The sequence below is a fragment of the Poecilia mexicana genome, unplaced genomic scaffold, assembly GCF_051168715.1.
Source record: "Poecilia mexicana isolate PSO_F unplaced genomic scaffold, ASM5116871v1 scaffold_3, whole genome shotgun sequence".
Lineage (NCBI taxonomy): Eukaryota > Metazoa > Chordata > Actinopteri > Cyprinodontiformes > Poeciliidae > Poecilia > Poecilia mexicana.
The window spans coordinates 13,825,116-13,882,411 of record NW_028263372.1 but is presented as its reverse complement, the minus strand read 5'-3'; the positions used below and the strand labels follow the sequence as shown (position 1 = coordinate 13,882,411).

The following is a 57,296-nucleotide window of genomic DNA, read 5'->3' as shown; positions in this document are numbered from 1 at the left end:
CTGGCTGCACACCTGCTTGTGTGAAAATGTTCCAGCTACAACCCTCGCAGCACGCTTCGGGTCACTGTCATGTGTGAGTGTGTGGGGATCCTGTTGTGAGAGCAAAGTATTGTGTTTCTTTTTCTTATTTATTAGCCGCTTATATAAGCAGCAGCAGGGGGAAGGAACATCCTGAGACAGGAGTAAAGGGCACCGAGCTCAGAAACGCAAGCAGGGTAGAGTGTCTAGATCCGAGGTGGTGCAAACGGCATATGGGTGAAAAACAGACAGAGATATTGATTGGAGTGATTGTTTGAATTAATGTAAGAAAAAATAGAAGAGACTTTAAAAGAAAAACTATTGAATCCTACCATCTTAGCATGAAAACTGATGCCGATCAAATAAACTTTTAAGAACTGTTACCTTTGCATATTTTTGCATCTATTTCACTAATGTCAGCCAGTTAGAGCATTTGACTAATTAATTACTTGTGTTAGTGTGTGTGTGTATGCTTCTCGAAGATGTGCGAACTAGACAAACACACATTTAGCTACGTTTTTTTTATTACAATAATCTGACTGATGGCTGAGCCTTGAATGATTATACCTCAGTTTGTTACTGCATAATGTAACAGAAAGCATATAACATAAATTAGGCAATACTTTTTTTCACACTTGCATTTCCATATCTTAGAAAGACATGCAGCTGTTAAGTGAGTAATGCTGCAAAGTCACCCTCCTTCACATCTGACGGTGCAGCTTACACAATTTGGTTTCCAGCAAACCAGACTGACACTCATTCTGACCACGAGTGTTGCAACTTCCAAGACGTCGAGTGAACAACTCACGAGGTTGCAATGCTACCAAATCAATACAAGTATAAAACCAATATCGCCCCAATAATGGGATGAAATATAAGTTAATTCCATGCTATACCATGCATACTCTCTCTCTGTGCTGCATGCCCCTCGGGGAGCTTTCTAAATGTTTAACTTAACAACATAGTGGCCTATTGTGATTCGTTATAGAACATTGAATATTTATCCACAGAGGGTTAGGCGATCAATAAGTATGGAAAATATTTTTTTTAAAAAGTAACGAAGCATGTCATGATGCAGGAGAAACATGGAAGTACTACACCAATTATCCCCAATTTATATAAATTGTACAAAAGGGGATGAGTGAAAAAAGTGACAAACGTACACAAGACTTGACAGTCTTGTGTACGAGACATTTTACTTTGTCTCGTAAAATGCATTCATTTTCCACAAATTTAATCTCATACCTACAGAGAAAGGCAATACTACGTAATGGTTTTGTCAAGGTTATAGTGACGCTGAGAGGTTCAGATAAAAGATCTCAAACAATTGTTGTTTTACACTGAAACAGTCCCACCGTAAACGAAGAGAGTAAAAATCATTATTCAGTCTGTTATTAGTTAGACTGAATAATGAATAATGATTTCTGCAGGTCACGTCATATCTACAGTAGTCTGTGTGTGTGTGTGTGTGTGTGCGTGCGTGCGTGCGTGCGTGCGTGCGTGCGTGCGTGCGTGCGTGTGTGTGTGTGTGTGTGTGTGTGTGTGTGTGTGCGTGTTTGTGTGTGTGTGTGTTTGTGTTTGCCTCATCACCAAAGTGCTCATTTACTACATTCAAGCATATGGCTGATATTCAGCAGTAGCTGGTTAACATGCATATTAATATCACGATAATAAAATACCACCAAAAAAAAAAACTGTTAATCAGCCATGTTTGGTTTACTGTGATAATACAGATCATAACATGCAGTGAAAGAAGTCATGTCACATAGAAAAATCAGCTTTCTAAGCGGCTAATAAAATTACAAAACAGTAATTTATATTTACACGATTCTCCTGTTGTAAATGGATTTTAAATAATAGATTGAGTTTATATCAGTGGGAGTCAGTGGTTCCTTACTAAACCTCTCTTGAAAGCCCCTCGTCCTTCAACATTTTAATGAGCCTGCGCTCCTCTCCACTCGACTCAAGAGGTTGCACCGTCTCCTCAGAAGAACGTCTGAATCTGCAGGGTGTTCATTTGACAAGGAGCCGTTGAAGCATGGCTGCACCCAACATGCAAGACGCCGACCATCTGGAACTGGAGACGGAGGCCGCTGACCTATATACCCAAAAACTGAAACTATAATGTTATTGTGCCGATTCACGCTCATGTTGCATAATGCTGAAGTGTTTGAAAATAATGATGAGTCACCTTAATAATCATTGTTTATTGACCACTAATTTATACTTGTAAAGATAGTGGATGTATTTATTGTGACCTCCACCAGGCTGTTGCTCAATCCAGTGGGGCCAAAACAGATGTTACAGCCACTGTTAGGAAGGTATTTGGCCCTCTTATCTGCAACCATAAATGTTGTTGTTAATATGTTGTTTGTTCTTATGATTCCTTTGATTTGTCTTTCTGCAGGTCTAGAGCCAGACTACAACATGCAAGACGTTTAATTGTGTTCTCTTTTCTCTCTTCTACTTCTGTCTCCTTTTCCCTTAAACTTTTTCCTCTCCTTTTCTCCCTTCTTCTTCGTCTCTGTGTCCATTACATTTGAGAAAAACCCAGGGCAATTTCTAACAAAGTTTCACCATAGTGGGGCGTCATGGCGTAAGCCATACTGCTCCACTTGTGAAAGTAAATATACTGAGCCTCACCTTAACACTCATACAACAATTCTGACTGCCACACTGCTGGACATGAAAACAAACAAACAAAAAATATCCATACCATTCAACGTACACATACTCCAGCATCCAGGTTGCTTCCAGACTGTTTTCAAAGTGGAGGTCACCAAACCCAAACCCAAAAGCATAATAATGTTTTCATAGTTTTATTATTTTGTTGGCTTAGATTATTTGAAGAAAAACAAACCAGCATGCAGAATTCAAGGAATCGCTTTCTGCAATATATCATTTTCAAATTATTTATAATAATTGTTCTTTAAAGCAATTCTACTAATGGAGAATGATAAACAGATTCTGCACATTCATTAAATATTTTGTACCGCAGACTGTGCAGCTTCATTCATAATGGCCATTGCTTTCACTGGTAACTCTTATACTATATTTTCTTTGACAGGTTTCTGAACTTGACCACAGCTACAAGGTAACTCGACTGTCTCCTGTCTAAGACTCTGGTGTGTTGAAGTGCAGACATGTATATTTGCAATGATGCATGTCCACACCTTGAACACTGTATGTTCCAAGCTACACTACGTTAGGTCAATTGGAGGCCAGGTTGCCCTTTTAGTGTGAGCGTGTTCATGTTGTCTGTCTTGTGTGTCTCTGTGTCAGCCTGGGATGAACCAGGGACCTCTCCAGGGTTCACCCTGGTTCTTGCCAAAAAACCACTGGAGTCAAACATCAGCAACTCTGCAAGGATTAAATAAAAGTCAGTATCAAAAAATGACTGGAAAAAATGACTGGAGGACTGTTTCCTCCCAGGCAATCTGGCTTACTGCTGACCCAGTCAGTGTCTTTACTGTGACCTAATTGGCAGAACGGTTGCCTATTTAGCTTCTTTTTATTTTTTTTATGCAACTTGAATCAGCCATTTTCACAGTCTGCCTGCAGGGCTGCACTTTCTATTGCAGCGAATGTGATGTCCCAGAGTTCCAGACCCCATTAGGACAGGAAAGATTTTGGTTGCTAGCAGAGGAAAAGAAAAGATTCAGACAGAAAAAAACAAAAATAATAATACAACTGGGAGGAGGAAACAAAAACAAACAAAAAAAGAAGTAAAATGCTGCAGCCCTCCCCTCATCTCCACCCCTCTCAGTCAGTGCTGACTGTAGCAGTGCCTTCCCCTCCCTTCCCTTCTCCTCGCTGAGTGAAACTGGGTTTACATAACACACTGCAGTCTGCGATAACGCAGCACACACCGCTGTTGATGGCACTTTCTCCTTAAAGGCAACACACACACACACACACACTCACACACATTTACATTCAGTGTAGTCAAATTTGAATTCTGCGTCTGTCACGAGGTGAGCAGGTTGAAGAGACGCGCTTCTTCAGTCTTCTACGCACAGACCTGTTGTGAGTGAACGATGGGAAAGTTCACGTTTCCAGGGATGCGCTGCCCACCGCAGCCTCATTATGAATTTTTTAAGGGACTTTCAAACACTTGATAATATGAACAGCTCTGTTACAACACTGCAGTCCTGAGTAGATGGCACACAGGGGGAGGATGCAGACATTTTATGTAAGCTAGTAACTTCTGCACCTCTGGGCTGCTGCAGCCAGATCTGTCTGGACAGGGTGGTGAGACTGGTCCCATTGGAGGACTGTCGTCCATCTCTGGGACACTCTGCATGTCTGTGTGTGTGAGGGAGCGAGAGAGAGAGAGACGCTGTGCGTCATTCTGGCAGCTGAACATGAATCAGTAACCACGGCTCTTGTTCTCTCCTTTCTCCTCTTACTGTGCGGCTCAAAAGGGATCAAGTCACAATGCCTCACCTCGCTGTGCTGCAACAGCTGGAGCACTGACGTCGATAACTGAGCTGCATACCTGCTGATGAACCTGCTGCAGCTTCAGGATCTGCTGGAGGGTAAACAGTAAAATGCTGCCATTAAAAAGATCCAGCCAGGGAAAACGCTTCTGAAGGGGGTTATTATCTCCCACAGCGCGTCCTTTTTCTAAACTGCCTGATTTGCCCTGCTTGAACTCCAGGCTTTTACTCAGTTACTTAACAACATTAGCAGTTGCATAATACATGCCTATGTCAATGTTCATCACAAGGTACAACCTGACTTGTACCATGTGACGAAAGCGCTTCACTTTTCACTGCAGATAGGTCTCGGTTGTCAGGGATCACTTTGTGAGTTTGTAACGAACTCGGTGAAATTCTTTGAGTCTCTTTGCAGACGAAGCTCATCCTTATCCCACCTGAGTGAAGTTGCTGCCCACCTTCTGCAAATTAAACGAAACTGGTGTCAAATATTTGTGCTGCAGCATCTCAGTCTATTATTTTGAACTAAGAGTCCAAATGTGGTTCGCATAACAAGTAAGGGAAATTGTGTCTTGTTGACCTTTTGTTTATTGTAGCAATTCTCCCTGGTAAATTTTGTCATATTGTTGGAAAGCCCACTTATTTCCTCTTAAATAAGGTCATATTTCTAAAACAAAACAAAAAAAATTGTGGTTTAACCAGCAGAATATACTCTGACGTTTCCTGAAATCCTAAATACCTTGATATCAAAGATGTCTTAAAAAGAAACAACACTGTGGTAGTTAGGGGATTTATGAGAAATAAATAAATAAATAAATTTGCAATGCTGTATGAAATAGTACTTTAGCTAAAGGAAGCAAATGTCCATCATGGAGGCTACATTTCAGAGTTATTTTTTTGTATTCCCGTTTCTCAGCACTCTTACTTTTTAAATCCGTTACAGAGGAAGGACCATAAACACTTTTACGTTAAAAACATCAACTTGATAAAGTTAAGACAGCAATGTTTTTTTTTTCCAGAAACCTAATGTCATCTACTCTGGGGAAGGGAAGATGGAGTCACATGATCAAAACTTGATAAAGGTCATAGGTCAGGCGACACGGGTTATCCTGCTGATACATTTTAAGGCTGCTGGTCACACTGACCACTTTTGCTTATCTGTTGTCTTCATGTTATGCATTCTTCGTATATTTTGCAACGATTGCTGCAGTTATCATCGCGGCAATCGTTGCTGCGATGATAACTGCAGCATGTGAGCTTTTTGCCTCACACGGTTCAGTGTTTCTGCGGCGGCCTTCTCTCTGCTCTCAGCCGGTCGAGGCAGCTGCGTCGCTCCTTCTCAATCTTCTCACATTTTTGGTGAACTGTTTCGAGAAACCTTTTGTTGAGAATCGGTGCTTTAAACAAATAAACCAAGTTGATTTTCTATGAGCTGCGTGTGCATCTCTGCTGGCATGGCATCATTCAAAATGAATGAACTGAAGCAGAATCAAGGCCCTGGATAATATTTATTGCTCAACTGGATTGTTTAAGGTAAATTGCATTCTTAATGGTTTTATTTGTAAGAAAACAAATACTAGGAAGGGTGATTTAGTAACAAACAGTGGGACAAAATGTATTTTCTCCTCCAGCGCTTGACTCTCGCTCATCTCCACATCTCAAATCCAAAAATGCCCTTCAAGCTTCGTCGTTTCTTGTGAAACTACATTGTCGAGTCCCTTTGCTCAAGGGTCCGTTTCGTTTGCTGAAAAACCGCAAGTACTTCCAGCACAAAACCTGCAGGGCATTTGACTAAAACTAAATTAGCAGTCGCAGCTTTGGGTTCATTCGATCGGCTCCTCGTCGATCCGCCGGCGGCCGTCTAATGAAGGTTTTGTTTGTTGTCTGGAAGCCGAACTAAACATTATGTTTTATAATCTCACAACAACCGTGTGATTCATGCATGATTCATAATGCAAAAATAAAAACAAGCGGAGGCTTCCCGGGGAAGCTTCGGTTACATAAGGCGACCGTTTATTTCTCACCTCTCTGCTGTACAGAAAATAAACAAACTAAAACACACACACACACACACACACACACACACAGACAGATCATAAGAAAATATACAAAACATGGCTATTTATACGCCAGGTGGACTGACCACTGATGATACAGCGGAAAAGGTAAAAAAAAAAAATGTAATTAAAATAACAAAAAAGAAAAAGAAAAGCTATTCGTCGTCCTCTTCATCCTCCTCTTCGTCACTGATGACATACTTCTTAGCCTTTTTAGTGGTCGTTTCTTCCTCGTCTTCTGCCTTCCTCTTGCCTGATCCTTCGCCCTCCTGAGAACAACAAAAGGATAAGAAGGGATTACAGAGCTGACGGCAGAAGACGTTCAGTCTGGCTTCCAGGCGATTTCTGTTTGTCACGCCAAGCTGTGTGCTTTTTCTGACATCGTCTTCTCTTGATTTGAGGAAAAACAGCGCTGTGGGATGTAAACAAACACGCACGCACTTCGGAACGGTCAGGACTTCCTGTCCGGTTCGGTTCACATCAGGACAAGTGGAAAAGGTTTCACCGTCCACAGTGTGCTGCCTCACACTGCCCCCTGCCTGTTCCACCGGGGCGCTGCGCCTTACCTCGTCACTGTCCAGCTTCTTGGCCTTCATCAGCCTTTGGGCTTTGTCATCGTCGGAGCCTTCGTCGCTGTCCGATGAGTAGATCCTCGCTCTTTCCTCTGGAATGCAGACGGGGGAATTGTGAAGAACGAATATCGGCGAGAAACAAACAATGAACAGAAAAAAAAAAATAAAAAAATACGAGTGCGGTTACCTCTCAGGCCTCCTCCTCCCTTGTATTTGCTCTTGATGGCCGCCAGGCTGATGGCCTCCTCGCCCTCCTCCTCGTCGTCGTAGCGGTCGGGCTCAAGGTAGCTGCTGCTCAGGCCCCTCTGGTGCTGCTTCTCCCTCATCCTCCTCTGCTGGGACTCTCTGCGGATCGACGCCCGCAGACGCTCCTCCTCTTTCTGCCGAGACGGACATCGGACGTAGTTAGAAGATTTCATCACCAACAAACAAAGGAACGAAAAGGAACGATCTGAACAGCAGGTTAAGGCCTCGACATCTGAAATGACAGATGTGACTCCAGTTGCAAAAGCTTCACTTAATTTTTTTAAAGACTTGTTTTTACTACTTTTAATTCTCAAATTACACAATAAATGTTCACGTTTTTTTTTTTTTCTAGATAAAATTATTTACAAGAAGTCCTGTGTTTATGTTTGGGCAATGTCAGACATTTCTGCCTTCATACGGAGGAATGCTTACCAAAATCAGAGGACGGCTTCAAAAATGACAAACTCCACCTCACCTTATCACATCTAAATTCCACAGTTTAGCTCAATTTTTCTGATTTTTCTGTCAGTTTCCAGATTGCTTTCATGTCCAAGTAAAATATTTCAAGAGTATTTGCAATGAGCTAGTGACAGGCCTTTATCATTCCCTATAGTATAATAAAACTCAATAGAAGGTATTTAAGAATCAAGAGAATGAAAGCAGAAAGGATCTGTAAAATAAAGCAAAACACGTTTTCTCAACATTTTCCCTCGTCATTAATGGTTTTAATACGGTTACGATTTTACTGGAGGGAAATGCTGACCTGTAGTTAAACTTTTCCAATTTCATTTATATCCTCCTTTCTCTAGAAATCCAACATTTAAGCTACTGCTGCTGGAGATAAGTTGAAGCATCTAGATGTTATTTAAAAAAACAAAAAAACAAAAAAAAAACCAGTCAGGACAAAACAAAACGATACGCTCAGAGATATCAGCTCAACACAATCCCTTTATAAATCTAAAAGCATCCCTTTAAGACGTCACTGGGTTTAGTGAAGCGGGGTTCTCGCCCTCCTGCCAGTCCGGTCGGCTTTGGCTTGGAAAAAAGAAATTCTTGTGAACCAAATCTTGTTCTCAGGCTTCCTTCGCTTGAATAAGCTGTTCCTCTGAACAAAAGCTGCTTTGCTGACTCCGTCTCATGGTAATAACGCTGTTTACCGAGAAACGACAGGCGATAAGCCCCATGTTACGGTAACTGTCAGGAGCACTCTCCGACACGCCGACTGAAGATTCACCCACCGAGGCTCCTCCTCATCAGCCGATGCCCACAGACAATAAAACTTTAGGCGATGCCATCGGTCGGGCTTGTTTGGGTTGACCGCAGATCCCCGTCCAGCCTCGGTGTTGATGCTGACACGGTTTAAATTTCGCTCTGACAGCTGCTTGGCCTCGTTACGTAAGTGCGGCAGGTTGTGCCTTTATGTAACCCGGTACGATGCTTATCAGCAGCCGGCCTTATGCAAACCCCTTCAGCCTCAGCTGAGACAAAAGGATTTCACAAAGAAAGGTCAACGCAAAAAAAAAAAAAAAGAAAGCATGGATGGACAGGATGCCAAGCGAGCATTACTTTGATCATTTCGTTGCGCTGTGACTCGGGATCCCTTCCAGCCATGGGGAGGATTCTGATCTTCTGAGTCTTTGAGCAGCGGTCGGCCAGAGACAGCGTCATCTTCCTGTGGGTGGCGCTGTCTGTGGAGTGGGGTCTGGAGACGCACAAGAAAAACACAATAAATGGTAAATTACTAAATGTGGGTATTGATGTTATTTTCTAAACTGGAATAACTTTAACAACACCAAAGAAACTAAATAAATAAATCAATAAAGCAAAATCTAAAGGAAACTTTCAGATGTTACATTTTGGATCTTTGTTCACCATCATAACAACCCAGTTCAAATTTGTATTATCAAAGATGTAGCGCACCTTTTGTACTTTCTAGGAAACCTTTAATCGCCAGGCTTCCAAGAACCTGGTACCATGTTCTGTAAAGTAATCTGTAATGTCCGGAGTGTGTCAGGTTACGATGCACCTCATCATATGGGCTGAATTCCCTAAATTAGCCCTGGGTGTTCCAGGAAAATTCCCGAAAAGTCCCTTAAAAGTCCCAGGAGGAATGGAAATTTTGAGGTTCCTTGAGCCTTTAGATCTGGAAAGGCATTTTCTAAGCGCAGAGCACGAACCCCAAAGTTTCAAGAAGTTACATGTCCCTAACGGAAAAGTATCCAAGAACGTTTTTGAGAGTAAAATGTAAAGCTAAGCAACAAAAGTATTCATCCCCTCTGGCAGATTTAGAGTCTTTATTTCAACCACAGGGTTGAAATAAAGACTATTGTTTTGTAATTACATTACAAAACAATGTAACAGACAGAGTTCAATTGGCATTACAGCAAACAAAGTCTTCTTCTTCTCCACTGATATTTTGACTATTTATTTTCAACAATGACGCCCAAGTGTGTGAGGTTGTCAGGCCTCCTTGCCATCACCCTAATCTCCATTTCTCTCCACATAGTCTAAATCAAATTGAAGTTGGAGGAGCCCAGCCAGAGTCAAACATGTTGGTAAAATTTAAAGGTTACTTTAAAGTTAAATAAGCCAGAGGTACGAATAATGTTGAGTTTATCTTTAAGCTCTTGAACTTAACTCCTAAGATTATCAGTCCTTCAGAAGATACTCTTAACATGTTTGTTCCTAAAACTTCCCTCAGCTCTCCTCCAAAACCATCTTTCTTTTCTGATAAAAAAAAAAAAAAAAGAGTTGTGGGTATCAGGCTTATACATTTCCGAGAGAACAGTCACAGAGCAATGATTGCCTGATAAATTTTTAGAAAACTAATCTCTAAGTTTCAGTGCATAACCTCTACGTTTTTGAAAAGTGCCACAAAAGCTCTGAGAGGGTGTCCCATCAGTAAATGTACGGTACGTACGTTATGGAAAGCAGCCTCTAAGATCCAGGAAGTAACCTTCGATGTCTGGTACCTTGAAAACTCTGATTCTTGGAAAGTTATGGGAACATATCACGTAGCTTGCCAGTTTACTTCAATCGAGTCAGCTCAAAGATAACCTAAACATTGTTTTCTTCATATTGAAGGAACAACGTTGTAAATTGAAACACCTTCTAAATGAGAGAGAACATTACTCCAAACAGTTTGTACTCTGGGAACAGCTTTGACTCTAATCTTCCCAATAATCCACCAAGACATATTGTAATGTTCGGTGCGGGAGCCGGCTGGGTCGAGGTCACACTAAAACCAGGCCTGGACGACGGCTGACCGGACTCGTGAGTTCTGAGAAGACAGAACATTCAGGTGGGCTTGAGGGGGGGAGTAAGAGGCTTAAATGGCTCTTATTGAGAGAAACCTGGCCAGCTTGTACAAGGTGATCCAGAGACTTACAGCATAGAGTACATTTCTGAATGATCCCTGGTTGTTGTTGTTTTGTTTTGTTTTTTTGGCAGACTGACGCTTGTTTACTGCTTGTTCTGCTGTCAGAGCGCAAGACGCAGTCGGGTTATTTCTAGCTACTCATTCTGTGCTGCTCAAACAAACAGAGAGTGAGAGATTTCAGTCCTGAGTGCAACGGTTGCGAGCTACCTGAAGGTGAGTTTGGTTTTGAACACAGCCTGTCCCTGCAGTCCCGTTCCCTGTCGGATGAACAGGTGGTTGTGGTCTCCCTGGAGAGGAGCTTTGTACACGTCAAACACCTCGTTGCCCAGGTGGAGGGACATGCTGCGGTGAGAACGGGACGCTTAAAAAAACAACATGTCAAACACCAATAACACCACACCAGTAAAGCTGCAGGATGTAACTTCTATTAAAAATGTGTTTTTTTACATACTTGACATATCACTATGTCACAGTTTAATATTAGATAGACAGTCTGTGGAAAAAATAAAACATGCTAATATACCTCCTCCAAGCGCTACTATTGCCGTCTAAAGAAATGCACCGCTCCCAGGAGGAGGAGGAATGCCTGAGCGCTGTCAATCAACCTTGTGTATTCGCTACTCAATGTTCTAGTGGAAGAGAAACAACTCCGTAAACCGTTTATCTGCCATCATCCTGACTAGCCTGAGCGTTCGTGGCAGACTCTGCAATCAGGAAGAAAGTGCAGCGTAGCAGAGAGCAAAGAATGAGCAGCGCACATGAGGTGATTGACGGCGCTGAGATTTGTTGTTTCTGATTTGTTGTTTATAGTTAGCAGTGGGAGAAGGCAGAGAAGCTCAATTTTTCCCACACACAACCAGTTTCATACCATACTGTTTTGACATGGCGACAGTTTCAGTAAATATGTAAAATAAAAATAAAAAATTTAAGCGACATACTGCAGCTTTAAGCTGGTTGTAACACATTAGCACACACACACGCGCGCACACGCACACACACACACACCTGCCGTCAGACCACTTGACAATACGCGCGTTGCTCTCTCGCGTTTCGTTGCCCTCCTCGTCTCGTTTCACTCTCCACCTGATCGTGTTTTCCACCTGCGGTGGGATAAAAGGAGCATAAATGAGAAAACATTTAGCTACTATAACAAAAGTGTCAGTTTTATTTTGATTCAGCAGAGACGTGCCTTAAGTTTGAGTCTGGTACGTCCTTCCTCATCCAGCATTTCTTCATCCTCAAACTCATCCTCATAGTACTGAGGATCAAAGGGTCTGCAAAAGGGAAAAACTCCAAATAAATCTCTTTTTTTTTAACATGTTTGACCATCTCCAGTGTTCATTTCTACATTTCGGGGATTCTGACCTGGGCTCCACTGACAGGAAGTTGGGAAGCTTGACAAAATAAAGGTCTGACCCCAGGTCTGTGCTCACTTTGGGGATCTCCACTTCTATGCGCGTTTCAGGCGCAGGCTCCTCCTCCGCCTGCTCCCCCTCCATGCCGTCCTCTCCATCCTTTGCAGAGGCAAACACACACACACACACACACACACACACACACACACACACACACACACACACACACACACACACACAGTAGGATTCAATGCAGAGTGAAGCTTCTACGACTAGATGAAGAAGAAAAAATAAATAACCAAATGAGAACGGATGGATACCAGAGGCTGCCCCGGGGTCGGCGGCTTCTCTGCGTCGCTGTCCGAAGAAATGTCGTCAGCTTCTCCAAACAGATCGTCCGCAGCCGCTTTCGTTGCTGCAGATCAGAGGGTACAATAAACCACATTGGAAAAAAAAAAAGAAAAAAATAGGAAGCAACAAAATGTCACTTCTCATGGGAAGGAGGAACATTTCCTACGTTTCTTTGTGTCGCCGTCGCTGTCTGAATCTGAGTCTGACGCGGCTTTGGGTTTGGTTTTCTGTCTGATGAAGTCATCTTCGCTGTCGCTGCCCTTTGCAGACTCTGCAACGAATGAGATCCAGAGCATGTGAAGGAAAAACAAAGCAACTTCCACGCGAGCACATGTTTTCCCTGAAGGAAGGCTTGTGAACGCGCACGAAAGGTCAAGCCAAGAACTTCGTCTCGTATTAACCACAAGATGAAACGATCACATTTAACAGTAAAGATTAGCGCCCCATCGCCTCGCGATCCTCTTCACGTGCGTCGGCCCTCTCATCTTCAGAACCACGGGACGGTACCTGGCTTCCTGGTCCTCGGCCCGTCGTCGTCAGAGTTCTCCCTGTCCTCGTCGGAGTAGTGGCGCTTCTCCTCCTCGTCCTCGGATTGGTCGCTCTTGGCGCCGCCTTCCCACTTCTCGTCGTCAGACTGGTTCTCCTGGCCAGAAGCGCCCCCGTCGGAGTGAGGGGTGCCCAGCCCCGACTGCGGAGTCCTGGGATCGCTGTGCATGCTGGTGCCGAGACACAACGAAGGGAGTCAGGGAAATGAGACTGACGGCTTAACAACAAACATTCCCAAAATGGAGAAATAACAGCGAGTTTTGTTTGTAATTCCCTTCAAGCTATACAGTTATGTAAAAAAAAGTTAGCACAAATAATGAGATACATTTTCACATATTTCAACTCTTTTGTTTTTTTCTCTGAGAAAATTTTTTAAATTATTATATTAATTAGACATAAAAAATGTGTTTCCTAAATGAGGAAAAGTTAGGGCACCCTGCCCTGTAAAGGCTAGCTCAAGTCTCTGACATCATCCTCACTTCCAGCTCTGAGATGCTTGAACAATAAAGCCTGTTTCAAGTCGCAGTAAAGTTTCAATCTGGGCTTTGACTAGGCCGAGGACTTTCCATTTCTTCCTTCTCAGTCAAACCTGGATGGATGCAATGTTTTGTGTTACTTTCATAATGCAGAGCCTCACATTATTATTCACAGACAAACTGTTCTCATTTTTTTCAGATGACTTGTCTGGTCCCAGCAGCCACCATCCGCATGGCAACAAAATGTCAGAATGCACTTGTCATAAAATTTACCGACCAGATTTTTTCTTTTTTTTTGCTGGCTGATACCAATTTATACTTTTTTTTTAAGTCAATTCCTATTTTCTTAACAATGTATAAAGACATGCTGCAGTTTTTTTTTTATCCAACAGAAAATAAAAGACTTTACAGCCCTGTTCCCATTTATGCTTCAAAGCATACGTCCCTGACAAAAGACAATTTTGTTCATTTTATTTGTTATTTCTCTAGTTTTGTTTATTCATTTCCCCACATTTAAAATGTCTTACAGTCCCAGTGTTAAATGTTCATTAGGACTTAAAAGCTTATTGATCTTTGAGAATGAGCTGAATCATTATTATGTCATTACCATTATTTTTACATTATTACTTGAAAATGATCTCAATACAACAATATTATCATTTATCGCAATAACTTCAGGGACAATTTATTGTCCAGCAAAACTCATTGCATCCCATACCTTCTGTCTGAACGAACGCTGCCCCTCTCAGAACGAGGGCTCCCGCCACCGGACATCCCGCTGCTCGCCGGGCTCCCTCCGTCTGACCGGTTCCCTGCATCTTCATCGTCCTCGTCCTCCTCCCGCTGGTCGTGCTCCGACCCACTGTGCTGCTCCGCGTCCGAGTGATCGTTCTCCCCCTGGTTGGAGTGGATGCTGGCGTCCGACTGGTTCCCAGAGCGTTCCGACTGGTTATCGCTGCCACTGCGCTGCTCGTCCTCGCTGTCATCGCCAAACAGCTCCTGTGAGGCAGGAAGGGGAGGCCGCGCTATGCTTCACTTTTGATGCAAAGTAACGCTACCTGCATTTATTTTTTTTTTAAAAGGCAGCTTTTTATCCAATAAAGCGATCTGCGGGTAAATTCCTATGCAACTGATAAGTGTGAAACAACAACGAAAAAAATTGATTTGTCACAGCATAAAACCGAGATGGAAACTTTGGAAAAGTGGAATTTTACAACTGCATAGAAGGGTGCCAACCTTGTTCATGCTCGGCTTCCCTGCCTCCTGCCCTTCATCATCGTCATCATCATCCCGCTCCCTCTCACTGTCGCTGCCGGAGGCGTTGCTGGCAGATTGAGGTCTCTCCTGCTCCGAGTCTGATCCAGAGCCGGAGTTGGACTCTGCCAAGCCGTAAAAGAAACCAAATTTTTATTATTGAAGCGTGGCACAAGAGATGCACTAATCAGGCTTTTCATGACAAATGTGGGCTTCAGGTTTTGTCCTGATTAGTAGGCGTGACAGAGAAAAAAAGATTGCTGAAGATTCTTTGTTAAAGTTCATAGTTATGAAAAGAAGTAATACCAAGATCATCTCAATAATCTTGGGATACCATATTAAAGAATGCACCTTTATTTACCTGGTCTTAAGATAAAATGCATCAAAATGCATGTTGTTGGTTGACAGCCAAAAGACTGAAGAGAGCTTTTGTTGTAATTGTTTCGTTTATTTATGAGTTAAATATAGAAAACTACAATCATACCTTGGCTTCTCATGTCTTTGATCCAACCAAAACAGATGGTATTCATGTTGAATGCTTGCGTAAACTTAGCTCTGATTAGTGTTTGGAGATTGAACGCTGTGTTTCACAAAACTAATAAGAAATTAGCGCTGTAAATTAATGTTTTGGTAAGTTAAAATATTTTGATCTCAGATGTTTAATGGAATAAACTACGGAGCCTGTCTGGGGACATCGAAGAAAAAAAAATAGGAATCATGGCCACGACTTGTTTAAGTGTTAAAGTTTTTTATTTATTATTTACTTTTCTCTCCGATGTCTTCAGACGGGCTCCGTAAAAAACAGACAAAAATAAATCATTTTGATTAACGTCTCATGCACGGAGAGCCGCGTTTAGCTTCCACTTTTACAGGTCAATCATCACGCTCACATTCTGAGAGTCACGTTGGAAAAAATATTTACATTTCCTAAAGAGACAACTGTACAACCAACACCGAACAGTTTGCAGCTGGGAGATTTCAGTACCTCTTTGATCGTTGTCGCTGTCTCCATCACTGCCGAATAATTCACCCCGCTCCGCCATTTCTTCCAAACTGTTGGAAGCGCAGATCTTCAGGAAGTGATCACCGAGCAGCAGGAAGTGTTTTACTTCTGGGTCACAACCATGCTGTTGTAGTAAGGTATGTCAGACGGTAGGTGGCGGTATTGGACACAAAATCAGGACTTTTGTCCGTGAAAGATTCAACTTGTTCAGATGATATTGACGGCGTTTCTCTAGTTATAGGTTCTCCTATTATCCAGTTCTTTTGAGAACAAATAAAAATAGTAGTAATAAATAAGTAAATAATAAACTAAGATTTCAAGATGGAGATATATATGTGGCTCAACTCCACAGTGTATAAATGTAATATATGAATTTAAGTCAGCTACACACAAACAGAACGTACACATCTGTATAATGGAATACAGGAAAATATGTTCATTCAACACTTCGCAGATGAGGACTAATATAATGCTATGATTTGAAGGTGAATATTTATATTTATATGTCAGGGGTGCACTGATTTATCAACCAGACGATTTATTGACCAGTTGATTTATCAGCCGATTGTCTTTCTTTTTTTTTTAGATGGGTGATGTGTCGATACTTACATGTGAAACTGATCTTATCCACCAATCTTATCTACCTCAGCAAAAGTCTAAAAATCAAACACTGTCCTCTTCTTCTCTCTCATATCAGAGGTTTGACTGATAGACTGGTCCACCTGGTCCTGTTTGCACATTTGCAGTTAACAAGTCTATCATTGTTACCAACTTAGCTACTTTCTTGCAATATTTGGCAAGATTTCAGACAAATTAACTGGTACAAAATAACAGGTTTTTTAAAGATCGGTAATTGGTGATTGGCTAGAAAACTGTAATGATGCATATATATAAAAATCCAAAACACAGATGCCAAGTCAGTATCCTATTGATATTAAGATAAATACCTTAGTTTCATATTCATGTAAAACATTTTAAATATTCACAAAGTAGTCAAAAGAAATCTAAATATTTATATATTTGAAAAAAAATATTGCAAATAAATGATTAAATGTCAGAAATATATACATATTTGTGTATATTTTATATACACCATATATAAATTAACGACTATATGCCTCTTTAAATTTTATTTTATTTTTATTTTACTTTATTTTACTTTATTTTATGTGAGGGCGGGACAAGTTACGCTATTGGTTTACGTGGGACATTCTGTCTTTCTATTGGTTCCTTTCGACGTCAATCACGGGTCCCTTCTGTTCCCTCTTCCTGTGTTACCGCCCTTGGTTGGACCGAGTGACAAACCTCAAACACACAGGAGTATCCGCCGCCACAGTCTCTTCAGAGTCTGGTGCTCTTTGGAGTTTTACCCAGCTACTTGTCTTTCAACTCAGGTGAGGAAAGCGGTTTCTCTGCGCCGACTGGAATAACTATGTGAATCTAGTTTTGAAGCCAGCTGTAGAGTATTACCGCTGTTGGGTTTAGCTCAGCGGCTAGCGACTTGAGTCATCTGCAAGCGCTAGCGTGTTAGCTTCTACATCTCATTCACGGTGTTCTGCATCCGACAAATGTAGCCTAGTTACCAACGAAAGTGTCCCATGAATGGCTTCGTTTAGTTTTAACTTTTACATAACTAAGGAGCGGAAGGTTTCGCCTGGTGTTGATAATTGCTACCAACACATTTATTGCCAGTTGTAAGTCATAAACATGTCAGGAGGCGTTAGCTAACGCCTTCCGATAGATACTTTATGATGATGACAGCTGAGGTGTCACCAAAGTAACATTCCTAGAAGTACGTATGTGATTAGTAGCGTTTTCTGGTGTGATTTTTATTGTCGGAGATAAGCAACCTTTGGTCATCTTGGGATTTATGAGAGAACTGGATTTTAAAATCTTAAAGTAAAGTGTGTCTGATTTTATTTCATTATTATTCGTGGCCAATTCTGTTACATAGTCAGACAATGCAAGTGCGAGACGGGGCATGTTGTGTCCACTCTGTGCTTGTCCGGGGGACTAAGACGGGCGTTTCATGGTTCCTAAGGTGCATTCTTCTGGTGGAATGACTCACACCAGGGTGGATATTTTGAGAAACGTGGTTTTATCAGTTTCACTGATTGTTGCAGATGCTATTGTACCTTTTTGTAAGTAAGTTTTTTAACTCACTTCCCCGTTCAAGAGATAAAACGAGCCTGTGTGTTGCTCACAAAAGGCAGTGTAAACTGCAGACTAAGTGGTGAATGAAGGGTGTGGCCCAAATCTTGGAGAAGTGAAGTTTTTCTTTACAGCCTAGTGGCCTTTACGTATGCTGTGAGACAGGTATTCTAATATTAGGTAGAAAAGGGGTTTTGTCCCTTGCCAGCTTTAGATTTCTTCTTTTTATCACCACGTTATCAGCCGCATATGAACAAATGGCCTTTGTTTTTTTCCTCATACCTTTTCAGTGGGGAGTGTAGGCTGGCATTCGGCCAGAAAAGTGAACTGGAGCAGGAGTTTTTGAGCAAATATATACATTTATCAAGCTGCACTGTTTGAACCCTGGCATTTGCATCAACTTCATGTGAAGAAGTACAGGATGAGTCCTTGTGTATATAATATCATATGGTGGATTTGGACTGCTGGGAAATATACAAATCATGCGTGTTTGTTGGAAAAACACTCCACTTCCTGTCTGGAAATTGTTAAGTTTATTCAAACTCTGAAGAGACATGTATGTTTGTGTTAGTCTCTTGCATAAAAGTGATTTTTTTTTATATTTGCCTTCTTGTTACTATCTCAGTCCATCTGTTTTCTATCATTTCTCTCCCACTGCTGTTCACCTCTGGAGACCGAACATAGAAACCGGCAAGGAGAGTAACAACAGGGTGGAGAGAGAGAGAGAAAGAGAGGGGAGAGTAAAACTAGAGGAGGAAGTTCAGTGCTGAGTCCCATGGGCATTATAGCTGGGTTATTCTAACTATAGTCCATTTCTGCATGGTTGGGGCGTTGTTCCATTATAATTTAATTCTACTCACCACTTCCTGTCTCACCATTGAGCTTACAAATTATTCTTCCTCCAGCTTCACTCACTGAGGAATGCAGTGTGGAGATAATCTGGATATTTGTTGAGAGAATTTTACAGATAACAGCGGTGAATTTGTTGTTTTCACTAACAGGGGTCACGTGCTTTGACCTCGAGATTACTGTGATTAATGCGGTCTGAACGTGGAAAACACGTAGCCTTTGAAAACGACATGAAGTTGTCAGGTTTCCGGTCGGCTGAGTCCACAAGTCGGCGAAGGAAAGGTGAAGGTGAGCGTCGGGCTCACGAGTTTGCTGTATTGCTGGCGTCCTGCCATCTGTTGTTGTCCTGGAGGATTAGCGGAGAGGGAGAAAGGAATCAATCAGGTTGGACTAATGTATTCTCTCAGTGTCTCCACCTCAGCTTGAGCCCACCCTCTGCCATCATTATCCCTGGATGCATGCTCCATTACTGCTCTGTCTGCACACTTGAAACCGCCGGGCCTCACCTACAGCACAATGCCTGTGGAGCGGCATCAATGATGCATGATGAACATAAGGGAAAGTTGGGTAGCGTTATTCAGACTTAGTCTCGGTGCAGGAGCCTTAAACGTTGGTGGTCTTTTTCCGGGTTCTCGTGTCACGGTGTGCCAGCTCGTTTCTTTACCGAAACAATCTGGAGGGTTTTGTGATTTCACGAGAAAACAAATCATACCACTGATGTCTGAGAACAGCACAAATGACTGCTGATGTATTTACTGGATGATTTAGATTTATTTGCATCTTATTTGGATTCATGGGACTTTTTTAGACAAAAGGATTGAAGCAGATAGTTTGATTATGATGCAACACTAGGAAGGCGCAGTTAGCGAGTTTCTGAAGGTATACTAGCACAGAGTCGCAGTATTTCACATAAGCAAAAAATATACAGCACGATAAATTGCTTTTGTTAAAATATAAAAAAAATACTGAATAAACACTTGCGAGATTTTATGGTAGATTTGATCAGCTGTCCATATTTCAATTTATAATGTAATTACTCTGTATTATCAGGCCTGTCACAATAACAGATTTTGCTGGACGATAAATTGTTTCATCAGTTATTGCGATAAATGATAATATTGTTATTACTATCATGTATTTACTGGATGATTTATCCATGTAAATATCCATTATGTTATTATGAGACTATTTTCAAGTTATATCTTCATAGTAATGCAGGCTCACCCTCTCAAAGTCCAATAAATTTAGTTTTGTAGAGAACACTAAGCACTGCAACAGGAAGACCTTAAACAATAAATAAACACGCACAACCAAAACCAGAAATAAAATGGATTGTGATGTCTCTGTGAGTAAAATTGCCCTTCAAAACATGTTAATCATCAGAATGGAAATTATCTTTCTCCTTTTAATTCATTATGTGATTAACTGATTAACTGCGACAGGCTTGGTTGTTATTATGTAATAGTATAGTATCGTATTATATTATTGTGTTATGTTCTGGTTGTTTCTTTGTGTCAACCATGTGTGAGTTGTATTTAATAATTTAAAGTTTGTTTGGATTGGTTTCCTGTCCAAACCACGAGGCCAAAGAATGAAAACCCACATTCAGATTGAAGTCGATTGAACTGAATCTGTTTTTCATTGGCGGTCCCAGCAGGACATTTGGGAGAGATTAAAGCAGCAGATTATTAGATTTATTTGCTTTTGATTATAGTTATTAGTAACATTTTGGTTCAGCTTGGCCTGCTGTAAGTCAGTCAGTTTTTTAAATTCCCTGTGAAAATTTTCACCATTTCATGAATAATTAGATGCAGGAGTAGAAGTGATTGAGGAACTGACCAGTCTGGGAGACTAATAAAACTTTTTATGTAGCTCTCTGGACAAAATAAATAAATAAAAATCAGTCGGGGAACCTGCGGGGAGCTGCCACCACATGTTGAAAGAATCTTTGCAGCTGTGAAGCACAGAGTTGAATTTTTTTAATTTGTTTTTAGTTTGTTGATTTGAGATGAATCAAACTCCCCTGTAGTCTGGGAGCATTCAGGATTCCCAGCTAAACTCACCTGCCATAAAAACATAAATATCACCTTGAAATACAACAGGTGTTAAACACAAGCTTTTCAGAACGCTGCATGTGTGAGCCTGCGTATAAACACAAACGTCCTTGCGTGATAGGCAGGAGGACCTTCGGGGAAGTCCTGCTGGTGATCTGGAAATGATGAGGTCATTATAAGATTTAAAATGTGGTGTGGGAGAGCGAGCTGCAGGCTGAATCCTCTGACCTAGGTAAACCTATCCAGACTCCAGCTCCTTCTCTTGTCTAGATTATTTAACCTCAACTATTGTTATGTTTAATCATTTAGTCCCAAAACAAATGGATCTGTCTGGATTTGCAAAAACCACTAAAAGCTTCTGTTTGTTTTCTGAAGTTGATCATGTTTTCCATATGATTTCCAGAGTTTTTTTTTTCCTTTCTGACCCTTATGGGAATAATCGGATGATTTGTCAGAGCCTGAGAAAGTTCGTCTTTTGTTCCAGCTGCGTGTTGCATCGCTGGAAGGACAAGGCTGCTTTCCAGCACAGCTGTGTCCCACTATTGTTTCACAAGCACGGGTTCACGTTGTTTATCTCGGCTGGGAATGTGCAGCTCCTCGCATTTTTTAAAAAAATTTTTTATTCTACGCTACCTGACGTGAAAACAAAAATAATTTGTTCGTTTTTCTCCCGCAGACTGCCCCCTTCCTCCGTGACCTGGAGCAGAAACACTGAGCAGGACCAGAGTGGCTGCCGCGGTTTGTTTGCCGTTCGCTGTCGCCTAGCAAGCTATAGCCACCATGGCGCTGTCGTTCAAGAAGGACCTCGAAAAGTACAAGGATATCGACGAAGACGAGATCCTGAACAAGCTGTCGGAGGAGGAGCTGAAGCAGCTGGAAACGGTTCTGGAGGAGGTGGATCCTGAGGTCAGGGCCCGGCGAGGGCTGGAGGAGCTCCATGGCTCTTCATCGGGGACGGGAGGGGTTTCTGTGGTGGAGATTTGACTAAAATGTCAGATAAAAAAAACCTTCTAATTGAACTGGTTTGACTGCGACACGGTTAAGACGTTTTAATTAGAAGGAAATCCCTCTTCAAATTATTGCTGTTTTCCTGTTGTTTCTCCTGGAATGCTTTGAATTCCAGTCTTTTCTTTGTACACCTCTCACTCTGAAGCCGCTATAACCGGAAAATGAGCTAAATCTGCAGCAGCCTCCCTCAGTCATGTTGCATGTGTTATCTTATAAACTGTAGAAAATCATAAATTGCCTCCACAATGGGTGGAGGCTTTATTTAAAGTCCTGTTATGTGATGTGGGACAAATAACCTCACAAGACCAACAGGAAGCACTTAGCAACAGTAGAGACATGCAGCACAGCTCCTTCTGTGCTGCATGTCAAGAGAAAGACTAAACTCCTCGGCCTTGCAAAGGAAGCGTTGGACTTCGATGGAGACAAACTGGCTTGATGAACGTTTCCCTTTTTTAGCCATTCAGGTTTTTCTTCTGCATTGCTTTAGCTAAACCATCTGGATCCTTCCTGATAAACTGGTTTATACATCCGTTTTTATTGTAGTTTTAGGGAGCAGGTATTTCATTTGCTGCTTTTTAATCCATGTTTTAACATTTGCTCATTGCTCTGTGTTTGGTAGCATTTTCTATTTGTTTCCAACGAAAGCAGTTATTTAGCAAATGGGTATATTTTATTTATTTCTTATACTATTGTAGTGGAGAGTTCTTTAAAGTTTTTTGTAACATTTTCTGAGAGAGGGAAAATGTTGCAATGAATCAATCAGTCCCCTTGTTTGTTTTTCTGGGGGAGAACTGATTGCATTTTTCTGTCCAATCACTGAACTTTAAAAAGCCTCATCTGACAATTCAGATTTTTGCTAATAACAATTTTATTTTTTGACTGAAAAGTCGCTAAATATAGCAACAGTATCTCTAAGTTGGCAACAGTAAGGTGACTTGTACTACATGACGTGTGTATTAGCCTATATTGTCGTTTTTATGATACTCACTTAGCTGCGTTAATAAAGTGTTTCTCCGGACACAATGAAATGTTAAAACATGTTGAATCGCATGTGGCTTCAAAATGCTCCTTGTCCTTCCTCTGCAGAATGCGCTCCTTCCAGCCGGTATGCGGCAGAAAGATCAGACCGATAAGTCGGCCACTGGGCCGTTCGACAGGGATCGGCTGCTCAAATACCTGGAGAAGGAGGCCATGGAGTACAAGGACAGAGACGACATCGTTCCCTTCACTGGGGAGAAAAAAGGTGAGTGTCAGGGTTCCTTCTAGGATTAGGATGTTGTTTCTAAGGTTGTTTTGTTTGGCTAATCTGGTGGAGAATGAAACGGAGACAGCAGAGAAGGAGGATTCTCAGAGAAAGAGAGTGATTTGTTCACCTTGTGGACAAAAACCCCCCGACACAGATCCACTCGCTTGAGGGGATTTCTGACCTTGATTCATTTCTGCAAGTTTTCTTATGTATGAGCTCTTCAAAAGTTTAAAGATAAAAATTTCCTCACTGGTTGTGTACCAAACTAAAATCTGCTGCAGAATCCAAACCCTGGCTTTGGCCCATTTATTAAGGTAAACTGGTTAAACCGTATCAGCAAACATTGTAGCCGGGTCATTGATGTAGCGTATTTATGATAGAGCTGTTTAGCTTAGGGTGCTTTTGTTTTTCTTTTTTACTTGGTAATATTAGTTTTAAAAGCTTATTTCTCTCGGGGTTTCTGGGAATTTTGATCCTCCATGTTTTGTTTACAGGGTTTCTGCATACAAAACCTCAGTGGCATTGTTATCCTAACACCAGGACATGTTACCCAGTCATTAACATCTTCCAAAATCCGCCCTGCAAACCCGCAGCTTTAATTTGTCATGTGGTATATAGTGATTGAATTTGAAAGCTTTTAATTCGCTAAAAAGTGACACAAGAGATCGTACTAAAAAGTTGGAATGAAGCAAATCTTCTTCTATTCTTCCTTCAACCTGTCTACACTTACATATTTTGGTTAAATTCTAAAATACTTGTTTGATTTGTTTTGCTATAGAACAAAAATAAAGCTAAGTTAAGTTGGTATTTTGACCTATGCGGATATGACATTAAGTCTGTGATATTGCTGTGTTTTCTCTGGAACTGAATCAGAAGTGTTTACCCAACAGAAACCCAGCAGCCATGATGATTTGCAGGTTTTTGTGGCTTATTTTGAATAAAACCACATGAGTAAGAACTGGCTAGTTGCTATCACGGGCTAATAACTGTATTCCTTTGGAGAAAAGGATTCAGGGTGTATCAGAGGAATACAAACAGCAGTAATTCCTGTTTGTGTCTGGGATTACTAATGCTTCTCTGTGGCGGAGGAAGGTTTGTGCTTCGTAATGGGAGGTAGAAACCAGTTTACTGCTTCATCGTGACCATGTGTTTTTATTACCAGCACTCAGTAGACGTGTGTCTTAAACCCCACTCTGACGATTCTGCCTTGTTATGGTTTGATCCAAATTTGGCAGAAAAAAATGATTAAAAGCATTTTAGCAGTTCTGTTTTGCTCTCCAATCGTTTTTATTTTGTTTAATATGATTTAGCGTGCTTTGTGTGATGTTAGAGATTGACAGCTGAAAAATCTCCACGATGTCGTGTCAGAAATGAACTACGGTAAAAGTGAAAGATCTGGTTTTTCTCGTCTTGATAAAGATTTAACTGGCCTACAGTTAAACTCTTTGGAGTGTAACGTCGGCTGTTCATTTGGCTTCAACATTTCAAGATATTGAATCACAGTCATCACTATCGGTGTGTGCAGAAATACAAACCCAAAAGGCTACCTAGACTATATTTGATTCATTTCTTTAATAGCTGACATGTTAAAGTTCATAAAGAGCTGCTGGATATTTACCCCAAGTCCTGCAGCGTGTGTAGCTGTTATCGCAACCTCCTCCTTGTTGGCACATCTATTGAAGTTCTCATCCTGGTATCATGTTTGTGTGAGAAACCCGCAATGCTAAGAAGCTTTTCTGAAATTATAGCTGACACTTAACATAATGTATAATCTCGCACTGATACAAATATCGTTTTCACACTGCGGCTCGTCCCGTCGCTTTCCCAGGCTTGTTACAGTAGAGTGTGAAGAGCACGAACGGGAAAGTTATCACTGAGTAAAATGCTGATTGTTGTAGCATTTACAGACTAACTAAGATGGATTTTACAAAGGCTTTATTTTCCAGTGATCTGAAAATCTCAGCTTTTTTTGACCAGTCTGGATGATCGCTATTCTTTCTCAGAAGCAGCTATGCAAATCTACGCTTAAGCCTTATTTGAATTGAGATGAGACTTGAAACATTTGTTGTTTTCACAATATCTATTCAACTATTCTTATTTTGTTTCCATTAATGTCATAAGCTGTCAGATTTGCGACCTTTCCCAACAATTACTAGAAAAGGATTCTCCAAACAAGCAGAAATCTGTTTTATCAGAGTGAATACACTCAGGAAGGAAGCTTCTCTTACAAAACAAATCCCTGTAGAACCAGATGGACTGCTGTAAAAACACAACCTAGTCTTTTATCGACATGTCTGCTCTATTCTTACACGGTTCTGGTAATCATAACCACAGTTTGGATGCAATGTTTGTAACAAACATGGCAGAAGAAGCAGATGAAAATCTGAAATCTCATAAGAAAGCAGAGGAAACATGGAACTGACGTCCTTCCTGGATTTACCCACAGCGAGTTGGAAATTAAACTCTCTCTCTCTGCCTGCTCATGTGTTCAATAACTTCCTATGACAACATGGAAAACTTGGATCACTGTTGGCCGGTGGTTCTGTGGATTCTGTCCTCCCTTGTTATACTCGCCCCCTACTGATATTTAATGTGGTTCTGAGTGTGTGAGGCTCAGAACCAATGATGTTAATAATGTCAGTGGAAGACGGCTTTGCTCAAATACCGTAGAAACCACTGCAGATCTTTAATGGCTTAATTTCAGTGCTTATTGTCTTTCCTTTCAGTTGCTCTAGAGTTGCTTCAGGGTTTGTCGGCCTTATTAACTCATGTTGTGGCCACCGAAGCAGAGAATCTGTGGTAACTTCAAAATCTCTTAAGTTGGCTTTTTTTAAATTTTTTTTTAAGTTGGATGTCTTTGAAAGCACAGAAGATCCAATAAACATTTTGGAAATGAGTTATTATTACGGCATGTATTTGGCTTTGTTCTGCTAAAAGGAGTAAAAAGAAACAGCATGTTGGACAGAATAAAATTCAGTTTTACTCTCTGTGCTGGTAACATGGATTACTATCCTGTCCACTGACAAAATAAGAGTATAATAGACTTCCAACCTCCCATTTTACAATTATGATTACATTTTCTTTGTCATCACCTTTTGGGGATCTGAGTTAAATAAGTTGAGCCAGTGATGGAGGACACCGGGGTCAGATCTGGAGATGAATGCACAAAGAACGACGTTCTGAAAATGGAGGACATGACGGACACACTGAGGCTCCTGTTCATGGGACTGTCCTACAACAACAATGTCTTCAGAGTGAGACTATTTCTGATCAGCAGTAATACACACTTCTACTGGATAGGGGTTGGCATTTATTGTATTGTCGCAGTTACTGATGGTAAATTAAAAAAAGTTAGTTTTTTTTTTTGACTATTTTCTGCATCATTTGTCCCACGACAGCATCAATAAATACCAGTAAGCTTGAAAATATGATTAAATGCAGTTTCTGTGTCCACTTTTTTGGGAATATTTTCCAAGAACACCATTTGTGTTTGTGACGCTCCGAATGCTGTGCCACATAGTTACCTAACAAATAAGTAAAAACCTCACATTGTAGCTTGTGTGTGATTTGTTTTACATGTCAGATAGACAGATTCTTCATGGTTGGTCTGAAGCAGCTGAACAGAAAGAGTTGCATTGTTTGTGGTGGAATCTGTTTTTTTTTAGTTGCCAAATTGTTCTGACACCACATGTCCTGTTCAGGCATTGCTGTTGTTCTGTTTTTACTCTAAGGTCCAGTGTGACTATCCCATTCACTCAATGTTTGCATAAAATCGCACAGAAGACAAATTCTTTACTCGACAGTCTCTGTCATTTGTCCCCTCCTCTGGGTTAAATATCTCCACTGAGGGCTTGGCTCTGAATGCTGCTTAATGACTGTATTTAGTGTTTACTGGGTTTACAGGAAGTGCCAGAGCCCCCACTGGGCAGCACTTTGAACAATTTGAGTGACTTGAATGAGTTGGAAGAAAGAGAACGAGGGAGGGCCGGTCGTTGGTGGGTTTGTGTGTGGAAGGGGACGGGCGTACGGAGGCAGCAGAGAGCTCCCACTGCATGGCTGATCTGCCAGCTGTAAGTGCTCGTTGCCTCAGCAGTGCACTTTATGTTAGACTCAAGTTTTTGTTGCATGACTTTCTTCACACTGTTGGCGTCTTTCCTCAGATTGGTTGCCAAGGAAATCCTGTCAGAAAGTCATGGCTGCTCCTAGCTCGGTTTGAGACGTTTCCTACGTCGCGATTAATATTCTTTCTAGGAACGCATCACTTAGAGCTCATTAAAATAATGCTAAAAATTCCCAGAAAGAAAATGAAATGCAGTAATTTCACTCATGTTTAGTTCCAATGAGCTATTGGGTTGAAACTTCAACGTGCTAGCAAGATTCAGCATACATTTATTTTTGAATTTCCCACTGATACTTTGACATGTAGCAAGGGAAGCCGAAATTAACCCAGCGACCTTAATCAGAAGCTCCTAATGAATAACAATCTCATGCAAGTTTCCCATCTGACTTGTGTGTCCTTCCTCCACAGGTAAAGTATTTGTTCCCAAGCAGAAACCAAAAGAAATGTTCCAGGAAGAAGCCACGACCCTCGATCCAGAATTAGAAGAAGCTCTCTGCAGCGCCACAGACACCGAATTGTGTGATTTAGCAGGTAAGAATGACGACGTTTAATAAACGTTTCATGGTGGCACTTTCAGGTGGGAGAATCTGTTTCCTGGACGACTTGATATTCTGCATTCATTAACTCAGACCTGCATGGAAGAGTCGAACGGGGAAAACCGCTGTTGATGGAAAGCCGTCAGAAAGCGTTTTCGAGAGCCGGCGTCCTGCAACAGATCCGTTCCCACTTTCCAGAGAGCAAAACAAAAAATTGTACAACTTTCCTTCCACTTTTGAATTATTACAGATGATGTATTATGTGTGGAAAGGGATATAAATACTCTTGCAGCGGAACAGCAGCTCTTAAACACACATCAGTGTGACTCATCGAAAAGAAAATCCAGTTGCAGCTGCATCCAGCCAACATCTGTCCGATCCGAGTCTTTCCTGGGATGGAAAAATACAAGCCGTTTTCCCCCCTCGGCCTTTCCCTTGGCATCGTCTTTTACGCCGTGTGCTGATGGATGAAAGAAAAAAAGGGCTGACTGAGCAGCATAACACCTCCCATATGCAATGCTCTCCAGATTAGATCATCTTACCTTCGCACTGAACTGCAGAATTTCTGCTTACACGGTTATTTCTCACCAGTTATCGAACAGATTTTCCTCCTTTGGTTTACAGCTATTCTGGGTGTGCACACACTGGTCACCAGTAATCAGACATACGATGGAACTGGAAGTAAAGAGGGCTACAACAGTGAGTACAGTGAAGTTTTTTTTTTTTCACTCTTTGTAATTACCCCCAACAAGGTCAATATTGTGACCTCAGCTTCTCCGTCTCTTCCAGACGTGGTGAAAGGAGAGAAGATGAACCCGGTGTTCGATGAGCCTCCCAACCCCACCAACGTAGAAGAAACGCTGCAGAGGATAAAAAACAACGACGGCTCCTTGAAAGAGGTCAACCTTAACAACATTAAGGTACGCACAAGTCCAAACGCAGAGTTGACCCGCGTAGGGTACAGCCTCCTCCAACACCAACGATCTTCTTTCCCCAGAACATTCCCATTCCCACGCTGAAAGACTTTGCCAAAGCAATGGAGAAGAACACACACGTCACAAAGTTCAGCCTGGCAGCGACACGGAGTAGCGACCCAGTTGCTGTGGTGAGATGGAGCGGTTTGTGGGCTTTTAATGGTTCTGTTGACACGTAACTGCGTCGTAACACCTTTCTTTCTTTCCTTCTTTCTTTTTTCTTTTGCTTTCCCTTTCTGTCTTCTAGGCATTCAGCGACATGCTGCGGGAAAACAAGACGCTGCGGAGTTTGAACTTGGAGTCCAATTTCATCACTGGAGCAGGAGTGCAGTCTTTGGTGGAGGCGTTGCGAGATAATGACACACTCACCGAGATCAAGATAGACAACCAGGTGAGTAACGTAAAGCGAGGAATTAAACTCGCTCTGCTAGTCACATAAAGCTCAGCCTGTAGGGAGCAAAAGTACAACTTTGAGATATTTCCACTGTATGTTCGAAGCCAAAAATAGATTTGTAGGTAATAGTAGCTGGATTTTAGCTGGTGATGTTAAGGAGATAGTTTCCCATTTTTTTTCTGCATGGTAGCAATATGATGGAGTTAAAGGTTTAATCTTTTATTTTATGTGACCCAATCTTTTATTGGGTCACAAATGGCCCTCGGGCTGCAGTTTGGACCCCCTGTTTTAGATCACTGTGGTTTCATAAACGGGCAAAAATGTATGTTGATGATCAAATAACTAGCTGTCATTTGTCCTGACAGCCATGTGTGTTTTAATAGTACGGCTTCTAGCTGAAAGGAGGAAGCTGGACTGTTTCCGTGCGGTGGGAGCTTCTTCCTGCCGTCGTTCCCCGTTAACCTCCTTGTGATTGTGTGTTCCTCAGCGGCAGCAGCTGGGCACCACCGCGGAGATGGAGATAGCTAAGATGTTGGAACAGAACAACAGCATAGTCAAGTTCGGCTACCACTTCACCCAGCAGGGGCCTCGGTCCCGGGCTGCTGCGGCCATCACCAAGAACAACGACCTCGGTATGATTCACATACGCACGCAAAGACGGATGAAATTAACCTCCTGTTTTAAAATTAAAACAACTGAGTTATCAGCTGGTATCGGTTGCTACGGAAATATCCTGACAAGTTAAATTTAGACCTCTGTGAACTTCTGTTCAGCTTGCAGTCAGCAGTGACCAACTCTCCTCTTTCCTTTAGCTCCTCCCCCTGTCAGAGCTGCCGTTGCACAGGTCTGATGCATGGGGTGTGTCAAGGGGTTGATCGTAACAGAGGCTTCCTTCACAGTGTCTGAGTGATGCATTCACTGCATTAACAGTTTGAAAACCCTGAGAGTGACGACATCTCACTTCTTGTTTCCTGTACATGCTGACACACGCTGTTGAAATGGTTTAAACTTTGACCACAAAGTTGACGATGTCTCACTTCCTGTCTTTAAGTCGGACTAACAGCCGTGTGAAGCGTAGAGACGATACCGCATGCTTGCTTTTTGCCAATCTTTGATATGTTAATGCTTTTTTAAAATATTGTTGTTTTTTTTATGCTGTTTTCAGTCCGCAGGAGGCGAGTGGAGAGGGACCAGTAGAGACGGAGCACGGCCTTCCTCCTCCGAGCCAACCCTCCTGTTCATCTCATCGCGTGGAATAATTTCAGCCATTGCCCTGGTCTCATCTCACTGCGTGAAAGTTTTAGTCCTGTGCCAAACTAATGGGGCAAGGCATGCTCAGCCTGAACAATACATCAGAGAAGAAGGGAAATAACTGGAATCGCCCTCTCCCTGTTCATGTTTCTTATGTTTGTTCTCGATGTTGTAAATCTCATTAGTTTTTAAAACGTGTCATTTCAGCTGCTCTTATTTTGAGCCTTTATATTTACCTGTCCAGACTTTTTACATGATTTTTGTTTTTTCTTTCTTTCTTTTATACGGCGCTATAATACATGTGAAGTAGTCATGCACAATACCAAGTAACAAACAACAGCTTTGAGGAAAATCTGAAAATAATAATAAAAAAAAAAAAACATTTGGAGACTTGTGTTGCCCGTTCTGTTTGCGGCTGAGATCAGAGCTTCTTTTGAAACGATGTGTTAAAGCAGCAGAACCTGTCAGAAGTTTGTGCTTACTTTTGATGACTCTGGGCTCTAATGGAGCGCGGCAGCATGAGGCGCTGTGGTTTGCAGGTGTTGTTTATTGAAACCCTCTTGAAAAGCTGGCAGGACTGGACCTGGTGTGCTGTAATGGTTGGTCTGAACCCAGTCAGTGACGTGTGTTAAAATCACGTAGATAACCTTGGTTTATCTCCTTGTGTAAAAAAAACAACTAATTACTTATTTACTGTTCTAATCTAGCTGAAGTTCTTGCTTTGGTACAGCTGCAATTTTAACATTAATTATTTCGATCAAAAAAGTATAAACTAGGTCAAAATGTTTAGTACAATGCTTATTTTGAAAAAAAAAAAAAAAAAACGTAGAAAAATACAAGTCAGAGAAGATTTTGATGCGCAATCATGCCAAAGACTAACACACGTAGTGCAGATGATGCAACAGTAGACCACTTGCTTTTAACTCCACAGCGTAGACCCCAGGAAACAAAAGTCTACTTATAAAAAAGAAAAGAAATTTGGACATTTTTACATGAAGCAATGCTATTTCCCCTTATTTTGTTTTGACCTTTCCATAACAATTTGCTAGCTCACTGAGACACGAAAAATGTTTCCTTCCAGCTCCGTCTTGCAGATTGAAGTTGTCATTTGAAGCCTTCGTCGTCCCCCGACACAAACTCACAGGTTCAGCGGTAGAGCCGAGTTGGGAATCCAGGGGCATCGATCAGAACGTTCCTCTGACCTGCTAACCAGGACTTACTTGAACGTTGTATATACTGTTTATAGGAACAATATGCTGGCATGACGTCCTCACTTGTGAACATCAAGTTTCTGTTGACCAAAAAGCTTCACATTCCTTAGGAAAAATATTTTACTCTTTTATTTTTATTTTTTTTTTTAAATATCTCTGCACTTTTTCCATGTCCACATCTGCTAATATTTCCTCCAGACAGATTACTTTTGTATTCCTTTGTTTTCTGGTGAACAGTCACCTAAAGTGGATAACTTTTCTTTTTTTTTTTTTTTCTTGGGCTTATTGGTATCTGGTGGCTTGTAAGATGTGTATTAACTGTAAAATCCCATCTCAGATTGAAAGTATGCACACAGATACACACACGTGTGTCATAACCCACAAGTCACTGCTGAGATTTTTTTTTGTACCTGAACTCCACACTCTGTTAACACAAAGAATGTGTATTATTATTATTATTATTATTAAAAAAAAGGACAGGTTAAAAAGCACTGCTGAATATAAAATATCCTCAATAAATGTTTATATATACATATGGTGTCTTTGGGATTTGTTTGTATTAATTTATAACTAGTTCTAAAATAGTAACTAAGCTGCATGGTATTGTAAAGACTCTTGTTATGTTTCTTCCACAGTTCGCAGTGTGCTGTATCAAAATATAATGGAAAGTTAAGCGGAAGGAAAAAAGAAAAGCCACACGGATAACCCCAACATTCCAACATTGAGAAGTTTGTGAAGAAAAGACCAAAAGTGATTATAACAATGCAGCCTATGAAAAAAAAATCTTATATTTGAAATTAATAACAGAAATAAAATGACTCAAATGTTTTCTTCTACTGAAAGATAACAAACCGACATCAGAAACTGTGCTTGAAAATATTGAATTATTTAAAAGCAGAAACCAAGACCTCCAAGTTGTTTGTATATGCGTCTGGAAACCTTGATGTGATATTTGCATGAATGTAAAACAGCTGAGCCTGATTCATGTGTTGTTTATTTAGCAGGTCAAACATGATGAATGTGTAAAAGTTGCATTGTTGCTGACTTCGTTATAAGATCAAAGGGAGCAGACTTTAGAGCAAAAACATGAAATCTTCAGAGAAACCGGAGAACCTCCTTGGCAACACACCAACTAACAAACAAGCTAATTTTGCCGTCTTCAGAATCAGAGTGTTTACAAAAGTCACTCTGCAGCCTTGTGATTGCGGATCTCAAGTCTCCATTTCCAGATTCCCAGCTTCAGGAGTTTACGATCACCGATGGGCCTTTTGGGCTTGGCGTGGGTCTGTGTGTGGTGCACATGTGCAGCTTTTAATCAGATCCAGTTTTCTGCTTGTTTGCGCATGCCTGAAAGATGATGTAATGAACATGACTCCATCCCTCTGTAGGTTTCCCGTGCCAGAGCTTCGCCGTCAGAGAAAACTCTGCACCTCTGACACGAAACTTTGACCCGGCGAGGGTGGGAGGTGAATGACTCAAGTGTTTCAACACTGAGAGCAGAAAGAACAAGAGCCTAATGTTGCGTTTGTTTAGTCACAAAGGAATCATTTCACAAAGGAAAGATACAAACCTAGAACTGAGAGTACAACACACACATTTGTGCTTATGTAAGCACAGGACAACTGCTCCTTTAAACTGCCTACACATGTGGAAGAATAGAATACTGAACATAAACCTCGCAGCCTTTATTAGGGGTTTTCATGTTCAAACAGGACTCTCAGGAAGCTGTATTTATTCTCAACTTAAAAAAAGAAGAAGAAAGAAGCCTGAGAAGAGCTTGTCTCTTATTATATGTAGCAAAATGTGCAGTTTAGGAACAGCTCAAGCACAGCACAAAACTTAGTTTATCACAAAACTAAGAGTTGTAGAGCAAAAACAAATGTCTGGAAAAACGAAAAATAAATAAGACCTTCACATCATTTATCGATTTATCGATTGATTACAGAGGCAGAAATTCTCAGACAGAATCTGCGTTGGCAGCCACCAAAACAAAGACTGAAGAACGCTGAACATCTTAAGGTGACATCAGCTTTTACATTTTTGCAAATACTAAACCTTAATTCAGTTGGGAAGTTGTGGAGTGACATCAAGAGGCAAAACAAGATATGCAGGTACAATAACCATGGCATTTGTCTGAGTTACTTTCTTATTGCAACTGAGACAAAAGAACTGGAAAGTTGCTGGATTAAAATAGACCCAAACTAAAGAGTCAAGTAGCCAGGAAATGAAGTGCACATCAGAGCAGACTTTCATTATTAAATTTGTCCTCTATAACAGTGCTACAAGCTGTATTTGTGTTTGTCTCTTGATTCATTTGAAGTATAATGTTTTCCAGTGTGAGTTTCTGTTGTCCTTCAGCCAACACAAAGGAAACAGGAGCCTCTGGCTACATCTGCTTACTAATCTTAGAGGCTCCCTACCGGACTTTACACTCTATAGGAGCAGCAGCTGTACTATTTGCTCTGCGTAACTCATCAGTCATTCATAATTAATGTGGCTGCTGACATGATCCTGGATAAGTAGCCGCTTTATAAGTTTGTGTGCAGCTAAATCGATATTATGTCAGAACATTTCTCCCCAGCAAAGCGGACGGCGTATTTTTCCCAAGAGCGAAAATAACGTTAGAAAAAGAGAAACGCTAATGTAAAACCTAAATGCTCTACTTTAAGATGAGTAACTAACGTGCGCCATCTGCTGGAGGGAATATTCAGGCTCCAAAATCCAGTTGCCTGATTTTCAGCAAAAACCTGCCAGCACAAATTTCTGACAAATTTTAAAATCTTTATATTAAAAATTTGTTACGCCTTTTTAAAAAATTGAATTTTAAATGAATTTTACTTGTTTTCAAAACTCTTAAGTCCGTTCATGAACCCATAGATAGTAAATTGGAGACATGTCTGTGTAATGTAGCCTTTATTTTATTTTGGGTGGGGACCTTCTTATATTTATTTTCAAGGTATTAACTTACAATTCTTTTTTTTCAATTTGGTTTTGAGGCACATTAGCAGCCTCAAATTCAACAATTTTAGCTTTGAATTATTTAGTTATGACTATTTTTTACTTTTTCTTCTTTAAAATTGTTCCACTTATCAGTCTATAGTTAATGTATTCTTTGCTGTTCTTATTTAGTTGGCTTGTTTTATGTTTGTGTTGTAGAAAACATGCATCTGTGTCATTTTTTAATCTGCGGCGCTTTCTTGTGAAGTAAAGATGGTGTTTCTTTTCTCCTCTTATTTAATAAGAATGTTTTCATTGCATTTAAAGTTATATCATGTCCATCACCATTAAGCATCATTCTGTTGTATTTTTAATCTACTAACCAGTTTGTGTTGTAGTTTGTATGAAAAGTACCACAGAAATAAAGTTTGCTCAAACGATTGAGCTGCAACACCAAATATTTCCAGCAGGGGTCAGAATAAAACAAACTTTCCACTGCTCTAGTTCACGTTGGATCAAACCTTGAAGACGTCCAGAATTGCATCTGTGTATATTATGGCTTTGCAAAGACGTCTAAGTTCACCTATGAATAGTAAATAAATATGTTATGAATCACCTATTTTAAACAGGCTCTGTTGTTGTACAGAAATGCTCTCAGATTTTTTAAACTATTAATTTGGTGGACAAATTATGAAAGGAAATAAGGTCTCGAAAGGCTGAACTCCATTTGGCCTGGAGCCTTCCTAACTATAAACCACGGGTAGGAGTGAATTGGCACGGTCCTCTGTATCCTCTCTCCTATAAAGCTGGAGGTGGACTTGGATCAGGAGGCCGATTGTTATCATGGTTACAACATGAGAGACAAACTGTTCCTTCTCGTCTGTCTAAGAAAGAGAGCTGTTTCCCTTGTTATTTTTACAGCATAAGGACGGGATGGAGTTGTGTAAGTGGCTTTCTGTTGCGTGCTTTCGTCCTTTCCACATAATGCTTAAACAGACCATCCCCAGAAGAAATTAGCCACAACTAAAGAAGGGGAAACAAATATTACATGAATGCAGAATTGATTTAAAAAAAAAAAAAAGTGTCATGTCATATTGAAAGCTTCATGATTAATTAATGCGTCACGCTCCCCACTTCCTGGTCCGTCTCTGTTCCCTTGCATATGTTTAATGACCTGATTTCCATTTTAAAATGTCATGCAGCGAGACAAGCACAGCTCCATGTATGGCCTGGAGAGGCGCTGATTGAATCAATAAAGCATTCAAAGATCATGAATCCACTTAGTGCTTCTCCACTTTTGCTCCACGCTGGATCAAGTTTCACCTCTGCACATCCTGTTCGTCTCAGAGAGTCACCTGCAGCCTTTATGTTTCTCTCACAAAACATGTTGTCTCTTATTGATGCCACATTTAGAGCCCTTTTTTCTTTTTTTTTTTTTTTTTTTTACCCATCGGTGGTTAATACGGCAAAGCCTTTTGCGTGTTTTAATAAATGAACAAAGTTCCCCAACAAACCAAACAACGTCAGAGAGCTTTCCACCACTCGGCCCACTGAATAACCAGTAACAATACAGACTGCACAGACGGCAGTGGCAGGTGGCCATGACAATTTCCACTCACTGTCCGTCCAGTGATGAATACATGATTAGGAGGTCTCTGTTTTTCACAGGATCCCAGATTGGAATCACATAATGGAGTTTTGTCCTATTTGTAGTTTGCCAAATTGCATTACCTGTCAAATTGTCAAAGCATCCAGATGACATGTAGTCCTGAAATCTAGGTCAGAAGACGCTGCCTGACAAAAACAAAACTTGCTGACTAACAACCAATTAAAAAAAAAAAGAACTATGTTTTATTTCACACTAATGTTGGAAATAATCGTGGAAATAGATGGTGAATCTTTTCATTAGCTGTGATTATCAATGCAGATAAAACTATAACTGCATGATTTTAGTGTCAAACAGTGCAGCAAAGTTTTATCAAATTCACCTTCTAATGCCAGAAAACTTGGAGAAAAATTATATATATATATATATATATATATATATATATATATATATATATATATATATATATATATATATATATATATGCTTTCATTGAATTCAAAATGTTACGTGCATTAGGTAAGTATCTGGCATAACTGTCTCTTGAACTATATGACAAACAGACCCCTTTTCACACACCCACAAGCGCTCATTCACACACACGTTTAAAGATTCAAAATCCTGAAGGCTGAAGGTCATACTGGTTTCTGCTTGGATACCAGAGGCATCCTCTATTTAATAAAGTCGGTCACACAATTTGGATATCGTCCGCAGATATTCTTTTTGCAAAGGACAACATGCCCTGGCAAATATAAGCAACCAGCTTCTTCATATGGTATGCCTGGACTGCAGAGGCAAGACACGTTGGGGAAAAAAAGGGAAACAAACAAATAAAAAGGAACCACTTTCTGATCAGACATAAGACCCAAGCAGTGCTTCCTTACCACCATGCAAAAATCAGACTAATGTACTCCACCAATTTGGAATATGATAAAAAATTTACTTCAAAACCCTCATCCTACAACCGAATTAATTAAGTGTAATGCTTAATATTTTCTTGTCATTGCTGTAATGTCACAAGGAAAGTTCAAGATACTGGAGACATGTTTTCTATAAAATCAATCAAACTCGTTTGTTTCTCACTCTAGGGTCAGTTTTTGTCTTTGTGTTTGTGCTATTTTGTCTGTTATTGGATCAAGTTACAATTTACTATTGTGGAAACACACATATTTCTGAGTAGCTTGTCAACATACATCAGTGAATATCTGTAAATTTATTTGGTTTGTTTAGTCGATGTCAGCATGATTAGAGTGAATACTGGAAATTTTAAACCAGTACATAAACAGTCACTTCCTTATTTAGGAGACTCTATGATGATTTTCCATCTTGGAAAAATCCAGTTGATCATTTATGGCCTTTGTTAGCCATGTTAGGAGGAGAAAAATACATAGTTTCTATCACATGCCTGTTAACTCATTTAGTTTCACAGTGTCTGGCCAAATTACAAGAGTCACATTTCCCAGACAGGAGGGGAGTCATCACAAAGACCTGTGAAACCTTTCCACACAGCGTGAAAATAGAACTATTCGTAACTATTCAGTTCCTTTTAATGAAGTATTAGCTATTTTATTTGTGTTTTTATGGTCTGAAAGTAAACTGGCTTTAGCTATATCACATGGTGACCGAATATGTTGTGATGTTTTCAGATATTAAAAAAAGAGTTAAAAACATAAATAATATATATATTATATATATATATATATATATATATATATATATATATATATATATATATATATATATATATATATATATATATATATATATATAATATATATATTATTTATGTTTTTAACTATATATATATATATATATATATATATATATATATATATATATATATATATATATATATATATATATAGTTCCCTCCCTTAAAAGATAAGTTGACTTATCTTTAAGGGAAGATAAGGGAAGATAAGTCTTTATTTATTATTTCTGATATATAATAAATAAATATATAAATATATTAGAAATCATGTCATTGTTAGAAATACTATGGGTACTGGCTTTAGCTATATCACATGGTGACCGAATATGTTGTGATGTTTTAAGATATTAAAAAAAGAGTTAAAAACATAAATAAATAAATAAATAAACAAATAAACATATATATATATATATATATATATATATATATATATATATACATATATATATATATATATATGGTTCCCTACCTTAAAAGATAAGTTGACCTATCTTTAAGGAAGATAAGTCTTTATTTATTATTTCTGATATATAATAAATAAATATATAAATATATTAGAAATCATGTCATTGTTAGAAATACTATGGGTACATGTAATTTTTCTGATCACGATCTGACAACTATTTTGAAAGTCTAACCGGAAGTTCGACGTTCCCTCTGGACGTACAACGATCAACGTAGCGGATCTACACGAGAGGGGAGCGGTGAGGCTGTCTCCCCCTAAACATGCGTCTTTTCCGCAGGGTGGACGTGCCCAAAGCGACCCGGGATGGAGCTCTTCCTGCCGCCTAAACCTTCGCTGTAGTTCGGCTGCAGAGAGACACCCAGGGCGTGACGACAAACAGAGGTATCTGCCCTCTTTATTTATTCAGGAGAGAAGATGGCGGAGTTCTCTCCCGTCCTGCCGATGCGGGATGGAGGAGGAGGTCGACTTGCCCAGCCCATCTTCCCGCGGTCCAGGTCGGGTTCCGAGTCCGAAAGCGAACTGTCCCAGAGCCTGGCCCGGACCAAGATCCGTTCGTACGGAAGTACAGCCAGCGTCACTGCATCCCTGGGGGAGAAATACATAGAGCATCGGGTTACAGACAGTGATACTCTGCAGGGGATTGCTCTCAAATACGGTGTGACGGTAAGGCTGCTGCCCTGCTGCGTTCATGTTGATCACAGTAACTAAACATGATGGTAATTATAACCGCCTGACACATAAACAGCAACCAGCCACAGCATCACTTTCAAATAAGTACGCCTGAGCTCTTGTATCTAGTGTGTGTCTATTCACCAAATTCACCAATTTAAAGTCATCAGTGCACAACAGTATGAGCTCAGAAAAGTCCTACGTGAAGCCCCTCTGCACTCAGGTTGGCAGCTGTGGTTAGGTGCATTTTTTAGCACGGTTTCCCACAGGAAGTTCTACCGCGGTTGTAGTTTCCACTCAGTTGGTGTGAACGCGACCTTAGTTTTTACACTTAGTTTCTGTGTTTGTGCCAGCTCTGAGCTGACCTGCAGAGAGAGATGTTCACATTCAGAACGAACAAGGCATATCATTTTTCTTCTTTCCCTTTAAATCTCCATTTGAAGGGACAATTTAATTTTTAGTTGGAACTCCTATTCTTATTTGTGCAAATTTAGTTTTATTCAACAATTCAATCCAGTTGTGTATACAATAAAGCAAATGTCTCTAACTCAGAAAAAAAGTTAGTCAAAGACTGAAGAAAATTTTGGGTGTTCTGTTTTGATGCATTCAGGGGAAAACTGACATTGTAGTTCCTAACCCAATAATCAAGGAAATATTACCTGATTCAGTTCACCAAATGCTGTTTTAAGCATCACTATTAAAAACCTGAACCCAAACATTGTTTTTTTTATTTAATTTAATTTTATTTAATTTTATTTTAATTTTATTTTTTATTTCACTCATATTGCAGATGGAGCAAATCAAACGAGCCAACAAGCTGTTCAGCAACGACTGCATCTTCTTGAGGAACAGCCTCAACATCCCCGTGGTGTCAGAGAAGCGCTCCATTTTTAACGGACTGTCTCTGGAGTCTCCTGACGGTGACGGGGAGACGGCAAACCAGGATGCACACGTACCCCACGTTATGACGCAGGACATCGAGGGACCCTCGCCCTCCTCGTCGCCGCCTCCCGAGAACTCCAGCGCCCCCCAGCCTCAGCCTCAGCCTGAGGAGCTGTCAGCCAAAGACTTCTTGCACAGACTGGATTTGCAAATCAAACAGTCAAAGCAGGCTGCACAGAGACTGAAGGAAGAGGAAGTAAGGTGAGTCGCCCTCCTCCCCTCACGGTGCAGCAGCTGCTTTGATGTGAGTCGTCCCAGTTTCAGGCCTCACTGTAGGAGCTCCGGGTTCTGTTTTACAGCGAATCACGTCCTCTCTAACCGTCCAAATCTGACCTGTTCACATCAGATTGTTTGTCCAAGGCGTTACTGTTGACTGAGTATTGCTTCGTGAAACACTAATTGCGACAAACCAGTTCTTCTTGGTGTGATAAAGGCTGGCAAATGTTCAAGTACTGCAGGCAAAGCCAGTGTTGGTGGAAACCCTCCTATTTTGGCTCCATCCCTGTAGGAGCCTTGTTCTGGTCCGATGAGCCGACATGGAGCCGTTATTTGGGGAACTTGTTGGCTCAGTAGAATTTGTGTTGTTTCTACAACAGAACATAAAACTTTTATCAGCTGCCCAAGAAAAGCTAAGATCCACAAATACTTCACACGCCCTCTACAAAATGCTTATAACATTAATACGCACAGTGGGAAATGTCTTGGCATTGCTGCAGAAGTTTTTCTTATCTCAGCCAATCAGCACCAAGGAACACGAATGGCGCTTCTGGTTTGGCTACTTTGGAAATGGCGGCAATGCATATCAGCGCCTAGGTTTGTCAGCTTCCTGTCCTGAATTTTTGCTTCAGATATTTTAGATATACTACAAAAAAATGAGCTAATAATATGTAGATTTTCTGCAAATAATTTGGAGTCATGTTCCAGAAAAAAAAAAAAAAAACTGCCGATATTGAAATCCACTATATATGAGAACAGTTTTTTTTTTCTGTCAAAGAATGAAAAAAATTCTTAAAAGTAAATATTAGACGATTAGATTAAAAGTTGTTTTTTTATTATATAAATATTAGAATACACAGTTTTTCTGTTTGGCACAGTATCTGGACTTCCTGTTAATGCAGCACAGAAACATGAAGTAAAAATAAGTAAGTGGTTAACAAACTACAGCTTTAGCGTTTCAAAAGCTTCCCATCGGGTCCAAAAGAAAGTTGATTTTGCAGAATAGTCTGTCATGAAGGAAGAAGCAGCTATCACTGCTATTCCTCCCCAAGTTAATCTGAGGTTTATGGTTTTATTTTATTGAAACAGGAAAGTTAAACAGGAATGCAGTGTGGGCGCGTGTTTGCCCTTGGATTGGTGTGGAAACAACGACGCACGCCTCTGTTTGCCCAAACACACAGAGGCTAGAAGCTCGTTTACTCGTTTGACAGCAAAACCCGGAGCAGCAACCCGAACGCCGGGGTGAGAAACGGCGCTGCTGTTTTAGAGGAAGCGCTGCGTTCCAACGATAATAGCCCGACAGAACCGCTTTGAGTGAGGCTGAAGTGGAAATAAAGTATGCAGTGTGACTCAGTCCACTATGAAGCTGACATGAACGAGAGCAGCTTTGTAGCTGAGCGGCCCCCTCTCTGTCTCAACACGCCAAGGCTAAATCTCCTGCTAAGTACCTGACAGTTGCATAACAAGGCATCTGGCTGCTGCAGCACAGAGCCTTATTTGCTGGCCTTCCTTTTTCTGATGACATTTTACTTTTCTTACGCGCTGACTGGGACTTCTGGCAATCGCACACTAAGCTCAGATAAGAGTCTGAACTGCAGTTTCTAGCAGGGATTATCTTAACGGACACGCAACTCTGGGCCGTGGCCATTGGTGTTTCTGAGGAAAGATTGTGATGAAGACACAGACAGCAAATCAGCTCCCCTGTAAAAGTATTCATGCTCTTTGAACTTTTCAGTTCAAACGCAGACTTTAATATGTTTCATATGTTACAGCAACACAATGTAGTTCGTGTGTCAGAATTTGAAGGAAAATCTTTCTGTCAGCTCTGGGAATCAAGAGCAAAACTGGCCATGTGATCAAACATGGCTGGTGGCAAACTGCTAAAGGGTTTTCTCAAAGTTGCCATATGTAAATTTTATAAATAATTTTTTTGTATTTGTTAAAACTGTCTCTGTGTTGTGACTGTTTAGTATGAGGCAGATAATCTGTGGAAGAAAATGAGCTCCTCTGCATCCTTCTGCACGGGTCTCGGTCAGAAACAGCCAATCAGAGCCAGGAGGAGGGTCTTCGCACTGTCAGTCACCCTTGTGTATGTGCTGCTCACACCCTCTCCTTTGATTATCTGTCTCATGTTATACTGTCGCAGCATAGTGACAGTTTGAACGAATATGTAGAAAAAAGAAAACATTGTTCATAAAAGTTATATATTTCAGCTTTGAGGCTTTCTTTCAGTTGTCGTTTTCAACTTGCCACACGACATACATGCATATTTTGAAATGGCTCTTTCATAAATGGTAATTTGCCTATCATTCAAACACTCGCACTGACTTAAAACTAAAGAAAGAAAGACATGAGTTCACGTTGTTGGGTTGTGCTTAAACCTCTGATCACATCTGTCTGTATGTTTTCAGGAGCAACGAGGAAGACGACACGACCCCCAAAACGTCATACCACGAGCTTTAAAGGACGCGACCATAAACACAACCTCATCTGTTTCAGTTTACCTTGCTGAACAAGTGTCATGTTTGCCTTCTTATTTATTAAACTGTAATTATTTGTTTTATTAATTCTCTTTCTTTCTTCTTTTTACTGTTTTGTCTGCTTTCTGAGCGTATTCACGCGAAGCTGCTGTACACAGCACACCAGCTGCATTCGTCCTCACAGGGAGACGCGCTGAGATTAGGCACCGTAAAAGCCCCCAATGTTTTTAAAAAAAATAAATAAATAAAAATGTTCTCAGAAGAAACCAATCATTGGAAAGCTAAAGCTTTTCTCATCAGTGTTTTCTCCCCGCGTGAGCAAAATCCTGCTAAAGTGAGGTGATGGATGGACTCAAGCCTTTTGAACACATTTGCCTCATCAAAGTCTTTGTTTTGTGTCGGAAAAAGAGTGCAGAGAGAGTTCTATTTTTGAAGTGTGAATGCATTATTTATGTGTGTGGACAACATGTCTGTAACAGCTGTTTTATTGTGCTTTTAAACTTCTTTGGTTGTATTTGCGGAAATAAATAAATATGTATTTAAGCCATACCACGACATGTCGAATGTGTTTTTTTTTTGTTTGTTTTGTTTTATCTCGAGGTGCAGATGGATTTTATGTTTGGTTTAGGCCTCCAAAAAAAACTTGGATTTACACAAGGCAGGTCGAGAAACACACGATTTGCATACAGTCAGTTTAAAGATTATATTGGTTGTTTGTGTTGAAGCTTGTCGCAATAACCGTGATACATTATGATACAAAAATGCGATGTTTATAATAATGAGCTATTCTGTAAACTTTAAAGGATTCTATTAAAGGCTCAATAAAAAAAAAATAAACATTTTATATATTTTTCTTTCATCAGGTGCTTCGTAGTCAAGCACAATGCAGACCACATATAAAGAAAAGGCAATGTTTTATTTGCTTTTACAACTTTAGGAAAAAAACCCACAAATATTTACATTTAAAAATACTTCTATCATCTGCCTCTACATTGATGGAGACGTAAAACACATAGTAGGGACATGCAGAGAGAATTACTGACTGCGACACCGCCCCCTAGCGGGCTCCAGGTGGATTACAGCAGAACAGGAAAAAGAAAAGGTAGCAACAAGGCGCACAGACATCATAACGTCACAAACATAATTATGGTAAAATAAAAAAGCAAGAATACATAAAATCTCACATATGCGCTGGAAAATAAGATAAGTATGGCTGACTAAGACAGGTTTACACATTAGTATAATTTGATATCTGTGGATTTATTGTTGCAATGCGGTTCTAACATTCACAGGCTTCACTGTGTGATGCGACAAAGTATTCAGGTTCCTCATGAAAGGATTTCAGCTAGCTGTCTTCCGTTTTCGGGTGCAAATTTCAATTTAGTTGAGGCTGAATTTAAATTTTGGTTCATTTTTGGAACATCTGGGAAACTGGGTTTTGATTATACTGCCGGTAATTTATCATATGATTTAAAATCATTTGAGAGAGTCTGTGTTCTTGTAGATCTTAGTGACGGACTTGGGACGGATTATCTTGTCACAGGCTGCTGTAGATCCTCTTTATGGTGTCTCCTTCGTCTTTGGCGATGATTCCTTTCTCGATATACGAGTCGACTTGCTGGTCCATGAAATCCTTCAGCTTGGACAGGTCATAATCTGGAGGAACGAGAAGCAGCACATGAGGGCGGTTTATAATCTGACGTTCACAGCAGGCTCATTAAGGATGGCAGGGGGAACCCTTGAGACGCCACACCCAAACAAGCTCCAAGGAGGATTAGGGTCAAAGGATGTTTGTCTGATGCCAGATTTGCAGCCGTCTAATGAGAAGGTCATGCTGCAAGACGATAGATAATTTTATTCGCATTCATGCTAAAATATGATTATTTAGGAAAAAGAACATTTAATTTCCTTACATCTATTCAGGTATGGGAGAAAATCCCAATAATATGAATCATTATAAACACAGCATCCAACATCAGCTCTAAACTGACTTGGTGTCTCAAAGTGTCTAAATGTCGTCGTGTTTCCATTATTGCAACTATAACTACAATGTAAGCTTTGTAGTCGCAGTTTAATGGCGTGTTTGAACAGACGTTACCCAGGTGACATAATGTAGCTCTTGTGAATATTGTGGAAACAGAGCATGGAAAAGGTTCCTGCAAGCAAAATGTGGCCAAAGGTTGAACTTTCTGATAAATGACACTGCAGGCGGCTTTGGTGTGAAACGAAGACGAATGTAAATAAAAGCACCTTATGCCCACTGTTAAGTATGGTAGAAAATCTGTGATGTTGTGGACTTCAAAATGCCCTAGGAATTCTTGCTGGAGGGCACAAACTGTGAAATACCTGAAAATATTAAAGTGAAACCTTACAAACTGGGTTTCATTTGTTGTTTCAACAAGATATCGACCAAAGCGGGCGGCCAAATCAGCGCAGAAATGATTCTTCAGTCTGTGGACCTGAAGTATATAGAAAATCTATTAGACTGGATGATGTGGAGGAATTATGCAAAGTAAATGTTCAAAGTTCCCTTTTCTGCTCCAACAGTGCAAAAGAGTATAAAAGAAGCCTGGAACCCTATTTTACCTTATTGGTAAAACATTAACAATACGGGTGCCAACATTTGTTCCAGATAGATGTGGGGATTATATTTCTTAGTGTGAGATTATTCCACTGCAATAAAAAAATGTACATATGAAGTATTTTTGCAGATCTTAATCACATGCTGCAACATATTTTTTAAATGTATTAAGCCCTATTAAAGTATGATTTGTTTTCAGTTTGTTTCAGATGAAATGATCAGTGAGAAAAAAAAATCAGTTTCCCATCCTTTTCTTTTCAACTTCAAAACATATATCTTTTCAGTTTCAAATCTTTAGTTTGAGTTCATTTTTCCATTTCAAATACTTTCTTTTCAGTTTGAAATAGTTTTTCTTTTGAACAAACAATATGGCCCCAATGTAGGTCCACAGACTCCAACTAAACCAGTAGCGGATGGATAGAGAACGACCAAAAGGTCACACACTGCGACCTCCCAGCATTTGCAGCGGGGCGGATCGTTGCAGCGCTTTATGGTTTGAGCCACTTGCGTGGAAAAGATCAAAAGAAAGCGATTAGACGCGGCGTCAGTCGCCGTCACCAGGGCCGTAAAAAGCCAAGTGGCAAAAGCCAGGATGTTTCCGTGTGTATCCATCTGCTCCTCTGGCTAATCTTTACAGAGTGTAGGCGTACGCACCGGCGTGCGGACGGACTTACATGAACTCATTAACACACACTAATGGGCTGCTGAGATCGTCCTAATGGAGGCTTCTGGTAGAGTAAACACAACGAATGGCTCGGATCCCGCTCTGTTTCTATGACACTGTTTTCAGCCGCGAAGGCTTTGTTCTCTCCTAAAAAAAGAACAAGGACGAGGGCTTCAAAGAGGAGTTCAGTGTGCTGCGAAATGAGCCACAAATGGACACCCTCATGCTGCTTTATTTTAGTCCTAAATGGAGCCTGATCATGGGAAAATTGGGTGATTGGACACATTTTGTCCGTGTGCGCCTCTTCTTACACCATTATCTGTATGTCTCGGTTCGCTGGCAAGAAGGCGGGGAACCCCCAGTTGTCCCGGACAACCGTTGCACACTCCTGAATGCTAATGAAGTGTCCTATCTAGGGCAAGGTTAAAGATGAGCGCCCAACAAAACATCCCTGCTGATCTGGCCTCCCATGTCCCCTCTCCTCCATCAGCACTGCACTTTCAAGAGTCCCTAGTTTTTTTTCTTCTTGTTGTTGTCGTTTTATTTCTCCTGTGTTCAGGAAGGGAAGCCAGAATCTGGGTCAAACTTGGTTTTAATCCGTAATCCCTCTGTCTTCACCTTCTTATCCTTGTTGTTGAGCTCGGATCAGATCGGCACAAATAAAACGAACGGTGCGGATAAATCTCGCGGAGCCTGAACTTTTGTTTTCTTGTCTGGGATATCACGCTGAGCTCGACTGCCACGCATAGATCTGAATGGTGAGAACTCATTAGCGATTCATTCCCCTCTGCCTAATTAAGCAGCGCAGGCCATTGATTTTGCAACACGGCGACGTCCGACTGTATCCGGCCTTGCCAGAGACGCTACAAGAGTTTTTACCGCTCTGCAGGCCAAAGCTGAAAGTATCAGAGAACAACACCCTTGCGTTTCAGCTACTGTATGTTTGGTGTTTTAACGAAGCAGATTCAAGTGTTTTGTCCGCGAGCAAGCAGCTGTTTCTGGAGCAATTAGGATGGCATGATTAGGGATGATCCATATTGATGAGATCTGGAGCGAAGCATTTATTTTAATATACCACGCTCCTTTAAAATGCAAATAGGGGACAACAAGGGTCGCCGGTTTTCCTTCGCCCCAGACGTGGCAGTTTTAGAAGAATGAAGAAGCAGTGATTTGGAAATAAGGGCTTTTTTCTGTGTGTCACATCAGCAAACTCGTGTAACCTCCAGCCATATTCAGCAAGATGAAGGAATCAGGACTCAGATTGCATCATCAACTTTGCTGTAATGAAAAAAACGCCTCACCATTTTTGCCTTCTTCCTTGTTGTGCTTCTTCAGCCACTCGATGTTCTTCCTGATGGCCTCCAGGTAGGTCTCCGATTTGGCCGGCTGATCTGGGTTTTCAAAGAAACGGAGAACAGAGGTGAGACATTTCCCTCGCTGACACACTATTATTCCTGAAAGACATTTTCTTGTTTGCCAAGACTGTGAAACTTGCAAGGACCTTCATTTTACCAGCTAGTAAAACAGCCAAGTAGTAGATTTATAAATTATTCATAACGTGAAAAATGTAACCCTCATGCTTTTTTTTTTTTTTTTTCCACAAAAAACACAACGGCTGCAAGGACGGCTTCAAAAAGCAAGCCTCCCCAGATGAATGTAATATATACAGAGTTATACTCTTAATTTAGTCATAGATCAAATGTGCATTAATATAGATGTTTTCTCTTTTTTTTTTTTGTTGATAAAACTTAAATAGGCCAAGTCACTGCAGACTTTAAAACCAGCCAATCAGTTTTCTATTTAGTAATTGATGAGCCTGACAACCCCAGTCTGCGTTTTATTTTGTTCTTTGTTTATCTGTTCCTGTCTGGGTGGAAATGTGGATTATATTGACGTGCCGTGTGCGCAGTCTGCCAGGACACGCACTAGACGAGGCTGTGACAAGCTTTTCTGGTGCCTGTTATTGGACTGGCCTAGTTCAGAGACGAGCAGGGGCTTAATTATGATTGGCCTGAACTGCGGAGCGTTGTTTATTTCCCAGGAGCTCCGCTGTGAAAAACAAAATGTCTGAACTGGTTTCCACTGCACTGAAACCATTTTTGTGGTAGACTGAGTATGATAATTTACTTAATTGAAGTGAAGTGGTGAGGATTTGTTGTGTTTTTGTTGTTGTTGGAAAATTATATATTTATTTGAGACATGAGGAGGTACAAAACAAAACAAAACAAAAAAACAATAAAATTGTGATTTGAGCAAAAAAAAAAAAAAAACAACAACAACAAAAAACAAAGAGTGCTAAGGACGAGGCCGGACATTGTCATTCGTGAAATGAAGAAAAATGTTGAAACTGTGAAAGAGTTTGGCTACGTAGAACAAAACGCTACGCGTGTGTGTGGCGGTCGTCAGGGTTCCCCTGTGGACTGACTGGTCTCAGTTGACGGCTGCTCCTCTTTGGTCGAGTCCTTCAGGTTCTCGTACTCCTTCTGCATCTTGGCAGTCTCGGATTTGGTGTTGTCGTCTTCGTCAAAGTTTTTCCCTAAAAGCAGAATAAAAACACAAAAATGGTTCAAATTCTTGGCGGAAACACTTTGTGGTTGTTCAGTAAATTGGACATCTGTAATTTGACTCTTTTTTTTTAATCTGATTTGCAAGAAGCTAGTTGCTTCCGTCCTTCAGTAGCCTTTCAAATAACGCTCCCCGAAGTGATTCATTCTTCTTTTGCATTTTTGATACCAACATAAAGTTGAGTTAAAGTAATCTTATTGCAGTGCAATAATTATCTACTGCGGGGGGGGGGAAAGAACTTTGGAAATGTTTTAAACTTCTCGCGTCATTGTCTGTGTTGGCAAAATGAACTGGCCTTATTGTTCAGCCTGATTTATTCCAGTTCATTTAAAGTTTTTAATTGTTGCATAAAGGCAGGTATAATTGCTTAGCTATTTTCTTTTTATTTCAAGGACCTGTGCTCAAATCCTTGAGCAAATATACTTAAAGATTGGATTGATATTGTGCAATAAAATGATCTATTCTAAGCTTAACATTTCAATCAAAGGTGTAACTAGACATGGAAGGCAAAGTATAAAAAACAGGTGAAATGGAAAACAACTTTACTTTATTGCAGGTTACTGATGAGCCATTTTGAAAGTGTTTAGCCAAAGAAGTGATCTAACTATGTAGATTATTTCTACATAATTCTTTTCTGACCAAAGAAAAGGACAATTTGCCATTTTTTCCCAAACAATTATAATTTTTTTTTAATATATATCCAGTCTGGGCCAATTTACTTAACTACAAGTTTTTAGGATAAAGTTACAAAGGTCTTTTTATGCACCTTTTTTTGAATTCTGTTAGTTTTCAGTAACAAAAACTGGTTATTTTCAAACTTTCAGTCCAGCCACTGTCTTCATCACACAGCCTAAAAGATATCACTCTGAAGAATGTTTGACGCATTCAAGAGAAAAAAATAAACGTTACCGGTGAGACCCGAAATGTCCGGGACCACGAGGGACTTTCCGAGCTTGTTCTTTGTCTGCATGGCGATCATGGCGTCCAGGTTCTCTGCAGGTGGACAGAAGAGGACAAACATTTACTTTCAGATCTCGTCGGTCCAGTGCGGTCGGTCGGTTCTCTCTGCGGACGATGAATGGACACCCGTTGACCGTTTCGGCGTCTCACGCTGTTCCTGTGTGACTCAGAGGGTTATTATCATGAGAGAAAGCCTCGCTCTCATTAACGAATACGAGGCTCAGGAGCATGACGACAGTAATAAACATAACATTGTGTTTCCTTTTTTTTTACCCTCCTCCATTCTCATTTCCAGTGGCTTAATTAGCAATCTCAACCAGAGTGAAAAAAAAAAGAAAAAGCCTTTATGGGAATAATTTATGTGTGGTTTAATTATCTGTATGTGTGCTGGACCTGTTTAACATCACCAAATGCTGCCGTTTGTTTTCTAAATGTTTACATTTCTGCATGAATTCATCACGTAATCCTCAAGTCGTGTTGTACGTGTTACCGGGGGCCGGGGGGGTGGGATATTATGTGTTTGCAGAGAGATTATGAAACGAGGAGACAAACACAGATCATGTGGCTGGACAGGACAGGAGGAGGGAAACATTACACGTAAAGATAAAGGAAGCAGATGTTCTGGGGATAAATGCAGCTAAAAACACATCGTCTGTGTTGATTTCCCGTCAGTTTTCTAATTCATCATTTAAAAGCTTTGCATAAATAGTTAACAGACAGATTAAAGCACTTTGCGCTTTAAATAGCTCCGAGAACCTTTGCGGTGTTTATTGATTTCCTCTTGACGTGAGCAGAAATATCTGCTGGTTAGAAACTGTTTGTTACCACCTGAGCTGCTTTAATTAATATTATAAGCTTGGAGGACAAAATGCAGATGAGAGCAGAGGCATAGTTTGGTTTTTCTGATCGGGTCCAGAACCCTGAGGAATCTTTTTATTTCACAGATCAAACAGAGGGTATGACAAGGCTCGGCGTTGAAACGTTTTCCGATTTCCTCTCTTGTGTTTTCTACTCCTTACTATCTAATCAGCCCACTTTCCTCTGCTCTTTCTATGTACACCGTCCACCTCCTCACACCTGGAGACACACATAAGCACAGAATAAGCCACTCTTTTTTTTTCCTCCCTTCCCGTGCTTCCTGCCTCTGCATATCGCTCACTCTCTGGCTGCATCTTGAAGCAAGCAAGCATCACCCGCTGCCAGATTAGAGATGATTGGCAGCCCTGAGTACTCAGTGGTGAACCTGCTGTGACTCACTGGAACATCACAACCAGTTCAGGGGAGAAAGAGAGAGAGAGGAGGAGGAAGGGCGTGTGCCTGTCGCTAGGAGATGGAGGAAATCCATTTCTGTGTCTTGCTATATAACCTGGACTAGGAGAATGCTGGGGGCCGGTTGCCACGGAGACCTGCATCTTTTCTAATGGTATATTGCACTCGGTGGCGGTGTGTAGCAGCTAACGTGGCAGCAGTTTGAGACAGTAATGGCCATCTGTTGGGAACGGTCATCTGAAGGAGAATTGAATAATCCGTCTAAAGGCTAAACGCAGCGGGTCAAACCTTAGCGGACGACAAACTTGGAGCTAAATTTGTTTTTATCTCATTCATGTCAACAGTAGAAGTGAAGGGGAAACATGGCTGCCAAGTTATTTATGTTTTAAATTTAAAAAAAGAAAAAACCTATATGAACTATTAGATATCATATTATATTTATGGATGAAATTAAAAAACAAAATGAAATGAAGTAAATAAATTCAATTAAAATCAATTCATTAAATTAAAAATTAATAAGAAATTCGATATTTACATATTGAACCTCATTTATTTTTCTCCTACTCATATTGTGAGATGAAATTAATATAATTTAAGGCAGGAAAAGAGTAAATCATTTAATCAAAACTTCTCTCTCTCTTTCTCTTTTTTCATAGCTAATTTTAAGTTTAAATTTCTCTTTTCGACTGGATGCTGATTTGAACTGAGGGAAGGATTACGTCACGGAGAGAGGACCGGATGGGTTCGGGATTTCCCGAGGCGGACGTAAAGATGACGGCTGTGCTGTCTGTGAAAGGTGGCTGACCTTTCCACCGGCTACTGATGCCCACATCGTAACCAGTCTGGTCATACTGGAAGCCCCCTGACATTTATTATCTGCCCTCACTGGCTTTACGCTCGACTGCTTTAGACCAACAGCACACAGAAAAAAAACAACAAAAAACCAGACATGGATAAAATGGATGCACACTGGATGGATTAAAGTCTAAATCTGAAATCCTTCTTCTTGCTGTAAGCCCCATGTCAAAAAAGCAACAAATTTGTCACATCATTACATACATATACATGTATGTATATGTATATATATATGTAGAGAGATTTTTCACACAACCCCAAATGTTTGAGTTAATTTTTAAATAACCTGCCAATCAAAAGAGGTGAAAATATTGTATTTTTTCCTCATTGGCTTCATGATGTGCAAATAGACAATAGGAAACAAATTTGGGACACAACTAACAGCTAAATTGCCTTGTTGTTTTTGGGATGCTGCCCCCGATGGCATGCCGCCCTGGGCTTAACGCCCTCATGAAAAACTGCTGAAAAGATTTCTTGATGCTTCAAAATCAATGTTAAACACAAAGCATCATATTTATGGAAAAGAGGATGAATGGATGGTTTTAACTAGGATAAGCTGTAATTATTCTCTTTTCATGTTATGCACTTTAAAAAGTAGCACAAACAGTCTTGGTGGTGAATAACTTTGAAAATGTCCCACGAAAACTGAGCTCCACATCGACCACATGAGCAATAAAACCTGTTCATTCAAAGCCTAAAGCATTTACCTCGAATAGTGATTCAGCAACCTGATGAAGTACCTTAAAATTTAAACCTCCAAATTATCGTCTTTAACGTCTTACCGAGATATGAAACTCCCTCCTCTGGAGTGATGGTGCCATACTTCACCATCATCTTCACAAAATCGATCAGCGTCTTCATGATGGTGATCAGGGTTTCTCTTTCCTGAGCGTCTTGCTCTGGAGAAACAAAGCAGAGAGCCAGTAGAAAATGAGGACGGACGTACGGATGGATGGAAATGGTCCTGAAACGTTTGACCGCTGAATTCTTCGTAACTGGAGTGTCGATAATGAGATCACTAGAGTGCCTGTGTGTGTGTGTGTGTGTGTGTGTGTGTGTGTGTGTGTGTGTGTGTGTGTGTGTGTGTGTGTGTGTGTGGGTGGGTGGGTGGGTGGTTTTATCATCCACACTTCCTTTTCTGTCTTCAAACAAATGTGGGGGGGAAAGCCCTGACTCATCCTCTTCTGGCTAAAATAAAATAATCTTCTGTGAGGAGGATTTGAGTTTTCACCTGAATCGAGGCTTTTGAGCAGCCGGTAGAAGTTTGGGAAGTACTGCAGGTCCTGGAGCCCGTCTTCAGGGTTCACCTCGTTGCCCTCCTCTTTCTCTTTGTCCCAGCTGTTGTCCACGTCTTCCTCCGCATCCCTGTCCACCTCGTCCGCAATCTCGTCGTCGTTGTTGGCTACTTCGTCATCGTCTTCTTCATCGTAACGCCGCCTGGGTGTCTCCCATGCATCCTGAGAGAGAAAAAAAAAAAAACGGCAGGTTTTAGATCCTAGCAGCTGTTACCATGACTATGACATTTTTTGTCTCCCGCCGTACTGTGTCTGAACCCAGGTCGTCCTGCTCTCCCCTAGACTCCTGGTCCATGTCCTCGATTTCATTATTCTTTGCATTTTTGGTGATGAGATCCTGGAGCGCCTCGGCCACCTGGTATTCCAGAGTATCTGCCTGGTTTTCAGTGATCTACAGGAAAAGGAAAAAAAAAAAAGGAATCAGACAATAACAGCAAGTTTGTGATGATAGAGTCCAGATTATTGATCGGTGACCTCAGTTCAACAGGGGGAGGGGCAAAGACAAGCTGTCCATCGAGTGACAAAAAACTAATTCACATCTGAACTCGTGGAACAATAAATGCAATTTACACATATCTTCATCTGCTATAGTGACGGTAGAGACTGTGCAGAGGGAGGGGGAGCGAGCCCCCCGCGGGGGTAAAATGTCAAGCGACCCGCTGGGGCTCAACTCAACACGAGTTTCAGAGGGCGAGGCTGAGCTCGGTGCTTACCAGCCCCAGTTTGAGCAGCTTGGAGACGATCCTGTCGAACACCCCTCTGTCGTCCTCCTCGTATATTTTGTTGGCAATCTTCTGAACGATATCCTCGGCAGTCAGCGGGGTGCCGTCAACCTGCCGGAAGCTTTCTGGGTCATCTGTGAAGAGAGATGGTCGATGTCATTGCTTTCAGCCTCGCGGAGAAGAATTACTTTCTTCACACACTAAAAAAAAAAAAAAAAAAAAAAAAAAAAAAAAAAAAGCGTTCCTCATATTCGGCGTGTCACAGCAATCCCGAGCGACAAATGTGCAACTGCGACAGTCTGACACTTGCATAATGGCGCTGGCTGCTTCCTGAGGTCCAAAACTGAGTGAAAAACGAGGAGCATTGCCAGATTATTTTTGTCCATGTGTGCAGGTTGAATCATGAGTGATACGGTTCCTTCCATCTATTTTTGGCTCACTTTGAAAAGATCTTGACTGCTGAGCTTGCCAAATGTAAGCGTATAGAGCGTAATCTGGAAGTGGGGGAGAAGAAACAAAAGGTTTGTGTCCCTGCTGGGTCGAAATGCAGGAGCAGAGGAAGCGATGCTGCTCCGTGGTTTGACTTCCAGTCACCTGACCTCTAAGAGGGCTTCAAAGGTCAGATTGCAGTAAATGTGGGCCCCCTTGAAATGCTAAATGTAAAGTGATGTGAAAAAATGTGAATGCCATAAATATAACTTATTTTCTTAGGAAAGATTTGCATATTGATGCCTAATCAGAAAGTCATTCATTTGCACTTAAGCAACAAAAATTTAAATTGGTTGACTCCTTAAGCAACAAAAAAAAAAAAAAAAAAAAAAACTAACTGAAGCTATACAAAAATGCATGTAGACTCTATAGGGAAAAACGTTTCATCTTAGAGAGATGGAAAACCAATTCTGATAGTAAAGGCAGCTCAAAACAAAATGTATGAAATAAAAAAAAGTAAGAGAATTCTCCGGTATGTGATTTTAGATATTTTAAGATACGATGTGATACACCGGTAAGTGATTTTAGACATTTTAAGAAGGACTAAATAATCTGGAGTTCTATCCGAACTCATTAAAGAAACAAACTAAAACATTTTTCTCTTCATTTATAATACTCACTGTGAGTTATCTGTGTTGTCACAGTTTATATTAAATATTCATATGTCGAAACATTTTTAAAAAAGCGCAGTAGTTAAAAAGATGTTCTATTTTTTTTTTCTATATGAGCGATGAAAGCATCCTGCAAAGTAGTGGAAGACAGAGCATCAGCTTTCACCACATCGGAGTCGAGGAGGAGGAAGAGGATAATCTGTTTCTGCTGGATTCACGTGTCCTCCTGCCTCTTGACTGCTTCCTTTCTGCTGCGGCTCAACTCCATTATACCCACGTGTCTCCTCAGTCTACTCTTTTCTTAAAATGTCTGCCTGGTGGCCTGCCAGCAAACGGATAGAGGCAGCAGCCCGCGTTACGGGTCTGTCCTTGATGAGGGTGGAAAAAAAGAACAAAACAAAAACCAAGACAAAGGACGCAGACTGGAGACTTCTGTCAGTGACTTGCAGACACAAGTGCGTCATTGTTTTAATGGGAAGCGCTCCCTTCTGCGTTTTGATGGATGGAAGGAACAGAAGAATCAGTGCGAAGTGCATGTCGAGCGGGCGTATACCCTGGTACTTGCCGTAGTCCATCCCGTGCTTGGTGGAGTCGTAGTCGTCAGCCAGACGTCTGCTCTTCGTCGAATCGGATTCGTCGGGGACGTACTGATGATCCCCCTTCTTCACCGGCCCTTCCGGGGCCTCTTTCGATTTCTGGCCGTCGGCCAGAGACTTGAGCATGGTGAAGTCGTCGCCTTGCTCTGGTTCCGCGTCCTTGGAGGTCGCGGGTTGTTTGCTCTCTGTCAAGGAAGGGGAAGCAAACAACAATGAATAAGGGCGCAGACGATGGCTCCATTACTGGAAAGGCTGCTGCAACCTGAATCTGCACAGCAGGCGGAAACAGAGCCATCAATTGATTGGCAATGAGGTGTCCTCTTACCTGCTGACTGCACCGCAGCCTTCACGCTGTCGGCCTCTGCAATCTGGCCAAGGACAAACAATTGATTGTCACACAGGATATGAGGCCTGATAATTAATGTTTGTAGGGATAAGAGGGGGTGGGGAACCCAGGCGCTGTTTGAAAAGTGACCATAAAACACATTTGGCCGGATATTAAAAGAAGAAAATTAGCTGTGTGGGGTGTGTTGAGACAATAGGGGACGTCACCAACCTGTTCCTGTAAAGGTCTCTCTTCTGTCAGCTGTCTGTTGTACACAGTTTTATCTGCAACGAAATCACCGCTTTAGGCGATCAAACTGGTGGCCGAAAGCAGAATACATTAGCCGTACAGGTGATTTAATTACGAACTTTAATTCACTTGAGATATAATTTAAAGTTGCTTCGGTGAAAATTGACCTTTCAGATTGATGTGATCTGCTGGGTTTCTGCCCTCCGAGCTCTCCACCAGAGGCAGAGCTTAATCGGATTATCAAACAAAAGATTAAACTGTGGCGAAAATAGACCACAAGCGGCCTAAAGCGACCGGGCGCATTAAAAACACCAGCAGCCGCCACCGAGTTGCACGGAGCTCAACTCTGAGGGTTACACGACAAGTATATTTAATTTGAATTTAGACTACAAAACAGGCAAGGGAAATAAAACAGCAGACCAAACACAATTTATAATTTTTTTTTAATTTATCCTTCTTTATGCGCTCCATTTAGTGTTTCGTTGTACTTTTGGGAAGTTTTATGCAAATCTTAAAAACGACTGCGCACATTTCTGTCAATCAAACGGTGCCCCAGTTCCCGCGAACTCACCATCCGCTGAGGCTGTAGGTGTGGGGAAGGCAGATGTCTGGCTCACTACATTCAGAACAAGGAGCTGGAGAAGCACGAAAAGGCCAACGCGTTTTGACGCCATCCTTAGAATGATCTACAACTGAGCGCGCAGGAAACCAGTTCCTATCGGCGTGAGTGAGTCTGGTGGGGGAATCTCTTTTCCTGAGGAACAAAAAAAGCAAACAAACGAACAAAAAAAGGAAGAAGTCCTGAATGCTTGGACAGCTCCGGAACCAGGTGCTGCGTCTTGATGGGGATGAAGCCGCTCTGTCTGCCTATAGACGCACCGGGCGGGTAAAGGCTGGAGAAGAAAAAAAAGAGAGAGATGTGCGCTGCCGGAGCTGTTGACGCACGGTGGTGCTGAAAGCAGGTCACCTGTCTAATTAAATGCAGATAAGCAAGGAGGCTGTTCCAGCCCCGTGTGAGCTGCAGCATCACCTGCCAAGGCAGTAATACAGCCCACTACAACAAGACCTGCCCCCTCATCAGAGAGGAAGGGGGAGGAGACGTGGGGGAGACAAAGGAGAAGGAGGGGATGAACACTGCAAGAAGTGCGCAAGTTACTCTCTCTCTCTCTCTCTCTCTCTCTCTCTCTCTCTCTCTCTCTCTCTCTCTTCTGGCTGCATTATGAATATTATTTGTTAACCTATTTTCAGATTTATATCTAAAACCCGAGGCATTGGAATCACTATCCAGAAAAAACAAACAAACAAACAGAAAAAAACCCCGCAAATCACGTTCAGAAGTTCAGTTTACTAATTTGCGCCATCAAACACGTTCCTTGCTTTTTAAACCTTCTGAAATCAACAATACCACAATTGTAAAGCATATTTATCAGGTTGCTATGCTGCAGGTAACTGTTAGCAAACAAACTGTCTTTCCATTTTCCAACAGCACCCATCTAAATCCAATTACTTGAGTGAAACATTTTTTGCAGCGTTTGACCAGGGAAAAAAAAACGCCCATTTCGTGCGTCACCCACAATCTGCGTCATGTTTGTAGATCT

At 41.0% G+C, this 57,296-nt stretch overlaps 4 protein-coding genes across 5 annotated transcripts; 2 read left to right on the top strand and 2 right to left on the bottom strand.

Moving 5' to 3' along the window:
• Positions 1–6,453: 6,453 nt before the first annotated feature.
• Positions 6,454–15,764, bottom strand: leo1 (LEO1 homolog, Paf1/RNA polymerase II complex component). Its single transcript, XM_014990244.2, has 14 exons — positions 15,679–15,764; positions 14,676–14,818; positions 14,158–14,438; positions 12,925–13,133; positions 12,584–12,688; positions 12,387–12,481; positions 12,077–12,225; positions 11,901–11,985; positions 11,717–11,811; positions 10,919–11,053; positions 8,899–9,034; positions 7,274–7,466; positions 7,081–7,178; positions 6,454–6,783 (listed from the first exon to the last, which is right to left on the bottom strand). Exons 1-14 carry the CDS (start codon positions 15,734–15,736, stop codon positions 6,670–6,672), a joined length of 1,896 nt encoding a protein of 631 aa, XP_014845730.2. The 5' UTR covers positions 15,737–15,764; the 3' UTR covers positions 6,454–6,669.
• A 1,190-nt stretch (positions 15,765–16,954) lies between these two features.
• On the top strand, positions 16,955–32,023 carry tmod2 (tropomodulin 2). The gene is made up of 10 exons (XM_014990248.2): positions 16,955–17,090; positions 21,427–21,656; positions 22,845–23,001; positions 27,533–27,655; positions 28,285–28,359; positions 28,450–28,580; positions 28,658–28,765; positions 28,882–29,025; positions 29,516–29,660; positions 30,194–32,023. Exons 2-10 carry the CDS (start codon positions 21,531–21,533, stop codon positions 30,223–30,225), a joined length of 1,041 nt encoding a protein of 346 aa, XP_014845734.2. The 5' UTR covers positions 16,955–17,090; positions 21,427–21,530; the 3' UTR covers positions 30,226–32,023.
• Positions 32,024–38,393: 6,370 nt separating this feature from the next.
• lysmd2 (LysM, putative peptidoglycan-binding, domain containing 2) lies at positions 38,394–43,066 on the top strand. Its single transcript, XM_014990252.2, has 3 exons — positions 38,394–38,873; positions 39,670–40,022; positions 42,449–43,066. Exons 1-3 carry the CDS (start codon positions 38,625–38,627, stop codon positions 42,498–42,500), a joined length of 654 nt encoding a protein of 217 aa, XP_014845738.2. The 5' UTR covers positions 38,394–38,624; the 3' UTR covers positions 42,501–43,066.
• Positions 43,067–43,414: 348 nt separating this feature from the next.
• On the bottom strand, positions 43,415–56,821 carry scg3 (secretogranin III). Of its 2 annotated transcripts, none has more exons than XM_014990250.2 (12): positions 56,270–56,821; positions 55,681–55,733; positions 55,450–55,492; positions 55,082–55,309; positions 53,420–53,562; positions 52,954–53,097; positions 52,643–52,868; positions 52,194–52,310; positions 49,237–49,320; positions 48,188–48,298; positions 47,064–47,153; positions 43,415–44,173 (listed from the first exon to the last, which is right to left on the bottom strand). In XM_014990250.2, the coding sequence occupies exons 1-12, from the start codon at positions 56,370–56,372 to the stop codon at positions 44,055–44,057; spliced, it is 1,461 nt and encodes a 486-aa protein (XP_014845736.2). In that variant the 5' UTR covers positions 56,373–56,821; the 3' UTR covers positions 43,415–44,054. The 2 variants fall into 2 exon arrangements, with proteins under 2 accessions (XP_014845736.2, XP_014845737.2); XM_014990251.2 differs by having other exon boundaries at positions 55,094–55,309; positions 56,270–56,820.
• Positions 56,822–57,296: the final 475 nt, after the last annotated feature.

Bases quoted from the DNA above. Each gene is read 5' to 3' on its own strand.
- lysmd2 (XM_014990252.2), top strand. From the start codon at position 38,625: ATGGCGGAGTTCTCTCCCGTCCTGCCGATGCGGGATGGAGGAGGAGGT. The intron at 38,874-39,669 runs GTAAGGCTGCTG...CTCATATTGCAG, and splicing joins CTCTCAAATACGGTGTGACG to ATGGAGCAAATCAAACGAGC. The intron at 40,023-42,448 runs GTGAGTCGCCCT...GTATGTTTTCAG, and splicing joins CTGAAGGAAGAGGAAGTAAG to GAGCAACGAGGAAGACGACA.
- leo1 (XM_014990244.2), bottom strand. From the start codon at position 15,736: ATGGCGGAGCGGGGTGAATTATTCGGCAGTGATGGAGACAGCGACAAC. The intron at 12,689-12,924 runs GTACCGTCCCGT...CATTCGTTGCAG, and splicing joins GCCGAGGACCAGGAAGCCAG to AGTCTGCAAAGGGCAGCGAC. The intron at 7,467-8,898 runs GTAATGCTCGCT...CCGTCTCGGCAG, and splicing joins AGCGCAACGAAATGATCAAA to AAAGAGGAGGAGCGTCTGCG.
- scg3 (XM_014990250.2), bottom strand. From the start codon at position 56,372: ATGGCGTCAAAACGCGTTGGCCTTTTCGTGCTTCTCCAGCTCCTTGTT. The intron at 55,734-56,269 runs GTGAGTTCGCGG...ATTTCGTTGCAG, and splicing joins ACCTACAGCCTCAGCGGATG to ATAAAACTGTGTACAACAGA. The intron at 48,299-49,236 runs GTAACGTTTATT...TTCTGCTTTTAG, and splicing joins GGACATTTCGGGTCTCACCG to GGAAAAACTTTGACGAAGAC.
- tmod2 (XM_014990248.2), top strand. From the start codon at position 21,531: ATGGCGCTGTCGTTCAAGAAGGACCTCGAAAAGTACAAGGATATCGAC. The intron at 27,656-28,284 runs GTAAGAATGACG...TTTGGTTTACAG, and splicing joins CGAATTGTGTGATTTAGCAG to CTATTCTGGGTGTGCACACA. The intron at 29,661-30,193 runs GTATGATTCACA...TGCTGTTTTCAG, and splicing joins CACCAAGAACAACGACCTCG to TCCGCAGGAGGCGAGTGGAG.